General features: G+C 39.2%; 1 protein-coding gene across 1 annotated transcript; it reads right to left on the bottom strand.

Moving 5' to 3' along the window:
- Positions 1 to 43,845: 43,845 nt before the first annotated feature.
- LOC145091971 (potassium channel KAT3-like) lies at positions 43,846 to 48,568 on the bottom strand. Its single transcript, XM_079029819.1, has 12 exons — positions 48,371 to 48,568; positions 47,387 to 47,602; positions 47,121 to 47,282; positions 45,886 to 45,943; positions 45,489 to 45,806; positions 45,069 to 45,407; positions 44,928 to 44,960; positions 44,656 to 44,841; positions 44,496 to 44,573; positions 44,347 to 44,416; positions 44,117 to 44,263; positions 43,846 to 44,030 (listed from the first exon to the last, which is right to left on the bottom strand). Exons 1-12 carry the CDS (start codon positions 48,556 to 48,558, stop codon positions 43,927 to 43,929), a joined length of 1,899 nt encoding a protein of 632 aa, XP_078885945.1. The 5' UTR covers positions 48,559 to 48,568; the 3' UTR covers positions 43,846 to 43,926.
- Between the last annotated feature and the right edge of the window lie 23,521 nt (positions 48,569 to 72,089).

The following is a 72,089-nucleotide window of genomic DNA, read 5'->3' as shown; positions in this document are numbered from 1 at the left end:
CAATAACAGCCCCTCCCATCCACAAGTGTGAGATAAGTCTGACATCATTACATAAAGTTGTAGTGGTCGAAACAAGGATTCCGGGGATATAAAGAACGCCAAAATCCGAGTTATAACGAAGAAGTTATGGCCCGCTGAAGTTTTACGGCAAAACCGGCACGACACTGGGAGACGTGAATAGTGAATTTATGATGGAGGAATTTTTAGCCTTAGTGATCTAAACCAAAGTTGTAGTATATGTTAAACCGAGAACATCCATAAAAAGAACGTCCAAATCTGACTTCGTATGAGGAAGTTATGATTTTTCTAAGATTCGTCTTAGCAGTGCACGACCCGAAACTCGAATTTTAGTTCGAGCGGTTTTTGGCTTACGCGAACTAAATGAGAGTTGAAGATCTCATTAATATGAACTCAACAGTAAAAAGAAAGACGAAAACAGAGTCCGTATGTAGAAGTTATGAATTTTACGCGGATGTTTAATAGTATAATCTCCTTGTACCGTTAAATTTAAAATTGGTCGAGAATTAGCCGACGGAGTCAAAATGAAAGTTGTATATCTTATTTTTACCTACGCGTGGATATAAAGAACGTCAAAAACGGAGGTCGTATGTGAAAGTTACGGATTTTAGAAGTCGGAAGTGTGTTGTGCGAAAATGGGTGATGTGGCACAATCTTGGCCATTGCTTTCTCCCCAAGTCTTGCCACTAGATGGTGACATGTGGCACCAAGTTCAGCCAATTTTCACCCTATAAATAGAACCTCTCTCACCCTCATTTTCTTCACACCTTTCTTATTCTTTCTTCTCTTTACTCTTTGTCTCTCTCTAGAACCTCTCTCTAGCCTCGAACCCCCCCCCCCCCCCCCCCCCGAAAAGCCTAGGGAACCTCCTTAGCACAAGGCGGAAGCCCCGCAGTGCTCGACGGCTCCAAGAAGAAGAGATATTAGGCTCGGGACTGCTGCTCCAAGCAAAGCCCAGTTTTCTATAAAACCCGCTGTAAGTGAGCTACGCTTACGCTATTTTTAATATATCGTTTATTTAATTATAGTAACATTATTAGGAATTTATAATAAGTACTTGAGCTATTATTATGGGTTATATAAGTATTGTTTGACGCTTATATAGTAGTAATAATAGCTAGACTATTAATTAGTCTCGGCGAATAATAGACTAAACTCTAGTGGTAATAATACTAGGTTTCATCGAAGGAAATTATTTTTAAGAAGCGAAGCGCTGTCTGAGTTCGGATTCACCACCTTTTCAGGTGAGTGCATAGTTACTTTCAGCTTACACATACATATGAAGTATTTTATATAAATTATGTGCTGTGTGTGCATATTATCTGTATACTTGCTATCTATGTTGGATGAACGATTTTATACATTTTTAAATGATATAAATTGTATATGTATTTTATATCTACAAAATGTGTTGGGTAAAACATGGGTAGATGTAATAGTTCCTGTGTGACAAAATAAAACAATGAGAGGCCTCGTTATAGATGTTATTGATGATCCAGTCATCTAGCGGAGTATAGATGACGACCACGGACTATTCTAGACAGCCCAGTGGAACGCTAGCAGACTCGCAACCTGTAGGTGTTTATTTGAACTACGTGTTTATTTGAACTGTGTGCTCACCAGGTGTACTCCATCCCCCACATGGTTTCCTTAAGGACATTTATTGCTGAGGAATCCCCTTAGCAGTAGTGTCCATCCCGATGATAGTCCTTAGACTAGGTCCCTTGAGTTAGATGTTTTAGGGACGTAAAGTGAGGATAACGGGAACGGGTAATCGGGTTTGTTTGGTTTGATAAAGTTAATAAACTTATTTATTGTGGGTTGAAAACCCTATGTGCTCACCAGGTTCCCAAGCTTGACCCACTCAGTTTCTTGTATTACAGGTAGTGGCGCATGAGCATTGATGTGATGTCTTGGGATGAGAGATTAAGGAATTTTAGGCTTGTAAATACGGAATAATGTAGTAAGGTGTATGTTGTATTGTTTATGCTTATTATCTGTATCGAACATGACATCCCAAGTCTTTTTAATGAAATACATTTATATGGAAATGCTTTTGATAAATCTTTATCATATTTTGTTTTGGGACAAATTCCGCAACACTTTTATTTAAAAATGTTACTCTGATTTTCAAACAAAGCATAAACAAAATCGGTCTTTTCTGGCCATGAAAATGGGGATGTCACAAGTGCACTCACGGAAAGTTACAGCCCTTGTAGGCCCCAATGTGGAAGTGGGGATAGATTACCTAGATTTCATTACGAGGTTATCGATAACTGCGAAGGTTTTTTTGCTATCTGTATGATAGTTGATCGTATGACAAAGAGTGCTTACTTTCTAGCTATTTGTGAGATCTTTTCAACCGAGAAATTGGCCGAGATTTATGTCCGTGAAGTAGCGGATTGTCATGGGGTACCGACTTCTATTGTGTCAGACCGGGATGTTTGTTTTACTTCCAGATTTTTGAAGAGGTTTCACGAGGAGCTGGGCACCTGATTGCATTTCAGTACCACCTATCATTCATAGACAGAAGAAAAGAGGATATGTTGAGAGCATGCATCATTGATTTTGGTGGGAGTTGGGACTCCTATCTTCCTTTGGATGTGTTTTCTTACAACAACAGCCATCATTCCAACATTGGCATGCTTCTTTTGAGTTCCTATATGGGAGGAAGTGTCAGACTCCTATATGCTGGGGAGAGGTCGGATAGAGGTTCATGAGGAGCATTGAGATAGTGCTCAAGAAGACAAAGATTATCCAGGTGGTCAGACAGAGGTTGCAAGTTTATTACCTTGGAAAGGTGTTATCCAATTCAAGAAGCAAGGCAAGCTAGGCTCCAAGTTTATTAGCCCTTTCATAGTGATAGCCCGAGTTCGCAAGGCGACATATCGGTTAGAGCTACATGCAGATTTGAGTCAAATTCACGGAACCTTCTATGCGTCCTAGTTGAGGAAATGTATAGCCGATGAGTCAGTTGTGGTTCCTTTGGAGGAAATTCATGTCGATTGTCGCTTGAATTACATCGAGAGGCCAGTGGAAATTCTGGATAGGAAGGTGAAGACCTTGAGGAACAAGGTAGTGAACTTGGTCAAAGTTCAGTGACAACATCAGAAAGGCTCTGAGTGGGCTTTGGAACCCGAGGATGAGACGTGTGAGCATTACCTTGATCTGTTCGCAGAGGATGACTTTGAGGACTAAGTCTGATTCTAATACGGGAGAATTGTAACACCCGATGTTAGATATTTTTCATTCCAGTCCTTTTTTGTTTTAAATTTTTTTCAAATGAGGTCCTTACGTTAGGCGTACAAGGTTGTACGTCGGGCGTAAGTCAGCTGGCTTGCGGCGTGTCAATAGTAGAGTATGTTGGGCGTACGTGTGAGTAGGTCGGGCATCCTCGTGCATTCCCTAAACCCTAATATTTTGGGTTGTGACCCCTATTTAAGCATCATAATCCTTCTTTTACCTTCTCATGACCAACCTCCGTCCCTCTAAACCCTAAATTCGAAACCCTAACCCTTGTGAGTGAGATTTGAAGCTTGAGAGTGGTCCTTGAGTGTTCTTGATAGTGAAGGAAGGTCATTCAAGAAGTGGTGGTGCATTCAAGCCTTTAGATCCAGAATCTACATCTCTTTGTTCACCTTTTGAAGGTGTAAAGCTCAAACCTTGGAGCTTGTTTTGATAGATCTTGTTTAGATTTGGATTAAAGTTCATTTTGTCCCAAAACGTTTATCATTTTGAGTATGGAATATGAGTTGTCCTTTCAGACTTTTTGGGGTGCTTAGAGTCATAAAAATGTTAGTTGGTCCTTTCCTTTCTTCCATGCATGAGTTATGGGGATTTCGGTGAGGTGGGGTGTTAGGGTTTTGGGATGAAGCTCTCTTTAGCCATGAAAAGGCATAAAATTAGAGACTTTATGGATTAGGACGTCTTTTTAGGTTCAGATCTGAAGTTGGAGTAAGTATCTTAATGATTAAGATGTAACATCTCGACGTTAAGGTACTTCTAATTTCAACTCTATAATTTTATTATATTTCATTTTGGTCCCTAAGTCTAAGAAAATGTACATTGGAGCCCTAGTGGCATTTTCGTAATTTTGGCAGTGAGGAGTACACCTTGCGTACTAGTGTGTATGTTGAGCGTACTAGGGCGTGCCCTAGTACGCTGGGTGTAAATCTATGTATGCAGGGCGTACTTGCTAAATGAGGAAACCCTAATTTTTCGGGTTTGGTAGGTATTTAAGCATCCTTATGGCCTAAATTCCCTTCACATTAATATCCTCCACTCTCTCCTTCGTGATTGTAACCCTAGAGCCACCTTATGAAGCCATTTCAAGCATTAAAGTGTGTGTTTGTGTGCTTAGAAGAAGAAGGAATGAGCCAAAATCATCTTGAGGGAAGAAGCACTTTGGATCTGGGATTTATTCTTCATTTGCAAGTCTCATATGGTATAAAGCATGCACTTTTGTCTTCCAATCTTGTAGATCTAAAAATGGGGATTTTATGTTACTTTTTGGTCCCAAATGTCTAATCTTGTGGATGGTTTGTTCTTGTCGAGTTTAGCTGTCCTTTCAGACCCTAGGAGGGGTCCTAAGCCATAAAAATGAAGTCCATATGGTTAGTTTTGCTCCATGCATCTTGTGGAAGGTCCTAATGGATTAAGACCTTCAGTTAAGCTCTTAATAGGTGTGTAAAGTCATAAAGTTGGAAACTTTATGACTCTAGAGTGTATTTGAGCCTTGGATCTGAAATATTGACTTAAGTGCTTAAGCCATTAAGCTCTTATTGGATTTTGAAGGATACGAGGGTACACCCAACATATTCTGAGTACGCCCCATGTACTCGGTCAACCACCCCATTAGTGGTCAAATGCGAGGGTTTAGAGTATGCTTAGCGTACCTCCGGAGTACCCCTCGCATACTCGCATTGGTTCAGCTCGTTTGGGTTGACTCAGTTGAATTAGTGGGTTTGACTAGTTGACTTTGACCAAGTTTGACCATTGAGGGTATTTTGGGATTTTGATGGAATTGGTCTTTGGTAGCATTAGGTGTCGATTAAAGAGCTAAGTTTTGGAGTCAGGGACCTTATCAACTTCTATTCAGTTGCGAGGTGAGTTGTCCTCACTATACTTTCGGGTCGAAGGCACCAAGGCCAGCCCGTTGGGTTTTTATCTTGGTTATTGTATGTTGGTATGTTGTAGAGATCTGTTAGATCAGTATCTTGGTATATAGGATGTATCATACGCTTAGTGATGTGTGAGATCTGTTTGATTGTTTGTTGGCTAGTTATGTATATATTTATTTGTTATGTGTATGTCGACATGTTATGTGTGGTCGGGTTGAGGCCGACTAGTGGAAACTGAAGGACGAGAGACCTAGGGCGGTCCGGATAGAATGAAGGCCCGAGAGGCGGACCAGTTAGGCTAAAGGCCCGAAGAACAGTCTAGATAGGCTGAAGGCCCAGTGAGCCAGTCCAGTCTAACTGAAGGTTCTATGAGTGATCTAGATAGGCTGAAGGCCCGGTGAGGTGGTCCAGTCATGCTGAAGGCTTTGTATGAATGTTGTTTGGTGTTTTTATGTATATTTGTGTGTTGGTATTTGTTGGATTAGGTGTCTAAGTTCATAACTATTCCTGGAATGTACTTGACCCGATTAGCATGGTCCATTTGGGTTGCATGGCATTGCAACATTTGGATAGACTAAATGAGAGAAAAGACACTTAAGGATTATTAATATATTATAAGTTCTAATATATTAATAATATTATTTAATTAATATTGATCAAAGAATTAATTTGGAATTAATTAAGTGATCAAAAAGAGACTAATTAAATATATGGGGTTGATTGTGTAAATCATCTATTCTTTTATAATGGGCTAATGATCCATGGTTTGTATGGATTGGGTTAAAACCCATAAGGTGCTCCATGGATAGTCCATGGAGGATACAAACACATGGATCATGGAATATGTAAATCCATGGCAATTAGGGTTTACATGGTGTAACCCTACTTGTGCCACAACTATATAAAGACCCCTAGTCTAGGAAAAAATTGGCACTTATACAAGCAAGAAAGAGGGCTAGCCGAATTTGAGGTGTTAGTGAACTTCTCTCAAGGTTATTCCAAGTGTTGTGGTGTTGTGTAAGACATTTGAGGCATCACACTTGAGGTGTTAGGCTCACAAGGTTCTCAAGGAATCCAAACAACAAAAAGGTATGTTCTTCTTCTAGCATTTATGTTTAAAAGTTCCCCATGCTATGCTAGATAGGATAAGAACCTTGGAAAACAGTTTTGCATGTATCTTAGTAAAACATAGATCCAAGTTTTGTAGGGTTGCATGTACACCTTAGAAGTGTTAGAATACTCAAAACCCTTCAGTGGTATCAGAGCTTAGGCGTGTTTATTTGATACTTGATGCAAATTGTTGAAAAAAGTCAAAAATTATGCAATCTGTTGAGTGAACTTGTCAAGTCCATGGGGGGACTCGACGAGTCCATGCCTAAAATCATCCTACTCGTCGAGTAGGTTCTTGCACTCGATGAGTAGAATGCCCAGAGTGCAGATTTTCGAGTTTTGTTGCTGGAAATGGACTAGAAACATTACCCTAAATTGTTTTGGTCCTATAAAACTTGTTTTAGATGGTGTAATGGTTATGCTAATCCATTTTCCAATAGCTATTATCAAAATTTCAAGTTTTATATGGTTTATTTATGATTCTTGAAATTGTTGATATGCATGTTCATGAACTTATGAGTTTAGAAGATCATAGGAATTATTTGTAACTTGCTTGTTGGTTTAATTCGTGATCATTATGTGTTTTAATGGAATCCATAATTTGTCCTCAAATTATGGATTATCAAAAGTCACTCTTTTAAAGTCCATTACGAAACACATAGGTTACATAAACTGAAAAGTCTCTCATTTTAATAAACCATTTAACTCATAAGTTATGAAAGATGAAAAGTTTTGAAAGTTACAAAACTTGCACTCACATTTTGGAACTTGTAAAGTCACCTTAAAAACTTTAGTTCCAACTCCTAGTATTTTAAAAGTTAAAATTCAACCCTTGTACTTTATAATATTATAAGTTTAATAATAATAATTCTATATGTATAAGAACAAGTCGTTTTACTGTTAGTAGGCCTCATTCACGAAGCCGGTCTATAAGGGGGGTATAAGGTTGCCGCCTATAAAATGGCATCTTAATGGGTGTCCACTCTCACCCACCACTTCCTTGACCGGTGGAGGGTCGTTAGCCGAACAGGTAGGACAAGGACTTTAAATCTTCATTAAAAGTATGATGAATGTACACTAACTAAATGTTTTTATAAATTCCCAATCTTAGTTACATTAGGAAAATGTGAATAAGGTGCTAACCCATGAAATTACACTTTGCACTTTGATTAAGTCGTTAGTGGAACTTGTGTGGTTAACCGGCACACTAACCTAGACTTAACAAGGTAGGCAAAGGGTGGCTTAAGGTTTATCATAGGTCGGTGGATTGCGTGTGGTTAACCGGCACATCGATTGAGTGATAAACATTAAGGTACCAAGTAATTTTCACACCCTGTTTTGTGATCCTCGACATCCCAGTCACAAAACGTGAAGGGCACACTCGAGATTGAAACATGCCATTGGAAAGTTCAATGATTCTCAAAGAATCTAGGAGTTTCAAAACCAATTAAAAACCTAATAATTTATTTCGTTTTTCATGGTGGGAATTGGTGAATCGTCATTCACCTACCATCAAATATTTTATAACTTGGATTACGACATCCCTCTTCTAATTTATAAAATATTGTGTTGGGTCCTAGCCTTTATATTACATTTGGGTGTTTTATTAAGGACTATCTTTAAATCTAATATAAACTTGTCTTTCTTCCTTTTCAGATGTCTTCAAGCAATGCTGCTTCTGGCTCGAACCTTACCGTCACATTCTCTCTCATGAACCTTTGTGGGAGAGTCATCTTTGATTCATCCAACTTTATGGACTGGATCAGAAACATCAGGATGGTTACTCGGTATGAGGACAAGGAATATGTCCTCGACAAGGAGCTTAAGGAGCTTGATTCGTCTGCTACTCCTGAGGAGATCGTTGAATATCAGGCACATGAGAGAGATGCTACCAAAGTGGCATGTATCATGTTGGTCACCATGAAAGCAGAGCTTCAAAAGTCATATGAGGACTACTACCCTATTGAGATGCACCAGGACTTGATGGACCGCTACCATCAGAGTGCTCGTCAAGAGCGGTATGATATCATCTCCTCCATCATAACAACCCAAATGAAGGATGGTGAACCCATCACGGGCCACATGCAGAAAATGCAAAGGTATGTGGACTGTTTGCTGAAGCTAAATATGAACTTCCCTGAGGAGTTGGCAATTGACATCATTTTGCACACCTTACCTTCATGTTATGATCAATTCCGTATGACATACCACATGATAATGAGGAAGTTACACTCAGCAAACTTCAAGGACTTTTGAAGACCACAGAAAGTGGTCTTAAAGGTAAGTCGGCTGTTACTACTCCTACTCCTATCGTGGCTGCTGTCTTGGCAATCGGGTAAGGAAAAGGAAGGAAGAGGAAAAGCCCTTTTAAGGGTACCAAGGGAAAGTCCCTTGATGGCTCCCCTTCAAGTGGAACCAAGGAAGGTTTCGTCACTCCTTCTGCCAACCGTAAAGAGGCTGAATGCTTCTATTGACATGAAAAGTCGCACTGGAAGCGAAATTGCCCAAAGTAGCAGCAAGATGTGAAGGATGGGAAAGTGAAACCCAACCATTCAGGTATATACATTACATTGTCTAATAATTCACCCCATTCTAATTAATGGGTCCTTGATAAAGGTTGTGGTATTCACATATGTACTGATTTGTAGGGACAAAGAAGAAATGAGAATGCGGAGCATGGGAAGATAAAGTTGATCATGGGGAATAGGAAAGCTTCACCTATCACCAAGATTGGAGTTTATTCTTTCTTGATAAGTAGTGGATTAGTGTTAGAGTTGAATAAGTGTTGTTACTCGTCTGAAATGGCGAGAAATATTATTTCCTTTCATGTTTTGTACAAACAAGGTTTTACCTTTTCGTTTGATAATGATAGTGGTGGTATTAATGCTTTCTTTAATAATGTTCTTTATTTTACAGCATTACATTGTGATGGTGTGCATGAAACTATGTCGGTTGTAGATAACCTAGGAAATAATATGTTGTGTAAGGATTCTACCACTAGTTTGGATAAAGCATCACTAGGGCATTGTCGTCTTGGACATATAAGCAAGAAACACATAGGCCAACTCCAAAAATATGGAGTCTTGGAGTCATTTGACCTAAAATCACATGATAGTTGTGAATCTTGTTTTCTTGGGAAAATGACAAAGTCACCCTTCACTGGTTCTTGTGCTAGGGGCGAGGGTTTGTTGGATCTTATACATACGGATGCGTGTGGACCCTTCAGAACTGCCACAAGGGATGCTAACCGCTTCTATGTGACTTTTACTGATGATTTTAGTACATATGGATATGTCTATTTAATCAAGCATAAGTCAGAGACATTTGAAAGATTCAAAGAGTTTAAACAAGAATTAGAGAATCAGTTGGGCAGGAACATTAAGATACTTCAATCCGATCGAGGTGGAGAGTATCTTAGTAAAGAGTTACTTGACTATCTTAAGGAGTGTGGGATTATCTCACAATTGACACCTCCCAGGACACAGCAGCTTAATGGTGTTGCTGAGAGGCACAATCAAACCTTGTTGGATTTGGTTCATTCCATGATGATTCGAGCTTCGCTACCAATCTCTTTTTGGGGGTATGTCTTAGAGACTGTCGCCCATATCCTTAATCTAGTCCCTACAAAGAAGGTTGCCAAAACACCTCATGAGATGTGGACCGGAAAAGTTCCCAATCTGGACCACATCAAGATTTGGGGTTGTGAGGCTTTTGTGAGGTGCGAGTCTCACGATAAGCTCGAACCTTGAAGTGAGAGGTGTATTTTCATCGGCTACCCACATCGATCCTTTGGTTCCCTCTTCTACAGACCTAGTGATAATGTGGTCTTTGTAGCAAGGATAGGAGTCTTTCGTGAGAGAGAATTCATAAGCCAAGGAAACAATGGGAAGCAAATTGACGTTGAATAAATTTAAGAGTCAAGTGGTGAAGGAACCTCAAACCCTAGCAATCAACCCGAGGAGGAAACTCCTGTTGATCTGAAAGAAGAGTCTGTACCTCTGAGGCGTTCCGTGAGAGTTAGGAATGCACCTCAGCATTACTACGGTTTCCATATTACTGTGGAAGGTGATACACTTCTCAGTGATAGTACACTACCTAACAGCTACACAGAAGCCATGGCAGGTCTTGAGGCTGCTAAATGGAAAGAGGCTATGGACAACAAGATACAATCCGTGTATGACAATCAAGTTTGGAACTTGGTTGAGAATGTACCAGGTCGTAAGACAGTCAGGTGCAAATGGATCTTCAAGAAGAAGACCGACATGGATGGTAATGTACACACTTATAAGGCGCGACTGGTTGCAAAGGGCTTTTCTCAAACTCCGGGAGTTGATTATGATGAGACATTTTCACCAGTAGCGAAGATTAAGTCTATTAGGGTTATGTTAGCCATTGCTGCATTTCATGATTATGAAATATGGCAAATGGATGTCAAAACCGCTTTCCTTAATGGAAATTTGGCTGAGGATGTTTACATGAGTCAGCTAGAGGGTTTTGTCAGTACAGAGTACCCCAATAGAGATGAGTTGAGTAACGTATGCTTTCGCTATAGGCTCGATCATGTATGTTATGTCTTGTACTCATCCTGATGTGGCTTTTGCATTGAGCATGGTCAACAGATATCAGGGGAACCCGGCAAGGCTCACTGGACTGCGGTCAAGAACATTCTCAAGTACCTGTGGAGGACTAAGGATTGGGTCCTTACCCTCAGTGGGAGTGATGACTTGAGAGTATTAGGGTATAGTGATGCTAGTTTCCAGACTGATAGGGATTATTTCCGCTCTCAGTCAGGCTGGGTCTTTACCATAAACGGAGGAGCAATTTCTTGGAAAAGTTCCAAGCAGGAGACAGTAGCTGATTCAACTTGCGAATCAGAGTATATAGCGGCAAGCAAGGCAGCAAAGGAGACTATATGGCTAAAGAACTTCGTTGGAGACCTTGGAGTTGTACCAGCTATAAAGGAGCCTATAGAGATTTTCTGTGATAGTGAAAGTGCAGTTGCCTTAGCCAAGGAACCAAGGGATCACGGGAGATCCAGACACATCGACAGAAAAAACCATTTCATCAGACATTGAATAGAAGAAGGACTCCTCATGGAAAAGATGGTATCATCGGATGAGAACCCGACATATCCCCTCACGAAGGGACTAGGTAGGGTTAAGCATCTCCAACATGCAAGGCGCATAGGGCTGAAGGATGATATCAGTTTTAGTAGTTAGATAGAGTTGAAATGTGTAAAGTGTAATTGACATTTGATGATGAATAAAAGTTGTGTTTATTTATGAGTAAAGTGTTGCTATCTTTTTTCAATCGTTTACTATCGTTTCATTTTGCATGTTTTGACTTACAGAATAATTATGTTGTGGTATTTCATATTATTCAAACTCTCCACAGTCGGCCATATGTTGGAAGTAGATATGAATGAAGACTGTCATGAGTTGCCTTGTAGATGTATAAGATGTTGGACATAGCAAAGTGTTGCTACAAGACTCATGAGTGCTCATAAGTTCTGAGTATTGGATTCAACCCACGCTCACTTGTATCACTTCATGGAATATATCTCGAGTGATCGTGATACACTAATATCATATAAGTCTTCAAACCTAGAGATATGATTTGTTGCCTATGAGTTAGTTATACATTGATTGTATGAAAACGCATTGGTAACTCGATGTTATAAAACGTGCCTTTGTGTATGATTCAACAAGTAGTAAAACAAGCATATGAGTCGAATTTTATATGTTCCTTCTTGGATTAGAAGCGATATCTGGGCCCCTCGATTGATTTTGTGTTGACCCATGTATTGGGCACGGTCATAACTAAGTTAATGTGTTCAATTAAGTTCTATGTCAAACAAATTGGAAATCAGGAAACAAACCGTTGGACAATAAGCAAGACATTGTTCCATGTATTTGTCCGGTTGATATCTTAAATGGTGTATCATCATCATCTCAGTTCCACGATACCTTGTAAGAGCTACGATTGCTGATCGGTTCCTAAAGTCATTCTTGCAGTTATAGTTATTAGACTTATCCAAGTAGGAGACTGTTGGATTAGGTGTCAAAGTTCATAACTATTCTTGGAATGTACTTGACCCGATTATCATGGTCTATTTGGGTTACATGACATTGCAACATTTGGATAGACTAAATGAGAGAAAAGACACTTAAGGATTATTAATATATTATAAGTTCTAATATATTAATAATATTATTTAATTATAATTGATCAAAGAATTAATTTAGAATTAATTAAGTGATCAAAAATAGACTAATTAAATATATGGGGTTGATTGTGTAAATCATCTATTCTTTTATAGTGGGCTAATGATCCATGGTTTGTATGGATTGGGTTAAAACCCATAAGGTGCTCCATGGATAGTCCATGGAGGATACAAACCCATGGATCATGGAATATGGAAATCCATGGAAATTAGGGTTTACATGGTGTAACCCTACTTGTGCCATAACTATATAAAGACCCCTAGTCTAGGAAAAAATTGGCACTTATACAAGCAAGAAAGAGGGCTAGCCGAATTTGAGGTGTCAGTGAACTTCTCTCAAGGTTATTCCAAGTGTTGTGTGAGACATTTGAGGCATCACACTTGAGGTGTTAGGCTCACAAGGTTCTCAAGGAATCCAAACAACAAAAAGGTGTGTTCTTCTTCTAGCATTTATGTTTAAAAGTTCCCCATGCTATGCTAGATAGGTTAAGAACCTTGGAAAACAATTTTGCATGTATCTTACTAAAACATAGATCCAAGGTTTCTAGGGTTACATGTACACCTTAGGAGTGTTAGAATGCTCAAAACCGTTCAGTATTTTGGTGGAAACTCACTAAGTGTTGGCTTACAGTTTTAGGTTATGTTTCAGGTAGTTCAAAGGACTGTAGGAAGGAGAAGACGTCACCGTACACATCCTCATGTTTTGGACTTATGATTTTGGGACCTCTGATGTTGGAATACTTTTGAAATCTATGTTTGTAAATAATTTTTTTGTGAAAGTGGTTGGTTTTAAAAGTTTAAATTTACCATGATTTATACGAGTGTTACATAAGACCATAAAAATGAAGTTTTGGGATCAGTCGTGTCCACCGAGCATACTCCTGGCTACGCCCAGTGTAGCCAGTTGCGAGCCTGATCCTTCTTTCCTTGCACTCTATACCCAACGTACAACTAGTTACGCTCCGCATACGGCCGTACTATGACTTTCGTTGACTTTGTGACCATTTGTTCCTAGGAGGAATTATGAGAGATTTGAAGGGGAAATAGGGTCTTTTGCCCTAAATGTGGATTAGACTTGGCTTGGGACTAGTGGAATAGGGAAAATTACCTAAATTATTAATTAGGGTTAAATGGTGTAATTACTAAGCGGAGTCTAGTTTCAGCAGTTCGGGTTGCGATGTGAGTCTCCTCGCTATTCTTACATGTATGGTAGAATATGTGTGTTGACCAGTTGTGTCTATGTGCTATTATTGAGATATGTGTTTGCTACGTGTACCGAGACTTCGAGTAGTTTAACGTCCCAAAAATCATGACCAAAAATTTTGTTTTTAATAAAGTAACTTATAAAATTATTTATTGAAAAACATCATCGAATCATATCATTTCATAAAACCATAGTCATGTGTCTCAAAACCATATCATAAAATAGTAACAATGTCAAAGTACAATCCCATGAATCTCATCATGTGGAATCTTGTGTGTGTGTGGTGCGCTGCTACCGAGTCGGCTCCTTCCCCTTCGAAGAAGAGGTACCATAAAACAAAACTAAAATTGTAAGCATAAATCTTAGTGAGTTCCCCCATCATACCACATACCATACAATAACATATCTAGGTGTCGGCCTCCCCTTCGGTCTATTTCAATCGGATAGTTGCGTAGCATATCTGGGTGATAGCCTCCCCTTTGGTCTATTTCAACCGGATAGTTTCCTAGCATATCTGGGTGCTGGCCTCCTTCAGTCTATTTCAATGGGATACCAAGGACTATTTCACCCCTACCACTACCACATAAAATCATAACATAATGGCACAAATAACATAACAGATAGCAGCATACCAAATAATTATCACACAGACAATTATTTATTACGAACTCCTACTAGTAGGCCGACATTGTAGCCTTAGACCCACTTCTAATGGAAGGTAACTCACCTCGTCAAGCTGAGTGTCGAATCCCATGGGAAGTAACCTCTAACAGTTGCTCTGATAACTCCCGGCTATCATAATCATAATAATGCTTAGTCAGCATCTATAACATCCCTTAGGGTAAAATGACCCTTTTACCCCTTGGTCCGAGTGGAACATTCATAAGTCCCAATTCTGTCTTATTAAGTCTAGCCCTCCAATGGCCCATCAAGGACTCCCTAAGGGCCCACTAATTGCCCAATAACTGAATTGAGCCTTAAACCCCAAATGGCCCAAAAAGTTCCGAGTCCTAATATATAATAATTCCAAAGGGTCCAATCATGGCCCAATAGGCCCGATGCTCAAGTTTCAGATTCCCAAGTCTAGAAATATACTTCACAGTGGGCCACGGGGCCCAAAAGCTCAAGGCCATTTTCGTAAGGCCCAAAAGCCCAAAATATTCATTTTGCATGCGTACGCACGGCGTACTTGGCATGTACGCCCAGCATGCGCTAGTCTTGACCAAGATGGGGAGTTGACCCTGTACGCGCGACGTACTAGGGAGTACGCGCGACGCACTAGAGAGTACGCCCAGCGTGCTGGCCAACTTCTTTGGGACTTCATTCATGACTTAATCCGTTAAGTCTTTACGTCCAAAATGCAGATCCAGGTCCTTTAAGACCTCCTAAACCATAAATTCATGAACTTTATGTGCTTGCATGCAAGGTTGGGGTCAAAACATGATTTTGGTCCTTTTATCAAACATTAAGACCCACAAACACTTGCATGTTTGTGGCTTAACCGTCAAGGTCCGACTTTTATGACTCTTAGTGCCTCTAAGAGCCCAAAAGGACAACTATTATGGTCTGAAATCATTAAGATGCAAGAAGCCTCAACAATGGAGTCCAAAAGTAACTTTAAACACCCCCATAAACAAATCTAAGAATATGATGGCCAAGGTTGGAACTTGATATCTCAAATAAGTCAGAAATGGTGCTAATCTTCTGGATCTACAAGTTCTTGGTGGATCCTTGCTCCTTCTTCAAGTTCCTTTCTCTTCCAAAGCACCAAAACTACACCAAATACTATCAAATAGCTCCCAAATAACAAGAGCACACAAAAGTAGGGTAGGGTGTTCGTGGAGGCTGTATGTGGGTGAAGGGAGGCTGAACAAATAGGGGTAATGTTTTTATATAGGGAGTAAACCGTAAATTTTAGGGTTTAAAGAGCTGCACACGTACGCTAAGCATACTCATGGTATGTTGGGCGTACGTGCTTGGCCTCCGCGCTTCCTTTCCATGAGTACGATGGGCATACATGGCAATGTGTGACATCCCCTAATTTCTCGGCCAGAAAAGACCGATTTAATTTATGCATTTTAAAATAAAATCAGAGAAATCTTTTCAAAAGATATTGCGGAATTGGTCCCCAAACAACATATGATAAAAGTTTATTAAAACCCTTCATTAAGAAGGTATATGTTTTCCATATATATATATATATATATATATATATATATATATATATATATATATATATATATATATATATATATATATATATATATATATATATATATATATCAAAACCTCGGGATGTCATGTTCCGATACAGATCAAAAGCATAAACAAGACATTATAAGCCTTTCAACAGTTATTTACAACTCTGGCCTATAATCCAAAAATCTCTCGTCGTCCTCCGACTATGCTCGGGGTCCACCACCTGTAACATAAAAAGCTGAGTGGGTCAGGCTTGGGAGCCTGGTGAGCATATAGGGTTTTCAACCCACAATAATAATAAACTTATTAAGTTCACCTATCAACAATAACCTTGATTACCCGTTCCCGTTATCCTTACTTTACGTCCCTAAACACTTTTCACAAGGGACCTAGCCTAAAGAATATCATCGGGATGGACACTACTGCTAAGGGGTTTCCTCAGCCATACATGTCCTAAAGGCAACCATGAGGGGGATGGAGTACAGCGAATGAACACTCTTAGTTCATTAACACCTACAGGTTGCGGACCTGCTAATGTTTCCCACTGGACTGTCTAGAAAGTCCGTGGTCGTCATCCAAACTCCGCTAGATGACTGGATCTCAAAACACATCGAGACCTTTCATTAATTTTATTTTATAACACATCACTATCTACCCATGTTCTACCCAACATATTTGTAGATAAAAATATTTATACAGTTTAAAACTTGTATAAAACATCAACACAACAATCACCTCGAATAAACAATTAATATATTTACACATAGCACATATTATAAGGTAAATACTTCATATCTACTATACACTTACACGATTTGGTGATAATCGGGCAACAATTCGTTTCCTAAAATAAATCGTTTCTAATAAAACCGAGAGTTTTATTGAGAAACCGGGCTTTGCAAAAGTCTGGCTTCAAAACCGAAAAGATAAATTTTCCGGGCTTCTCGGGCACTTCGTGGAGTATTCCAGGCTTTACAATCGATACCGGGGATTTGCGGGATATTAGATGAAGAAAATATGGGTTTAGGGGTTAAAATTGACAAATTTTCAAAGTTACCCGGGAGGTCTCGCACCCTTCTCTTTATAGGGGCGAGGCTTCTAATCCAAGGGCTGATAAGAGGCCATGCGTTGCAGATCCGAAGCTCGCAGGGGAGGGCTCGCACGTGGGTTGCGCATGGCTTGCACCTGCGAGGGCTCCCTGGCAGCTTCTACGTGGACCGGAGTCTAGGTCCGAGGTTCGGACCCGAAGCAGGAGGGAAGGGAGACAGCTGGTGCGAAGGTCAGACACGCGGCAGGCATTGCGAGGCTCGGACTAGGCTGTACACGTGTCGCTCCTCGGATGTGCCACGGCTTTGGATGACTTAGCAGCTCGGTGACTCAGCAGGACACGTGGCACTATTTCAGCGAGGGTGACGTGGCAACTCGTGACTATGCGAATTTTCTCGATTTTCGCGCCAAAACTTCTAAAATCCATAACTTTAGCATACGAGCTCCGTTTTTGACGTTCTTTATATGCACGCGTAGCTAAAATTACGCTCTACAAATTCCTTTTATACTTTGTCGGCTAATTTTGACTTTAAATTTTATATTATTATTTTTAACAGACCGGGATAGGAAATCCGTTAAAAATTCATAACTTCTTCATCCGACGTCCGTTTTCGACAGACTTTTTACCGTTGTGCTCCTAATGACGAGACCTTCAATTCTCGTTTAGGATGTGTCGGCTAAAAATCGCTCGATCTAAAATTCGAGTTTTTAGCTGTCTACTGCTAAGTTGAAACTTCGAAAAATGATAACTTCCTCATACGAAGTCAGATTTGGGCGTTCTTTTTATCGAACTTCTCGGTTTAACGAATACTACGAATTTCGTTTAGATTAATAAGGCTAAAAAGTAGTTTATCGAAAACTCACTTTTTACGACATTCAACACCGTGCCGGTTTTGTCGCGAAACTTCAACAGGTCATAACTTCTTCGTTATAACTCGGATTTTGGTATTCTTTATATCCCCGAAACCCTTGTTTCGACCACTACAACTTTATGTAAATATATCGGGCTTATCTTACACTTTAATTTTGACGCTTATTTTTATTCTTAATTAATTAAGCCCTAATAATTAAGCATAAAACACATAATATTCACATAATTTCTTTTCATTTCTTCAAAATGAGTTACAAAGGTTAACCTAGACTATCAACTCAATATAAATGCCTAGGCTAGAAACACGAGTGTTACAATTCTCTCCCCCTTAGGATGATTCCGTCCCCGGAATCACATATCACCAAACAACTGTGGGTAGCGACTCATCATGTCACTCTCCGTTTCCCAAGTGAGATTTGGTCCATTCGTATGTTTCCAGCGCACAAGCACTAAATCGACCATCTGGCGTCGTAACTTCATAGTCTTACGGTCAACGATTGCCTCAGGTTCTTCGATCAACCTCTTGTTTTCATCCAACCTTAACTCAGAAATCAGAATTATGTCGGGCACATCTCCCGTGAACTTTCTCAAGTAACACACATGAAAGGTGTTATGAATACCCTCCAGTTCTTCCGGTAACTCTAGCTTGTAAGCTTGATTCCCGATCCTCTGAAAAACTTTAAATGGTCCAATAAACCTTGGACTCAACTTCCCTCTTTTACCAAATCTTATAAGTCCCTTCCACGGTGAGACTTTAAGTAAAACCGAATCTCCAACATCGAAGGATATCGGTTGTCTTTTCTTGTCAGCATAACTCTTTTGTCGATCTTGAGTAGCTAACATCCTTTCCCTTATCACTTTCAACTTTTCAGCAGTCTCATGGACTATTTCAGGTCCCATAAACTGCTTTTCTCCAGCTTCCAGACAACATGATGGCGTTCGACATTTTTCCCCATACAAGGCGTGATAAGGTGCCATCTTAATGCTTGAGTGGAAACTATTATTATAGGAAAATTCTACTAGAGGTAAGTGTTCATCCCAGTTACCTTGGAATTCTAGGGAACATGCTCTCCGCATATCCTCCAATGTTTGAATCGTTCGTTCGCTCTAACCATCGGTTTGCGGATGGTAAGCTGTACTCAAACACAACTTGGTACCCAATTCCTCTTGTAGACTCCTCCAAAACCTTGAGGTAAAACGGCTGTCACAATCGGACACAATCGTTAACAGAACACCGTGAAGCCTCACAATTTCCTTCACATAAGAATTCTCAAGTTTATCCATAGACCATTTCTCTTTGGCTGCTATGAAATGCGCACTCTTAGTGAAGCGATCAACGACCACCCAAATCATGTCGTGACTGTTCCCTGTTCTGGGCAGTTTAGTCACAAAATCCATGGTGATGTCTTCCCATTTACCCATGGATACGGGTAAAGGTTCTAAACTCCCATACAGTTTCTGATGTTGTGCCTTAACCCTAGCACAAGTTACACACTCGGCCACATACTTAGCCACATCGAGCTTCATCGTCGGCCACCAACAATAGGGCTTTAAATCCCTATACATTTTTGTACTGCCGGGATGAATCGAGTACATAGTCTTGTGAGCTTCTTCCATCAGAAGATCTCTTACTCCGCCTGTCTTGGGTACCCAAATCCTATCTTGGAATACCTTCAACCCTTGGTTGTTTGTACCGAACACTAACGTTTTGCCCAAACATTCTTCCTTTCAGTCATTTTTCTCCAAAGCTTCCTCTTGAGCTTTCTTTATACTTTCCACAATTGTCGAGACAACTTCAATTCTCAACGCTCTTGGCCTTTTCTTTTCAAGGTTTACCTTCCGACTGAGAGCGTCAGCAACAACATTTGCTTTACCAGGGTGGTAAAGTATCTCACAGTTGTAGTCCTTGAGTAACTCTAGCCAACGTCGTTGCCTCATGTTCAATTCCTTCTAATTAAAGAGATATTGGAGACTCTTATGATCAGTGAAAAGTTTGCATTTAGTACCATAAAGATAATGCCTCCATATCTTTAGGGCAAATACTACCGCTGCCAACTCCAAATCGTGAGTGGGGTAGTTCTTTTCATGTTCCTTCAGTTTCCTTGATGCATACGCTATCACTTTATCCCTTTGGGTCAGAACAGAACCTAACCCAACTCCAGACGCATCGCTATAAACTGCGAAGTCATCAACTCCTTCATGCAACGAGAGAATCGGTGCTTCGCACAATCTCTTCTTCAACTTCTCAAAGGCTTCCTTATGCTTCTCATTCCAAGCATAAGTAGCTCATTTGTGGGTCAAAGCTGTTAATGGAGTAGCAATCGAAGAAAAGCCCTGGATAAACCTTCGGTAATATCCACCTAATCCTAAAAAGCTTCGAATCTCCGTAGGAATTTTTGGTTGTTCCCACTTCATCACAGCTTCAATCTTTGCTGGGTCCACCATTATTCCTTCTTGGTTAACCACATGACCTAAAAATTGGACTTCTTGAATCCAAAATTCACATTTGGAGAACTTTGCATACATCTTCTCCTTTTTTAGGACTTCTAGCACTTCACGCAGATGCTTTTCATGCTCCTGCTTGCTTTTCGAATAAATCAAGATTTCGTCTATGAATACTATCACGGATTTATCTAAGAACGGTTTACAAACCCTATTCATCAAATCCATGAAAGCTGTTGGGGCATTGGTTAGTTTGAATGACATAACCAAAAATTCATAGTGTCCATATCTTGTTCTAAACACAGTCTTTTCGATATCCTGCCCTCTCACCTTTAGTTGATGGTATCCCTACCTAAGATCGATCTTCGAGAAATAGCTCGAACCCTGTAACTGGTCGAACATGTCATCGATCCTTGGCAACGGGTACTTGTTCTTTATGGTCACTTTGTTCAGCTCTCTATAATCAATGCACATTCTCATGCTCCCATCTTTCTTCTTTACGAACAACACAGGGGCTATCCAGGGCGATGAACTAGGTCGAATGAAACCTTTGTCCAATAACTCCTGAAGTTGTGTCATAAGTTCTTTCATCTCTGTTGGTTCTAATCGATATGGTGCTTTTGCTATCGGTGTCGTTCCTGGTAACAAGTCGATATGAAATTCTACTTGTCGATCAGGGGGCAATCCGGGAAGATCTTCGGGAAAGACTTCCGAATAATCACACACCACCGGAATATTCTGCACCTCCTTCTTTTCCATCTTAGCATCGATCACGAACGCTAGATATGATGTACATCCCTTGGCCAAACACTTTCTGGCTTTCATTAGGGAAATGATTCCAGAATTTACTCTGCGTTTGTCTCCATACACCATAAACGACTCTTTCCCTGGCGGGTTTACTTTTACAATCTTCTTTCTACATAATATTTCTGCATCGTTGGCGCTAAGCCAATCCATTCCTAAAACTATATCGATTCCATTTAACTCGAGAGGCAATAATTCCTCGTGGAACTTATTCCCATCCAAGTCAATGAGGATGTTTTTCATACGATGGCTAACAGGTACAAACTTGCCACTAGCAATCTCGACTAATAAGGCATTAACTAGCCTATCTACAGGCAAAGCTAGCTTTCTACCAAATTCATGCGATATAAAGTAGTAATTGGCTCCAGAATCAAACAAAATTAGGGCAGACAATTCGTTTACGAGAAAGGTACCTGAAGCGACATTAACTTCTTCTTTTGCAGCCTCAAGTGTCACCTGAAAGGCTCTCGCCTTCGGCTTTGGAGGTAGATTGGGCTTTGCAGCATCCTTCCTCTTCGGGCAGTCTTTAAAAACATGCCCTTCTTCATGGCACTCAAAACATACCCTCTTGTCGGACGGACACACGTTGGCATAATGCCCAGTCTTTCCACATTTGAAGCAAGTCACCTCCTCACTACATTTCCCTGAGTGCTTTTTCTTGCACTTCTAACACCACTTCACTTCACCTCCTCCTCCTCTAAACTTCTTAAACTTAGAAAATTTGCTTTTCTTGTTGGAACCTGAAGTTCCTTCAAATTTTCTCTTTTCACCAACTTCTGCCCTCTCCAGACCCTTCTCTTTGATCTAAACCTCAACATTCTTAGCAGCCCAGATGGCGGCTTTCAAAGTGGTTGCCTGCTTAACCATCGGACCAAAGTCCGCTGGTAATCCGAGGGCGAACTTGTTGATCTTAGAGAGTTCATTTGGAACTAGGTAAGGAACAAGCTTCATCTTTTCAGTAAAACTAGCAGCGTATTCAGTAACGCTCATCTTTCCTTTCTTTAAATTTTGGAACTCATTATTGATTTCCAGAAGATCCTGCTCAGAGCAGTACTGCAATTTCAGTTGTACCACAAAATCTTCCCAAGACATCTTACTAGCTTCACCCTTGGGCATCGAGTCAGCTAGTAACTTCCACCAGCTCAACACACCAGACTTTAATAGAGGAATTGCTAGTGCGGTCTTTTGTTTGTTGTTGCACTCGCAACTTTCAAACATCGTCTCCATTTCGAAGATCCAATTCATGACTTCCACCGGTGTCGGACTCCAAGATAGACACGACGGCTTAGATGCCATCAAATCTTTGTATTTGCACCCACGTCCATCAGTTCCTCCATCCTGGTTGTCTTGTCTAACTATCGGTGGGTTGGCTTGACAAAAAGTCCCACTATAGTTCCCTCCTACTGATTGCCCTTCATTTAATACGGGTTGTTCAACAGGCATCGTAGTCTCTTCCCTATGTTGTTGTAGTAATCGCCTTGACTCCTCCATCTGGCGATCTAACATCATTTGGATCATTGCTTGTACTCCAGCCATCGTCATTGGCTCAGGTGCAGCTCCTACAACAGGTACTTGCTCAACTACTTGAGGTTGAGGCTGTTGATCCCTGTTTCCGTTTGCATTTGCAGCTCCACTACGAGTTCTTTCCATTACAATCTACATAACGAATAAGGCGAATTTAGGTCTTTATCCTTGTTAGACAAGTCAATTCCCTTATCACTCCGAAACGTTTACATGTTAGTTCTAATCTCGTAATCATATGCTTAGAATCCTACACACATAAGGTTTCCAAATCCGGTCGGCAACATACCATAAATCCGAACAATTAATGGCACACATGGAAAAGACATAGCATTTAGCACATAAGGGCATTTTAGGCATCTTCCCTAAAATAAACTAGTGCTCGTGACTAAAATATGGTAGCCACTCATCTCACAATCATCACTTAGCATTCTAAGTTCAAGTCTGGAAATTCTACAAATTCTTAGTTCGCTTAAACTAATGCTCTAATACTAACTGTGACATCCCCTAATTTCTCGGCCAGAAAAGACCGATTTAATTTATGCTTTTTAAAATAAAATCAGAGAAATCTTTTCAAAAGATGTTGCGGAATTGGTCCCCAAACAACATATGATAAAAGTTTATCAAAACCCTTCATTAAGAAGGTATATGTTTTCCATATATATATATATATATATATATATATATATATATATATATATATATATATATATATATATATATATATATAGGGAGAGGATCAAATGAGAACACCTAAAAGGTTGAGAACGCGAGAACAGTTCTGGACCAATAATTTTATAAGGGTATATTAGTAACTTTATATAAATATTAATTAATGATTTCCTAAAATCTAGGGATAATGATTTTAGTTACATAACAAAATTAATATTTCCTTTTTGTTAATGAAATATACATAAATATTTTTTTTTATGATTTTTCCCAAAAATTATTTATGACAGTTTCAAAAAAATTACCTAAAAAAATTAATATTTCCTTTTATATTAAATCTGAAAGAAAATCTTAAAATAATATTATTTTCTACTATTTCACCTTTTTGTTTTTCAAAAAAAAAAATGAATAGAAGTCCAATCCCAACTCAGTACACTTCCAATCATAAATGAAAACATATCAAATTACAAATAATTCAATGCATTTTTCATAAATTGAAAAATAAAAAATAGTGTAATAATTATCATTTTTTCCTAAAATGAATACCTCTAATCATAAATAAATACACCCATTCACATGAATACACTACTATTCATAAATAAATACAATCATTCACATACGAATACATTGCAATTCACAAATGAATACACTGTTATTTATAAATTAATACACATTCTATCATAAATGAATACACGTGTTATTCATAAATGAATACAACCATTCACACATAACTACAATGTTATTCATAAATGAATACACATGAATAAATTCATAGTAGAATGACCACAAAGCCCCTGCTTCCAAGAATTGACAAAATAATAAAAAAGAACTTCATTTAAGGCCAGCCACATAAGAAAATCTTCAATCCTATCACCTCGCATATAAAAGCAAGCGCAAAATTCTTCAAAAAAAACTTATATATTCCAAAAATGCCCTCGCTCTTTATCCTCCCTGTACAGTTAAAAAAATCTTTAATCATTGTGAACCCACCCATCTTCTTGAATCTATGTCGGCTAATCGGAGTCAACAAGAACCAACCCACAACCACCGCCATAGAATTCTTAACCTTATTCCCAAAATACCCTTCAGTCAAAAAATCCCCATATCGATCTCGCCTTGAACAATTAATTCTTCCCTCTTTCGCCATATAATTTTGATCCAACCAATCAATAAAGCCATCAGAAAGATCAAACCAGGACCAGACATGTTTAGAAAAAGAAAAGTACCAAAAATGCCCCTGGTTAATACCACTCCCAACCGAACGCACATAATCATCTACTTTTATTTTTCTTCCCACCCCCAGGCACCTGCGACAACAAGAAAGCATCGACATCACCCATCTAAACCTAATACAACATAAAATCCAATAATTAGCTAGTCACTTTGCTGGTTTCCCAACCCCAAAAGAAAAATAAAAACCTTCTTCTAACACATGAGATTTAATGCTGTTCTGAGGTTCAAAAAATTGAACAAAGAAATAACTAGTAAACCTGTAGGTTGATAGTGGCTTCGATAACGATTGAAGATCAGAAGGCGGAAATTAGCGGTGGTGACAGAAGATCGAGTGGCGGCGTTCCAGTATCGGTTGAAGATTAAGAGGCGGCGATTGGCGGTGACGATTGAAGACAGGGTAGCAGCGATTGAAGATGTCGATTGAAGTGGATGTTGACTGAAATCAATGAGAAGAAGGGCTAAGAAACAAACGAGGATTGAAGATAGTGATGGTGACTGCAACGTGAGATGCAATGGTGAACAGATTTGAGGGGCGTATGGACGATGGAGGCGGAACTATTGATGAAGCCCTAGATATCTAAGGCAGAAATAAAGATACGAGAATAGAAAAAGGAAATAGACGAGACTTGAGAAACTTTAGGAGTTAGATAAAGATTTAATTACTATTATACCCTTATGACAATTTTAATGTTACACTTTAATTCCTGTAATTTTAAGAGTTTACATAAATAGCCCATTGGATAATAACCTTAGATTTAGTTTTTTAAATGGTTCAGATTTGTTCTCGTGTTCTCAACCTTTTAGGTGTTCTCATTTGATCCTACTCCTATATATATATATATATATATATATATATATATATATATATATATATATATATCAAAATCTCTGGATGTCATGTTCCGATACAGATCAAAAGCATAAACAAGACATTATAAGCCTTTCAACCGTTATTTACAACTACTGGCCTATAATCCAAAAATCTCTCGTCGTCCTCCGACTATGCTTGGGGTCCACTACCTGTAACATAAAAAGCTGAGTGGGTCAGGCTTGGGAGCCTGGTGAGCATATAGGGTTTTCAACCCACAATAATAATAAACTTATTAAGTTCACCAATCAACAATAACCCTGATTACCCGTTCCTGTTATCCTCACTTTACGTCCCTAAACACTTTTCAAAAGGGACCTAACCTAAAGAATATCATCGGGATGGACACTACTGCTAAAGGGTTTCCTCAGCCACACATGTCCTAAAGGCAACCATGAGGGGGATGGAGTACAGCGAATGAACACTCTTAGTTCATTAACACCTACAGGTTGCGGACCTGCTAATGTTTCCCACTGGACTGTCTAGAAAGTCCGTGGTCGTCATCCAAACTCCGTTAGATGACTGGATCTCAAAACACATCGAGGCCTCTCATCAATTTTATTTTATAACACATCACTATCTACCCATGTTCTACCCAACATATTTGTAGATAAAAATATTTATACAGTTTAAAACTTGTATAAAACATCAACACAACAATCACCTCGAATAAACAATTAATATATTTACACATAGCACGTATTATAAGGTAAATACTTCATATCTATGTGTAAAATGAAAGTGACTATACACTCACATGATTTGGTGATAATCGGGCAGTAATTTGTTTCCTAAAACGATCGTTTCTAATAAAACCAAGAGTTTTATTGAGAAACCGGGCTTTGCAAAAGTCGGGCTTCGAAACCGAAAAGATAAATTTTACGGGCTTCTCGGGCACTTCGTGGAGTATTCCGGGCTTTACAATCGATACCGGGGCTTTGAGGGATGTTAAGATGAAGAAAATATGGGTTTAGGGGTTAAAATTGACAAATTTTCAAAGTTACCCGGGAGGTCTCGCACCCTTCTATTTATAGGGGCGAGGCTTCTGATCCAAGGGCTGATAAGAGGCCACGCGTCGCAGATCCGAAGCTCACAGGGGTGGGCTCGCACGTGGGCTGCGCATGGCTCGCACATGGCTCGCACCTGTGAGGGCTCGCTGGCAGCTTCTAAGTGGACCGGAGTCTAGGTCCGACGTTCGGACCCGAAGCAGGAGGGAAGGGAGACAGCTGGTGCGAAGGTCGGACACACGACATGCATTGCGAGGCTCGGACTAGGCTGCACACGCGTCGCTCCTCGGATGTGCCACGACTTCGGATGACTCAGCAGCTCGGTGACTCAGCAGCTTGGTGACTCAGCAGGACACGTGGCACTTTTTCAGTGAGGGTGACGTGGCAACTCGTGACTATGCGAATTTTCTCGATTTTCGCGCCAAAACTTCTAAAATCCATAACTTTCGCATATGAGCTCCGTTTTTTACGTTCTTTATATGCACGCGTAGCTAAAATTACACTCTACAACTTCCGTTTAGACTTTGTCGGCTAATTTTGAATTTAAATTTTATATTATTATTTTTAAAAGACCGGGATAGGAAATCCGTTAAAAATTCATAACTTCTTCATCCGACGTCCGTTTTCGACAGACTTTTTACCGTTGTGCTCCTAATGACGAGACCTTCAATTCTCGTTTAGGATGTGTCGGCTAAAAATCGCTCGATCTAAAATTCGAGTTTTTAGCTGTCAACTGCTAAGTTGAAACTTCGAAAAATGATAACTTCCTCATACGAAGTCAGATTTGGGCGTTCTTTTTATCGAACTTCTCGGTTTAACGAATACTACGACTTTCGTTTAGATTAATAAGGCTAAAAAGTAGTTTATCGAAAACTCACTTTTTACGACATTCAACACCGTGCCGGTTTTGTCGCGAAACTTCAACAGGTCATAACTTCTTCGTTATAACTCGGATTTTGGTATTCTTTATATCCCCGAAACCCTTGTTTCGACCACTACAACTTTATGTAAATATATCGGGCTTATCTTACACTTTAATTTTGACGCTTATTTTTATTCTTAATTAATTAAGCCCTAATAATTAAGCATAAAACACATAATATTCACATAATTTCTTTTCATTTCTTCAAAATGAGTTACAAAGGTTAACCTAGACTATCAACTCAATATAAATGCCTAGGCTAGAAACACGAGTGTTACAGAATGTACGCCCCGCGTACGCAGCTTCCTCAGCCCACTAGCAAGGCCCAAAGGTCAATGCCCAAACCAAACTAGTCCACACTTCAATTAGGATGAATAATAATAATACCTGGAAAATCCCGGATGCTACAAATCTTCCCCACTTGAATTAGACTTCGTCCTTGAAGTCCGTTGCCGTTGCAGAAAATAACTCGGGGTAGTGCTCTCTCATCTCATCCTTATTCCTCAGCGCCTTTGTCTTCTTATCTAAAATGGATATCAGTCGCTCGATGTAGTTCATGTAATCATCCACCGGAATATCCTCGAGAGGTACAACTACAGAGTCGTCTACCAAGCATTTCCGCAGCTAGGAGACGTGAAAGGTGCTATGAATCTGACTAAGCTCGGCTGGGAGATCCAACCTATATGCAACCTTGCTCACTCAGGCTGCAACCCTGAAAGAAGCGATGTACCTTGGGCCCAACTTTCCCCGTTTCTTGAATCGGATGACACCTTTCCAAGGTGACACCTTCAGGAGGACCATATCCCCGACCTAGAATTCCAGGTCCGAACGACACTTGTCGACATAACTTTTCTGCTGACTCTGAGTAGTCTGAAGCCTGCTCTAGACCTGTTGGATCCTCTCCGTCATCTTGAGTACCACTTCGAAGGGAGAACGATCGATACTTGCATGATTGCTATTGTTGTAGGAGAACTCAGATAATGGAAAGTAGGTATCCCAGCTACCATCGAAGTCTAGAACGCATGCCTGCAGCATATCCTCTAGAGTCTAGATGGTTCGCTCACTCTGACCATCCGTATGTGGGTGAAAAGCGGTGCTAAAGTGTAGACGAGAATCTAACTCGTCGTAGAATTTCTTCCAGATGCTGGAAGTAAACTACACATCTCTGTTAGAAATCACAGAGACTGGCACTCCATGTCGGGCCACAACCTCCCGAATGTAGATGTCGGCTAGCTTCTCGACCAATATGCGCTCCTGGATTGGTATGAAATGGGCACTATTGTTCAATCGATCCACGATGACCCATATGGAATCCATTCCCCGCGCGGTCCTGGGATGTTTGGTGATGAAATCCATGGTAATATCTTCCCATTTCCACATGAGAATATCTAGCGGCTGCATCTTGTCGTGTGGCCTCTGGTGCACGACCTTGACCTTCCTGCAGGTCAAGCACCACTCTACATACCATGCTACATCCCGCTTCATGCAGGGCCACCAGTAATCAGGGAGAAGATCCCTATACATCTTCGTCGCCTCGGGATGAATAGAAAACCTGGATTTGTGCGCCTCATCTCAAAACATGACGCACACCCCCATGATAGGGAACCCACACCCTACAATTTAGCGTCAACAACCCACGGCTATTGTAGTCGAACGAGGAAATCTGTCCTATAATACGCTTACTCTTCTGATGTTCCTCCTTCATGGCCTCCTATTGGGCCTCTCGGATCTGCTCCAGAAGCGGGGTCACCACTGTCATCCGTAAGCAAATGTCTCTGATCGGGGCAGCCTTGCGGCTAAGAGCATTAGCCACCACATTGGCCTTCCCCGGGTGGTAGAGGATCTCAAAATTGTAATCCTTCACCACATCTAGCCACCGAAGCTACCTCATGTTCAGATTCGGCTGGTCCATGAGGTACCTCAGACTCTTGTGATCCGTGTAAATGGTACCACGGACCCCATAGAGGTAGTGTCGCCAAATCTTGAGGGTGAAGACAACCGCCCCCAACTCCAAATCGTATGTCGGGTAGTTCGCCTGATGAGGCTTCAGCTGCCTCGAACCGTACGCGATAACATGCCCTCTCTGCATCAATACCACACCCAATCTTGCGATAGACGCATCGCAATATACCACAAAATCCTCCACGCCCTCTGGCAAGGCGAGCATCGGCGCCTCGCATAGTCTCTGTCTTAATGCCTCAAACGTTGCCTGCTATTCAGGCCCCAACGAAAAACAACAGCTTTCTTCGTCTGTCGGGTCAGGGGTACGACTATCTTGGAGAAATACTGAATGAATCTCCGGTAATAGCCCGCCAATCCCAGGAAACTCCGAATCTCAGATGGAGACTTCGGAACCTCTCATCTCATCACGACCTCTACTTTGGCCGGGTCAACCAAAATACTGTTCTGGTTGACAAGGTTCCCGAGAAACTGCACCCATAACTCACACTTGGAGAACTTGGGGTACAAGCTCTCCCTCCTCAAGGTATCCAACACCTCTCGTAAGTTCTCCTAGTGTTGCTCCTGCGTCTTGGAGTAAACCAAGATGTCATCGATGAAAACTATCACGGACCAATCCAGCATCGGTTTGCATACACGGTTCATGAGGTCCATGAACGTGGCAGGAGCATTCATGAGCCCGAAGGGCATCACCACGAACTCATAGTGGCCATATCGAGTTCGGAACACAGTCTTCTATACATCCTCTTCTCTGACCCTCATCTGATGGTAGCCTGAACGTAAATCTATCTTGGAAAACCAAGATGCCCCCCGTAGCTGGTCAAAAAGATCATCAATCCTCGGGAGTGGATAACGGTTCTTCACCGTTACCTTGTTCAGCTCCCGGTAATTAGTACACATCCGATGCGACCCGTCCTTCTTCTTCACGAACAAAACCGGGGCTCCCCTGGGTGAACTGCTTAGTCTAATAAATCCTTTATCTAACAGCTCCTGTAGTTATGTAGACAACTCCTGCATCTCGGGAAAGGCCAACCGATACGTTGCCTTGGCTATCGGGGCCGTACCAGGGACCAGGTCGATCCTTAACTCCACCTGTCTCTCCGGAGGTATCCCAGGCAGCTCCTCTGGGAATACATCCGTGTACTCTCTCACCACCGGTACATCGCTCACCGTCACCTTACCTGCCTCCCGGGTATCCATGACATAGGCGACATATTCGACGCAACCCTGCTGAAGGTAGCGCCTAGCCCTCGCTGTTGAGCATAGGGTTGGTCCATGTTGTGGTCTCTCGCCCTGAATCACCAGCTCTCCCCCACTTGGGGTCCTGAGATTTACCAACGGTTGCACACATTCGATCACAACCCCATTAGAGCTCAACCAATCCAAAACGATGATGACCTTGTTCCCACCCAATGGTATGGGAACCAAATCTACCAGATAACGCTCCTCGAACAACCTCAAATCACAATCTCTGAAAACCTCCGATGCTCGAACTGATCGGTCGTAAGCAATCTCGACCTCTAGAGGGCAATCCAACATGCCCGAAGGCTTAGGGAACCTCTTACTAAGTGCAAGAGAAACAAATGATCAGGTAGCACCCGAAACAAACACTTGAACTGGAATACCGTTCCATTTGAATGATCCTAAACAAGACACATAACATAGCACATAAGTATCGTAAACAACATATAATAAAAGCTAGGGAGAAGAAATCATACCCGTCACCACATCAGGTGCGGCGCGTGCCTCCTCGGTAGTCAACTGAAAGGCTCGGCTCCTCACCACTAGAGCCTCCGACTTGCCCTGCTGGCCATCAGTGATCTGCAGGGTCACTAGAGTTGGCGCCGCTACTAGCGCTGCTGTTGTCAATCTCGTGCAGTTAGCCCTTTTATGGCCTCGCTGGTTGAAGTGAAAACACAGCAACTCTAATGTCAGAATGGTGGGGGGTAGGGGTTGTACAATCCTTGCTGAAGTGCCCAGTCTTACCGCACTTGAAGCATCCCGATCCCCAAGTCCTGCATAATCCCTCATGCGATTTGCCGCATTTCCCACAGCGGCCCCAACCCTGCTTGCCCTTCGACCTAGCGTCGAATCCCTTGCGTTTCTTCCCCGAAACCCCAGTCACCCGCTCAGTCTCCACCTTCCTCTTCCGGAGGTGCTCTATATGAATCTCCCTCTTCCTCGCCCTCATAGTCATGGAATCTAGGGTTGGGCACGCTAAGTAGCTGACATGCTCCCGGATATCAGCCCTCAACATATCATGGTAACGGGTCTTCCGCGTCTCCTTGTCTCCTGTATACTGGGGTACCAGTAAAGCCCTCTCTCTGAATTTAGCGGTAATCTCCGCCACCGTCTCAATTGTCTGTCTCATATCAAGAAACTCCCTAGACAACTGCTGAAGCTCCACAACCGACACAAACTCAGCCCTAAACCTGGTCACAAAGTCCGACCAGGTCATCGCCTCAACAGCTGAGGCTCCCAAGGAATCCCCAACTGACTCCCACCAATCTCTAGCCCTGTCCCTCAAGCATCTTGAAGCATACCGTACCTTCGACCCCTCAGGGCAGGAGCTATTCAACTAAGCAGACTCCATGTCTGCAATCCATCTCCTGGCGATAATGGGGTCCTTCACCCCATGAAAGTCTGGCGCACCGCATCCCCTAAAGTCCTTAAAGGACAGTGTGCACGCCCCTGACTGGTTAGCCGCCCAGTCACTCCTAAACGCCCTGAGGCGATCCTCCATCAACTCAATAATCCCCTCCTTGATCGACCCAAAAATCACCGAGGTCGACTCAATGATGCCTCTAGTGATCTCAGAAGCAATGAACTCATGTAGTCCCTCATTTACTGGCTTAGCACCTGATCCTGAGCCTGATCCTAAACCTGATCCTCCTCCGTGACGTGTAATCATCACCATTCTGAAACAAAACAAATAATTGTCAGGGTCATACACAACCTCAAGAGGTCTCACATACTACAAGTTTCTTGGTTCTATCTTGGCCCTCCTTGACTCGAGTATGGATCATCTGCTTTCAGTAGTACCGGCCCATACTACCTTCCACATCTAACCGTACTTTCTTCAAAGATTGCCTTGACTTCACCAAGTCCCTTTCCCGACTTTTGCTTACTGCTCTAATCTCATCTTAGGCTTACCCTAGGGTAACTCTCCGACCTACTCTCCGCCATCAGCTGCATAAGGAATCCCTGTGACCTTTAGCTAACTAGCTTGAGAATACCATTACATATCACTAAGACTAGATAATCTTCGAATGACAGGCCCTACCCTACAACGGTTGTACTCAAACAAGAGCTATGAAATAAGGCAAGACCTAACCTTCTGAAATTATTAACCCTTGAAATATGTAAATTAACGTATTCATTTACCAGTTAGTTAATGATAACTAGAACTCCTAAAAGCATAAAGCAAGCAGCATTCGAGCATGGAGTAACCATACCAAGCATGTCCTATTCAGCAATCATTTTATTGACTAATTAGTTCTAGCATATAATTCAATAAGCACATATAACAGGCACATAAGTGATGTGTTTGAGCCATAAGAACTTTCCTATGTGCACATGCAAACACTAATGCTTGGATATAGGTTTCTCTAATTGAACATGCAATGTATACAAGGCTTACAATTCTAGATCTAGTGTAAACAATTGAATCATATCATATGAAATCAGATCTAGAAGAATACCTTAAGTTGCTTGCTTGAAACTTCTTGTTCTTGGAGCTTAGAGTCACAATTGTCACTCCTCTAATGGCTTACAAACACCAACTAGCAAGAGGATGATATTGAGAGAGAGAGAGAGGAGGTGAGGAAATCGGCTCTAGGGTTTCTTCCTTGCAAGTATGGCCGATTTCCCTCACCCAAGGGGTCTATTTATACTATGAGCTACTAAGGTTACACCCTTAACCCTAATTGAATAACTTAGGCCCTAAGCAATCCAAAGATCCTCCTAGATATGAGGCTTGGACGATTTTAATGTATCCAAACCCTAAAATCCATCCACCCTAATATCCAGAAGGATACATAGCTCAAAACACAACTATCATACATTTGACAGTTTATGCCCCTTTATTCAATTAACCTCTTTAAGTCACCAAATTAATTCTCAATTAATTTATGACTTATATCAATCAAATAATATTATTATTCCTTTAACATATTACTCTCATAATATATTAATAATAATATCTCTTCTCTCCTTACAAATCACCCTGTCAAGTTGCTATGGTGAAGGCAACCCAAAAGGACCATGCACAACCGGGTCAAGTACTTACCAAATATAGTTACAACCTTAGACGCTAATCCAACAGTCTCCCATTTGGATAAGTCTAGTAACTATATATGCAAACACAATTCGATTAGCATTCATAGCTCTCAAAGACGCTGTCAAACTCTGATCTTATCAGTATCATGTCCTTTAGATAAGGGATCGTACAGTCCTTTGTTGGGATATTGTGCGGACAATCTCATAGTTATACTTATTGTCCAGCAGTTGGTTTCTCGATCTCAGATTCATTTGACATAGAACTTAATATAATACATCAATTCAGTCATGACCGGGCCCGACACATAAGTCAAATCAAATCATCGAGGGGCCCTGATATCGCTTTAACCCTCTTAGGATAAAATTAACAAATAAACTTCGACTTATATGCATTTACTATTTACTAATCAACTATACACAACAATGCCTTTTATGACATCAATTTACTGATGCAGTTTCGCATTGTCAATGCACAACCAATTAATAAACAATAAACCATATATCTTGGTTTTAAGACCATATGATATTATCGTCTTGCGATCACTTACGTTATATTCCATAGGATGATTCCAGCAAGCGCGGGTTTATTCCAATGCTCAAAACTTGTTCATAAGCATTCACGAATGTTGCAGCAAACCTTTGCTATTTCTAATACCTTTTAGACAATCTACACACCAATTCATGACAATCTTCATTCATAACTACTTCCAACATATGGACGATTGTGGACCATTCGAATAATTCGATTATTCTTAATAACTCAATTATTCAGGAAATCAAAACATGCAAAGTGAAACAATAGTCAAACAATTAACATAAGACAGTAGCTTTACTTATAAATAATACTCCTTTATCTAATCATTAAATGTCAATTACATTTATCTATTAGATGTTTCTAAAACTATCTAATCTAAACTAATATCGTCTTTCAGCCCAATGCTCCTAGCGTGCAGCAAATGCTTAACCCTACTCAGTCCCTTCGTAAGCAGATCTGTTGGGTTATCCTCTGAGGATACCCTCTTTACTACGAGGTGTCCTTCTTCTACTCGATGTCTAATAAAGTGATATTTTCTGTCAATATGTCGAGATCTACCATGATCCCTCGGTTCCTTGGTCAAGGCAACCGCTCCTTCATTATCATAGAAAATTTCCATAGAGTCCTTTATGGCAGGCACAACTCAAAGTTCACCAATGAAGTTCTTCAACCACATCGCCTCCTTTGACGCTTCGCTCGCTGCAATGTACTCTGATTCGCACGTTGAATCAGCTACGGTCTATTTCTTGGAACTTTTCCAAGTCACTGCTCCTCCATTAAGGGTAAAGAACCAGCCCGACTGCGAACGGTAGTTGTCTTTGTCGGTATGGAAGATGGCGTCACTATACCCTCGCATCTTTAAGTCATCACTCCCTTCAAGGACTAAAAACCATTCCTTGGTTCTCCGAAGGTACTTACGGATATTCTTGACCGCAATCCAATGAGCTCTTCCAGGGTTCCCTTGATATCTACTGACCATGCTTAAAGCAAAGGCCACATCAGGGCGAGTACAAGTCATAGCTTACATGATTGAGCCAACTGCGGAAGCGTAAGGTACTCGACTCATCTCAGCTATCTCGGATTTTATACTCGGACTTTGAGTCTTACTCAATTTGGCAATACTCTGTATCGGTAGTTCTCCCTTCTTCGAGTTTTCCATACTAAAATGTTTTAGTACCTTATCCAAGTAAGTATTTTGACTAAGTCCTATTAGTCTCTTACTTCGTTCTCTCACTATCCTTATTCCCAAAATATAGGAAGCCTCTCCGAGGTCCTTCATAGGGAAGCACTTCCCAAGCCAGGACTTAACCTCCTGTAGAGTCGGGATGTCGTTTCCTATGAGCAATATGGCATCGACATACAAAACGAGCAAGCTAACTATACTCCCACTGGCCTTGACATATACACATGATTCATCTTCACTTCGTACAAAACCAAACTCTTTGACTTTCTCATCGAAGCAAAGATTCCATCTACGAGATGCTTGCTTAAGTCCATAAATGGACTTCTCAAGCTTGCACACTCTATTGGTATGCTTTGGATTGACAAAACCCTCTGGCTGAGCCATGTAAACATCCTCAGCCAACTTCCCATTAAGGAAAGCGGTCTTGACATCCATCTGTCATATCTCATAATCATGCAATGCAACAATGGCTAGCATCACCCTAATAGACTTTATCTTAGCAACTGGCGAGGAGGTCTCATCATAGTCAACTCCGGGAGTTTGAGTAAAGCCCTTCGCAACTAATCGTGCCTTATACGTGTGCACATTCCCATCCACGTCGGTCTTCTTCTTGAAGATCCATTTGCACCCAACTGTCTTACATCCAGGCACATTGTCAACCAAATTCCAAACTTGGTTGTCATACATGGACTTAATCTTGCTGTCCATTTCCTCTTTCCATTTTGCAGACTTTGGGCCTGCCATTGCTTCCTTATAGCTATTAGGTTCATCTAGATTTATTAGTGTACCATCACTAATATACGTGTCCCATTCGGTAGTATTATGAAAGCCATAAAACTGGGGTTGAACTCTAACTCTTTCGGAACGTCTAAGAGGTAAGGACTCGTCAATTGGTTCAACTGGAGTTTCCTCCTCGGGTTGAGCGCCAGCGTTAAAGGTTCCTTCATCGCTTGACTCTTGAATCTCTTCAAGATCGATTTGCCTCCCACTGTCTCCTTGGCTTATGAGTTCTCGCTTTAGGAAAACCCCTCTCCTCGAAACGAAGACAACATTGTCACTCGGTCTATAGAAGAGATATCTAAACGATTTCTGTGGGTAGCCGATGAAAATACACCGCTCACTACGAGGTTCGAGCTTGTCGTGAGTTTCTCGTCATACGAAAACTTCACAGCCCCAAACCTTGATATGTGCCAACGAGGGAGCTTTCCCTGTCCACATCTCGTGAGGTGTTTTGGCAACCTTCTTTGTAGGGACTCGGTTAAGGATATGGGCGGTAGTCTCTAAGGCATACCTCCAGAATGAGATAGGTAGTGAAGCACGACTCATCATAGAAGGAACCATGTCTAACAGAGTTTGATTATACCTTTCTGCCACACCATTCAGCTGCGGTGTCCTAGGTGGCGTCAATTCCGAAACTATTCCGCATTCCTTGAGATAGTCGTGGAATTCAAGACTTAGGTACTCTCCTCCTCGATCGGATCGAAGCATCTTGATTTTCCTACCAAATTGATTCTCCACTTCATGTTTGAACTCTTTGAACTTTTCAAATGTTTCTGACTTATGCTTGATTAAGTAAATATACCCATATCTACTATAATCATCGGTGAAAGTCACATAGAAGTCATTCCCATCCTTTGTGGTGGATCTAAAGGGCCCACATACATCGGTGTGTATGAGATCCAATAAACCCTCACCCCTCTCACAAGTGCCAGTGAAGGGTGACTTGGTCATCTTTCCAAGTAAACAAGATTCACACGTATCATCTTCCCTAAGGTCGAATGACTCCAACACTCCATCCTTTTGGAGTTAGGCTATGCGCTTCTTGTTGACATGTCCAAGACGACAATGCCACAAGCATGCTTTATCCATACTATTGGAAGAATCCATACATAACACATCATTTCCTAGGTTATCTACAACCATAATAGTTTTATAAATTTCATTACAAGGCATTGCTTCAAAATATAAAACACCATTTAGATAAGCATAAATCGAACCATTCTCATTATTAAACAAATATCTAAATCCTTGTCTAAATAAACCATGAAAAGAAATGATGTTTCTTTCCATTTCTGGCGAGTACCAACAATTATTTAAATCTAAATTCAATCCATTACTAAGCACTAGAGAATACACTCCAATCTTGGTCACAGGCGACGATCTTCTGTTCCCCATGATTAGATTTATTCTTCCACGCTCCACATCCCTATTTCTTCCTAGTCCCTGCAAATCAGAACAAATGTGATAACCACATCTTGTATCAAGAACCCTAGAAATAGCATAGGATGAATCATTAGATTTAATTGTGTAAATACCTGCGAAAGATGGCTTGATCTTCCCATCCTTGATGGCTTGCAGATATTCCGGACAACTTCTCTTCCAATGCCTTATTTTGTGACAATGGTGGCACTCTGCCTCCTTTGGGTTTGGGTTGGGCTTAGCAGGGTCAACATTGGTCCCACTAGAAGAGGAACCATCTTGGGACTTTCCCTTGCGGTGGTTCTTTGAAGAATCCTTCCTCTTCTTCCTCCTTCCCTGCCCAATAGCCAAAATAGGAGCAGCAGGTGGATTGGGAGTTAGTGCAACAGACTTGTCCTTGAGGTTGCTCTCAGCAGTCCTTAGGAGTCCTTGGAGTTTGCTTAGGGTGACCTCTTCCTTGTTCATGTGGTAGGTCATCCTAAATTAGTTGTAGCACGAGGGCAAGGAGTGAAGAACAACTTCGATAGCTAAATCTTCCCCAAAGTTTACATTTAACTTGCGAAGACGATCAACATATCTTTGCATCTTTTGCAAGTGCACGGTTAGAGAATCTCCACTTCCCATCTTAGCAGTGATCATATTCATTATGATCTCATAGCGCTCTTGCCTCGCGCTTTGGTGGTATCTCTCCATAAAGTATTGATGCATCTCATAAGGATACATGTCCTCATAGGACTTTTGGAATTCGGGGTTCATTATGGCTAGCATGATGCAGTGGACTTTTGTTGCATCACGCTCATGGGTCTCAAAGACAACCATTTCTTCGGGAGTAGCAATTTCTGGATTGATCTTTTCGAGCTTCTCATCGAGGACATACTCTTTGTCCTCGTAACGCGTAATCGTGAGAATGTATCTTATCCATTCGCTAAAGTTCGATCCGTCAAAAGCAACTTTTTGACAAAGGCTCATTAGCATGAATGAGCTAGCAGCAACGTTGTTCGCGTTAGACATCTACAAATAGAAAGGAACAAAGTTTGATTAGAGTTAAGTCCCTAATTAACACCCAAAATAAAAAATTAGGGATAGGACCCAACAACATTATTTACACATTAGAAAAAGGATGTCGTAATCCAACATGCAAATAATTTGGAGGTAAGTGAATGACGATTCACTAATTCTTCACCATGAAAAACATAAGCTTAAGTTTTAAATGTATTGAGAATTCCTAGATTTCTTTGAGATTCATTGAATTTTTCAACAACATGTTTAAATCTTGATATGCCGCTCTAGTTTGTGACTGAGATGCCGAGTATCACAAAGCGGGTGTGAATAACCATGCAAATCTACATGGTGCCTTCATTGTTACAGTCATCTATTCGATGTGCTGGTAAACCACACACGCTCCATTGAACTATGACAAACAATGAATCACCCTTTGCCACCTTTTCTTAGAACCAATTAGTGTGCCGGTTAACCACACACGCTCCACTAATATCTTAACAAGGGTGCAAAGTGTAATTTCATGGGATTGCATCAATTCAATTTTCCTAAAGTAACTAAGATTGAGATTTTATGAAACACGTTTAGTTACTTTATATAGATTCATTATACTTATTAATAAGGAGATGATTGCCCTATCCTACCCGTTCGGCTAACGACCCTCCACCAGTCAAGCAAGCGGTGGGTGTGAGTGTACACCCATTAAGCGTCATTTTATAGGCAGCAACCTTATACCCACCTTATAGACTGGCTTCGTGAATGAGGCCTACTAACGGTAAGACTAGCACTTTAAATCGTGTGTATATATATATATATATATATATATATATATATATATATATATATATTAAGCTTGTAATAATATATTAGTATAGTGTTGAATTTTAAACTTGTAAAATTCTAGGGTTTGAAATTTAAATTATTCAAATTTAACTTTTAATCACAAAACTAAAATTTCAAAACTTGAGGACAAGTTTTAAACTTTTTTAAAACATAAGGATCAAATATAAAATAATATAAATCAACAAATTAGATTATTTAAATTTGATCTAATCAATATTACTTGCAAGACAATTCACCAATTTAATTCAAATAATCAATTATTATCATATAGGGAAATTATTATTCAATTAAATGGTAATTATCTTTTGTTTGGTCAAGACTATACTCCAATATATCATAAAATTAGGATTTTAATGACCCAAAACAATTAAGGCAAGTATCATCAAGCAAAACAACAAGAAATCCCGAAATTGACTCTTTCTGGCGCTAGAACTCGCCGAGTTCCACTATGGACTCGCCGAGTTGGAGCTACTTGCCGAGTTCACCAGTCAGAATCACAAAAATCAAATTTTTCAAGCAAAAAGCAATTAACCAAAGCATCAATTCAATAGAAATCAATCAAAGCTTTGATACCACTGATGGGTTTGAGCCATAAGAACTTTCCTATGTATACATGCAAACCCTAATGCTTGGATCTAGGTTTCTCTAATTGAACATGCAATGTATCCAAGGCTTACAATTCTAGATCTAGTGTAGACAATTGAATCATATCATATGAAATCAGATCTAGAAGAATACCTTAAGTTGCTTGCTTGAAACTTCTTGTTCTTGGAGCTTAGAGTCAAAATTGTCACTCCTCTAATGGCTTACAAACACCAACTAGCAAGAGGATGATATTGAGAGAGAGAGAGAGAGGAGGTGAGGAAATCGGCTCTAGGGTTTCTTCCTTGCAAGTATGGCCGATTTCCCTCACCCAAGGGGTCTATTTATACTATGAGCTACTAAGGTTACACCCTTAACCCTAATTGAATAACTTAGGCCCTAAGCAATCCAAAGATCCTCCTAGATATGAGGCTTGGACGATTTTAATGTATCCAAACCCTAAAATCCATCCACCCTAATATCCAGAAGGATACATAGCTCAAAACACAACTATCATACATTTGACAGTTTATGCCCCTTTATTCAATTAACCTCTTTAAGTCACCAAATTAATTCTCAATTAATTTATGACTTATATCAATCAAATAATATTATTATTCCTTTAATATATTACTCTCATAATATATTAATAATAATATCTCTTCTCTCCTTACAAATCACCCTGTCAAGTTGCTATGGTGAAGGCAACCCAAAAGGACCATGCACAACCGGGTCAAGAACTTACCAAATATAGTTACAACCTTAGACACTAATCCAACAATAAGGCATCTTCCTAGATCCTTAGCCCTAATCTAGCATACAATCCTCATAAGCATATCATATCGTCACATAACATGTATGGGTGTATTGGGGAAAACTTACTAGAGCTCAGTCGGTTGCACGCATCACACACCTTGTTCTTTCTCAAATCTTTTTTATTTTAATTTTAGAAAATGATTTCCTTGTAAAAACCTTTCAAACCCTCGATTTGATTCCAGACACCCCCCGAAGGTGTGTCAGAATCCCTCAAACCAAGGCTCTAATACCAATTTGTAACGTCCCAAAAATCATGACCAAAAATTTCTTTTTAATTAAGTAACTTATAAAATTGTTTATTGAAAAACATCATCGAATCATATCATTTCATAAAACCATAGTCACATGTCTCAAAACCATATCATAAAATAGTAACAATGTCAGAGTACAATCCCGTGAATCTCAAAATGTAGAATCCTGTGTGTGTGTGTGTGGTGCGCTGCTACGCGGCCGGCTCCTTCCTCTTTGAAGAAGAGGTACCTGAAAACAAAACTGAAACTATAAGCACAAAGCTTAGTCAGTTCCCCCATCATACCACATACCATACAATAACATATCTAGCCAATCATATCTTGGTGCTGACCCCCCCTTCGGTCTATTTCAACCGGATAGTTGCCTAGCATATCTGGGTGTTGGCCTCCCCTTCGATCTATTTCAACCAGATATCGGAGACTATTTCACCCCTACCACTACCACATAAAATCATAACATACTGGCACATATAACATATCAGAGAGTGGCATACCAAATAATTATCACACAAACAATTATCTATTACGAACTCCTACTAGTGGGCCAGCATTGTGGCCTTAGACCCACTTCTAATGGAAGGCAACTCACCTCGTCAAGGTGAGTGTCGAATCCCACGGGAAGTAACCTCTAACAGCTGCTCCAATAACTCCCGGCTATCATAATCATAATAATACTTAGTCAACATCTATAACGCCCCTTAGGGTAAAATGACCATTTTACCCCTTATTTCGAGTGGAACGTTCATAAGTCCCAATTCTAGCTTATAAAGTCCAACCCTCCAATGGCGCGTCAAGGACTCCCTGAGGACCCACTAATTTCCTAATAACTGAATTGGGCCTTAACCCCCAAATGGCCCGAAAAGTTCTGAGTCCTAACATATAATAATTCCAAAGGGTCCAATCATGGCCCGATAGGCCCAATACTCAAGTTCCAGATTCCCAAGTCTAGAATTATACTTCACAGTGGGCCACTGGGCCCAAATGTCCTGACATGTTTTCTTAAGGCCCAAAACATTCATTTTGCATGCGTACGCGCGGCGTACTTGGCATGTACGCCCAACGTACGCTGGCCTTGACCAAGACGGGGAGTTGACCCAGTACACACAACGTACCAAGGAGTATGCCCAACGTACTTGCCAACTTCTTTGGGACTTCATTCATGACTTAATCCGTTAAGTCTTTACGTCCAAAATGCATATCTAGGTCCTTTAAGACCTCCTAAACCATAAAGTCACGAACTTTATGTGCTTGCATGCAAGGTTGGGGTCAAAACATGATTTTAGTCCTTTTAACAAACTTTAAGACCCACAAACACTTGCATGGTTGTGGCTTAACCATCAAGGTCCTTTTTTAATAACTCTTAGTGCCTCTAAGAGCCCAAAAGGACAACTATTATGGTCTGAAGTCATTAAGATGCAAGAAGCCTCAACAATGGAGTCCAAAAGTAACTTTAAACACCCCCATAAACAAATCTAAGAATATAATGGCCAAGGTTAGAACTTGATACCTCAAATAAGTCAGAAATGGTGCTAATCTTCTAGATCTACAAGCTCTTGGTGGATCCTTGCTCCTTCTTCAAGTTCCTTTCTCTTCCAAAACACCAAAACTACACCAAATACTCTCAAATAGCTCCCAAATCACAAGAACGCACAAAATTAGGCTAGGGTTTTCGTGGAGGCTGTATGAGGGTGAAGGGAGGCTAAATAAACAAGGGTAATGTTCTTTATATAGGGACTAAACCCTAAATATTAGGGTTTAAAGAGTTGCACACGTATGTTGGGCGTACATGCTTGGCCTCCACGAGTACGTTGGGCATACATGGTAATGTACGCCCCACGTACGCAGCTTCCTCAGCCCACTAGCAAGGCCCAAAGGTCAAATCCCAAACCAAACCACTCCACACTTCAATTAGGATGAATAATAATAATACCTGGAAAATCCCGGATGCTACAGGTAGTCTCCAAGGTTGCTGATAACCTACAGGGCGTGATGTTTGCCCACCGAGACTTTGAGTGGTCTCTAAGGTTGCTGATAACCCATATATGTTTGCTTTGTGTTGTTTGATAGCTTAGGGAACTCAGTAAGCTTCTTGCTTACAGTTGTTGATTAAATGTGTTTCAGGTACTTCTGATGATCGCGGGAAGGCGAAGACTTGATTGTACACATTCGCTTGCAGATTATGATTCTAGATATTTTGGAATACTCTGATATTTTGATGATGATATGTATTAACATTTGTGATTTTCTTCAAATGGTTTTTATGAACAATGTTTTTATATGAATTTAAAATGAAAAATATTGTTTGGAAATTTGGATGTTACAGTGTGTGTGTGTGTGTGAAGAGGAATGCGATGCATGAGATAGCATGTTGCCATACTTAAAGTAGCGACGAGGGACGCGACACGTCCAAGGGCTAAACGCGACACGTCAACGTCGACATCTGAAACAAATTTAACGTGGGAAAGTTGGCCTTTTATCCCATTTCTTAGTTTTAAACTTTCTGAAACCCTTCTAGAGTAGGGAGATCGAGTTTTGATGAAAGGATTTGAACTATCAACAATTTATCCACCCATGTGTCATACCTCATCATCACCAAAACGAGCTAGGCCATCAAAATGATGACAAGCACGGTTGATATCATGTATAGACATACACTTTCCATACAACCATTGATCAAACACCTTCAAAGTGTCCTCCACCGCTATAACCAATCCCTAATGATGACAAGCACGATTGATTACATGTATAGACATACACTTTCCATACAACCATTGATCAAACACCTTCAAAGTGTCCTCCACCGCTATAACCAATCCCTGGTCACAAGTGATAGTCTCCCTCTAACATATATTTTCGTTCAACTACTTATTTGATTATTTAAAAAAAGTTATAAATAGATAGCATTAACAATTGAAAAGATAAAAAGAGCTTTTGAGATATGGTTTTGGATAAGTGTGACATCGCCAATGATTTCATTTCAAAATGTAGTATATATGTTTTCATTACAATCGCATATTGGAGTGCTAGAGTATAAATATGTGATCATTATCTCTTAAAACATCAAGATCTTCCACTTGCGATCCATCCTCCATGACGATTACAGTCCCTCTTTTCCCCACCATCTCTTCTGCATGACACCATGATATTATAATTTCAGGTGAAAATTAGGCTTCACAATTATAATCCATGGAGTTCCTCCCTATGACTAATTACCTGCTAACTTCAAAATCTCCTCCACTGTTTCTGGCAGACGAACTAATTTTCCTGTCTTTCCCCTGTCTGTTGTTTGGTCATCTGGATGATGTCCATGGATTATCACCCTGGATGGAAATGATCTCGAAGGTGCATCAATGGGTGTTCCTGCAAATCATGACATTATTCATTTACTTATTTTTACCATTGTTTCTTGTGAGATGTAATGGACCAAATTGAAGATCACCAACCTTGGATACCTTCTTGATCATAATTTGACATTTCATCATGATTTCTTGACTCGTTAAGCGATGTCATTTGCTTCAAATTAGTTTTATCATTAATTTAGAACATTAATTACAGAAGAGGTATAGTGATGTTTTAAAGATGAATGACTAACCTCGATGTTCAAGTCACGTAGAAGGTCTGTTAAGAATGGTATCTCTTCTTGTACCTCCTTCTTTAAGTCCTTCAAGTACTGTAAACCAACATATATATATGAGCTCGGATATGTAAATGCATGAACTTTAGAAACCAGACAATTAATTAAGAACCTGAACCTGAATGAAATTGGCCATTATCGTCTTCCCATCTTTGCTAAGTGGCTGGATCAGTTCCTTGAAGTGATGATGACTGATTCGAACTACCTGAGAAAGTTTCTTGCTTCTCACCGTGAAAGGTTGGGGAATGTTAAAGAACACACCGATTTCCCCGATCATGTCCATCGGGCCTAGCTTTGTCAAGAACTATATGTTCACGATAGAATTGAAACTAAGATTCATAGTTAACAAAACAAAATTATATTGTTAATGAAGGGAAAAATTAAATGTACATGCTCCATTCCATTTTGATGAGTTAGCACCTCCTGCATTCGCACATGCATGATTAAAACAGTCATTCAGGTTCACATAATAAGAATTGGAGAAGGAAAATTAAGTCCATACTGTTGATGAAAGATAGGTAATGTACGTACCATGGTTCCAGACACTATGATATAGAAGTCTGTTGGTATCTCATTTTGTAGAATAACTTCAACTTTTGGAGGAAAGTATTCTGCTTTCAAATCTGTAACCAGTTGGCTGCTAAGATCTTCTGAAATCCCTTTGAACAAATATGTTTTCTCCACTGTTTTTCGAAAAAGATGTTGAGCGATGCTAGACCGAATGGCTTTCGGTAGATCCTCAAGAACTTCTTCTTGTTGTAGCTCAGCTGTCTTGAACTTGAGTTGCATATGTGCCAGCATTTGCTCTTTCAACCCTTCTGGTAATCTGTTCTTGCTTGCATATCTTAAGATCTCATTGATCGAATCCCTCTTTAGTACATCAAAGCGTACATTAGTTAGATCACAATTAGAACGATTCTACAAAGATTAACAGAAGTGAAAGAGAATTACCATCATAAAGGTTTTAACAGCACTATGAACAATCAAATTGGTCATGTTTCCGATCAAATACGATGTGAGCCCAATGTTGAACAACATGTAGAAGATATTGAACACTTTCTCTCCGGGGTTCACCGCATGTAAGTCGCCATAGCCGACCGTTGTAAGGGTAACGATAGACCAGTATAAGGAGTACGTGTATCCTAGCCATATGCTTTTATCTTCGAAATCTTGGATGATAGACCCGATCCATGTTTCCTCCGAGGGGCTATGGTGTGTGGCTATCCAGTAGTAGAAGCATCCAGCTGAATGCACGGCAAAAAGTGTAACCTGTAGAGCTTCCTAACACTCGTAAATCTTCGTTTTCTTGAAAAAAAATGATCGATAGATGGTTGTAATCAGAACTTACGCATATGAGTTTGGTGCATCGTGTCAAAAAGTAGCTGAACCTCGTATCCTTCTCTAACCTGTTGAGAAGACACGTGCCCGTGAAGATCGGTACAAAATTTGGTGTTAGGGCAAAAAACAAATAAATGTCCCCGGAATTACTTAAAATTTGTCGGCTATACTAAAATAAACAAAGGAAATACGTAAGTATATACAAATAACCAAAATCATATTCCAAAACATTAAGTTATTTACAATACAAAGTACAATAATTTATGAAAATAGTACTTCTTTGTTCTTTTCGTAATGCAAAATTAATAATAATGATCTCAATATTATTTAATACGGTGCTACAAACAATCCCATTTTCAATAAAAGTGTGCATTTCCCAACTAAAGTGGCATTAAAGTAATTTCTCTATTTTTTTTAGGTGAAAACATAAGGTAGGGTTAAATGGGCTGATTGGAGCACTTGTGTTTCATGTAAACTTGTAATTTCTCTATTTTCTTGTTGCGCTCGCGGCCAGCTAGTTGTGTTGTCGCTTTTTATTTATATATTTATTTGCAGTTTAAAAAAAATCATAACTATATATTTAGGAACTTTAATCTTAGAAAACCTTCTCTCTACAAATTAAATGTCTTAGTGAAAGGAATGGTCAAATAATAGAGTTTATACAATAAAAACATTAAGATAATGATCATAAATATTAAAAACTTCATAATTTCAATTATAGACCTCTATTTTATTAGATAAAATTACAACTATTAACTTCGATTTAGAAAGCATAAATCATGTGAATCTACATTAGATAGAAGTTGAAGTTTTACAACGGTATATACTATTTTAAAAGTTGCATCATAAGTGATAAATTATAAGAACTTGTACATGGAAAATCAAACACATATTTATATCATTTGTTTTTTTATATATGCTTTTGGTTTACTTGCTTCAAATGTTGTGAAGCTCCTTAAATAGAATTCAATATATTTAAAAAAAAAAATAATAGTTTTGTCATTCCGAAGATAATTAACGGTGCAATTTTTTGCCTTTGTCTTCATGTTAACCAAGAAATATTTATATATTGTGTTTATTTTATATGAGTTTTGTTTTTCAAATTTTTTTTTATGAGTTTTGTTTTTAACTTAAATCCAAACGAGACAACTTTATAGCCATAAACTCATGTATATGTATATACCAGGTATTTTTACGTCTTGAGTAGTCAACTTTGGTGGCAATTAGCCAACTGGATGTTCATACCTCGAGAAGAGCTCACTAACACGCCTTAACCGCCACAGCCTGAGTAGATTGAGGAATCCGAATGCCTGCCCATGGTGGAGCTTTCCCGTGAAGAGTCGGTAGAGGGACTGAAACGGCAACGTCGATGCCACATCCATCGGAAACATCATGTGTGTGACATACCTTTTTATATACATAAAAGAGGGGGGGGGGGGGGGGGGGGGGGGGGGGTGGTGAGATGGATAATGGTTCGTATAGAGTAGAATTATTTGTCCGATGTGATTTACCTTATAGCTATCTTCTTGTGATCATCGACTAACAAATATGTAGTTTTATCCAAGTAAGCCACGAAGAACGTTAGGATGATATCAATGGTGAAGAATAAGTCGACTACCAAATCGATGTACATGAGAGAGCCTGTAGCGACATCCTTGAAAGCTAGCTCGAAAGGTGATGACCATGCCGAGTATATGACCAATACAACTAGAAATGCTTGCCACCACCTGCAACAAAATTAAAAGTTTGCAAAAAACAGAAAATGGTTAATGAAAGTATATATTATATTTTTTTTATGATTAATCATGTATATTATGGATGATGAGTTAGATATTAGCTTAACTAAACATGTCGACGTCCAAAATCTAGTTAAGTATTTACTATCCATAAATATTGTATAAGACCATGTGTAATTCTAAGTATATTAAATTATATATTTAATTAAAAAATGGACCTTAATTAAATTTTTTTAGTTCAACTTCCCATAACCCAATCTAAAATTTTACTTGTTTAATCAGTTAATAAGCGGTTGTAGACTAAGAGATTCAGATGTTGATGAAAACATATCCCTTATGTCTTGCTTGGATAAAAAACAGGTAGTTCAGATCTTTAGTTAGGAGTAAAATATGAGTGAGTCTTATCCGTTCTCAAAAACTTTTATCAAATTTTACAGTCTCAGATTTTCACGATCTTATTAACCATTCAATCATCCATTCATGTTACAAGACAATACGAAAGTTCAAATTGTGAACAAGGATCTTGTCAAGTAGATCTGTCAAGGAGAGCGAAATGTCAAATCCAATTTTAGATTCAGACTCTAAATACATATTAAGTCTGATCCAGATTAATTATGATCATTCTTGGATAGAGAAAGGACCTAAGCATATTGGTGTTGCTTTAGGTGGTGACATGTAGCATGTACATATAACGCATCTTGTAGGATGTACGTCATTTCATTATATGACATATATAAACACAATTAATTAAGAACTTACCGATACCTACGATCATATGGTGCAATGACATATTTCTTAAGAAGTGGAGAATCATCACCAACAATAGTTCCAAAAGCAGGCAAGAGGCTACTCGACACAGAAGCTAAGTTTTTCATAACCTCTCCGCTTGAATGCCGTCTATACAACAATGGCATCGGTGATCGTGTCTCCGACATAGTCTCTCCCATCTCTAGCCACTTTAGTTGGGGGTTTTAGTCTTGTTCATATTTTGTCTTGGTATATATAGTGGTTTAATTATTCTAATATTAAGATCTAAAATTTAAAACTATAAAACAAATAACATATTTGTAGGGAAGATAATATAGTTAATTAACAAGTAGAGATTTGACTTTTCCGTTTTTGGAAATACAAGCACTGAACTTTTGCTTACTTCATGGCTATAATTAAATGATTTTGCTAACTTTCGAATTATATATATATATATATATATATATATATATATATATATATATATATATATATATATATATATATATATATATATATATATATATATATATATATATATATAGATAGATAGGGTAAAGTGAATATACCTAACAACCTTATATAAGCTTAGATACCTAACCTCATCAAACTACGTCATTTTGCATTAAATTTTCATTGCAATCATCCAAGGTTTTTAAACTTCATCCCTAGACTTGATTTACTTCAAAAAAATTTGGAAATTCATCATTATATTTCTCCTACATCCTTTCATTTGTAGCGGTAGAATATGAAACCCATCAGGTTGTATTCGATAAAAAGACGTGATGTAAAAGAAAGATATTGGTGAAAGTCCAAAGATTTTGAAAATAATCAAGTTATGGGGTTGAAGTTTAAGAACCTTAGACGATTACAATATAAATATGATACAAACCGATGTAGTATTATGGAGTTAGGTACCTAAGCTTATATAAGGTTGTTAGGTATATTCACTTTACCCATATATATATATATATATATATATATATATATATATATATATATATATATATATATATATATATATATATATATATATATAGGTTCAAATGTCTCTCACATCTATTGTGTGCTAGAATGCACCAATAAGAATTGAGTAAACATTAAATGTATATTAAATGATATCCATATTTATAATTCCTTTTTATGGATACTAATTTAATTTGTCATTAATGTCAATAATAATATTCTTTCAGAATGAATTCATATATAAAATAATAAGAGTGTATTCTAGAAGATTGAGAGTATATTCTACTAGAAACACTCTCATTCTTCATATTCCATACAACTTTATTATATTTTAAGTAAGTGAGTTTTGACATAATGTTATTGCTGACATAAAAACCTAGATACGAATTCATTCTGAAAGAATGTTATTGCTGACATTAATGACGAATTCAATTAATTTCTATAAAGAAAAAAAATTATAATTATAGATATCATTTAATATACATACAATTATGGAAACCATTTAATATCTATCATTATTTAATTAAATAATAATATAATTTTACTAAATTCCTATTGGTGCATTCTATCACACAATAAATGTAAAAAACACTTTAACCTAGCCATATATATATATATATATATATATATATATATATATATATATATATATATATATATATATATATATATATATATATATATATATATAGAGAGAGAGAGAGAGAGAGAGAGAGAGAGTCAGGTTCTTTTAAGAACTAAAAGATTTGTGAGAACTTACGAACTCATAATCAACTCATCATTTTTCAACATCAAAAACATCAATCTTCTCCAAATGGTGCGTCTAAGTCATATCAAGGCTCAAAAAATATTTGACGGTTTTTTTTTTGGTTTTCTGTATGACTGCTGATAAGCATAATCAGCAGTTGTACGGACTGCTGATGAGCACAATCAATAGTCATATGGACTACTGATGAGCACAATCAACAGTCATATGGACTACTAATTGCTCATCAACAGTCCATATAGTTGTTGATTGTGTATATCCACAGTCCATATGACTGTTGATTGTGCTCATCAACAGTCCGTACAACTGTTGATTGTGCATACATGTAAATTTCAAAAAATAAATAAAATAAATTGTCAAGTCTTTTTTTTAGTGTAGATATGGTTTAAACGTACCATTTTGAGAAGATTTGTGTTTTTGGTGTTGAAAAATGACGAGTTGATTATGAGTTCGCAAGTTCACATGTTTTTTTTAGTTCTTACAATAACTCAGCCATATATATATATATATATATATATATATATATATATATATATATATATATATATATATATATATATATATATATACACACACACACATACAGAGAGAAAGAGAAAGAGAGAGAGAGAGAGAGAGAGAGAGAGAGAGAGAGAGAAACGTTCAAATAAGAAAAAAATAAGATTGAGAACACGTGAAACGTCCCAAAATTTTCATTATTAATTTAAAAGAAATCATTCAAAATTCATTCTCAATGTAGATAAATAACCATTTGTTTAAGATTGAAAAATCATAATAAAATCAGAGTCATAAAGATAACGAAATAAAATGTGCGGAAGTTTGTAGAATATATTAGCAGTTGTAATGCAATCAAGTTGTGTCATTCCCTTTGCCGCCAAAACAACCTGAAACATTTAAACTTAAATCAATAAGCGCAAAGCTTAATGAGTTCTCCAAAATATCACATACCCACATCAATAATTGTACATACTAAATATTGGCCTATAGGTATCCGTCGTCATGCCTCGAGCTTGTTTAGCTCATGGCTATGTGCCGTTCTTGGTGTAGCATCCCAAACACCAAGGTAACATTTTAACCTTTTTATTAACTTAAGTTAAGCATCTCTAGACTTACTTTGGGCGTATTGGCCTTGCACGACGGGCGTAAGCCTTTAAGTGAGTCGGGACGGAGGCAGCGTACGTTGGGCGTACGCGAGCAGATGTCAAACCCTAATTTTTAGGGTTTCACCCTTATTTAAACACATTATCTCACCCTTTGACCTCCCATAATCATCATCCACTCCCTTTAAGCCCTAATATCAAACCCTAGCCTTGAGAGTGAAGATCTTGGAGCCTTTTTGGTAATTTTGTGAGGAAGAAGGTCATTGAAGAAGGTGGTGTTGCATGTAAGCTTGTGGATCCAAAAACTCCTTCACTTTGTTCATCTTTTGAAGGTATAAAGTCCATGCCTTGTTGATATTCTTTCTAGATCTTATTTGATGGTCATTTATCAATTCTTTGTCCTAAAGTATGGATCTTTGTTAGTTGGAGCACTCCAGAGTTTATTATTTGTCATTTTAGGTGTTTTAGGATGCTTTGGTTCATAAAAATGGTTGCTTGATCGTATCCTTTGGCCCATGCATGAGTTAAGTCACCTTGAGTGCTGTGAAAGTTAGGGTTTTGATGACTGAGCCCTCTTTAGCCATGCAATGGATTAAAGTCAAAGACTTTATGGATTAAGGCATTCTTTAGAGGTCAGATTTGGGGTTGGAATAAGTGTCTTAAAGGAATAAGATGTTTTATTTAAGAGTTTAGGGTCAGGCCGTATACAATGGGTGTACTCCTGGCTACGCCCCGTATAGCTAGGAATGACCCCGATCACGCTGGTTCGAGTAGTACGCCTTGCGTACGGATCAAGGCTGTTGACTTTTGCTGACTTCTGACTTTTGGTTAAACTTTATGAGTTTTGGGCCATGGAGGGGAGAAATGGTCTTATCGCCTCTTAGGGACTTATTTGATGATTTTGGACTTATGAGTTGGGTTAATGACCCTAATTATTAATCAGGGTTAATTGTTGTAATTAATAGGCAGAGTCTAGTTCTGACAGTTTGGTTGTGAGGTTTATCAGTCATCTGTGCAAGGTGAGTCTCCTTACTTATTCTTACCTGTGTGGTAGAATAGCTATTATATATACATTCATGTGATAACCAGCTGGGTCTAAGTATTATTACTATGTATGTATTGTTTATATGTGTTGAGAGTTCGAGTAGTCTCCAAGGTTGTTGATAACCCACGGGAAATGTTGTTTTCCCATTGAGACTTCAAATAGTCTCAAGGGTTATTGATAACCTATAGTTGTTTTAGGTGTTGTGTTGTATGTGATATCTTGGGGAACTCATTAAGCTTTGTGCTTACAGTTATTGATTATATGTGTTTCAGGTACTTCTAAGGATCGCGGGAAAGCAAAGATCTTATTGTACACATATGTTGGGAGATTTTGTTACTAGATATTTTAGGGCACTCTGATATTTGATGTGGAACTGTATTTGATATTATGATTTTTCTGAGATAGTTATCATGAAAACTATTTTTCTATGGGTTTAAGTTGGGTTGAAAATGTGGATGTTACAAGTTGGTATCAGAGCCCTAGTTTGAGGGATTTTGATGAACTCTAGGGGAATTCTAAACTCAAACTAAGGATCTGAAAATTTTCATAAAAACGTTTTGAAGAAACAAAAATTTTTACAGGAGAAAAGCCCAGTGAAGCAGTGTGTACACTCAGCCAAAGCTCGAGCAGTGGTATCCCAAAATATCTCAAAATATTTTATGAGTATAGTAGAGCTGATACCTTATGAACTGATAGAACTACATGCTAGTGATATGCTAAGGATCCTAAAGGAAATGTGTGATAAGGTTGCCTGATTTGTGATGCCTTTAGCCTAGAAGTTTTCTCTTATAAGATTGAATTTGTCATTGTTATTTGCTTGGTGTATGTTGCATAATTGTACATAGTTAGGATTTTATAACCTTAGAATGCATGATTTAGCGTTTCTTCTTGTTCCTTGTTTGGTTGTGGATTTGAAGTAGAATCATTTATTTGAATGTCTATCGAGTCTTGTATTGTGTACGATTGGCATGCACAAGGAAAATGACGATGATAGCGGAGATCTTGTGAGGCGGAGCAGTGCTGGGGAGTAGTCTAGAATGAGTACCTAGATGCTTAGTAGTGGTTCTAAAGAACCAGCAGGGCGAGTGTATATCGGATCATGAGAAATAGAGTCCTTGTGACTTAGTGTCTTGAGAGAGTGACTTGATACAAATACAGGTTGGTGTGGAAGGTAGTATTGGGCCCGTGCTACAGAAAGCATCGGATCCGTAAACGGATCAAGAAGGAATCTTAAGGAACTAAGGAGCTTGCAGGAGTGTGTAGATGTTTGTGTATGTGCTTTATCCTGATTCTAATGGTTTTCTTGTGTGTTTCAGTATGGTGGTTACCCAAGGTTCAGGCTCCAGCGACCCCGAGAGGCCGAGTGCTAGCGATGATGAGATATGTAGGATTGTTGCTGGCAAGGTGGCCGAACGATCAAAGGAGCTATACTAGAGATGTTTGGGTATATTAAGACCACACTGATTGAGACCTTCGACGAGCGATACGACTCCGTTACTGAGGCAGTTGCTGCCACAACCACCACAGTCGTTGTTGTTGCAAGACCGCAAAGGGGTGATCTGTTGTGGTACTAGGAGTTCAAGAACACGAAGCCACCCGAGTTTGATGGGACCCAGGACCCTATTGTTGCGATGAGATGGATTTTTTATGTTGAGGGTTTTTTTACACTTGCTCTTGTCCGAAGAATCTGAGGGTTCGTTTCACATTGAGTCTGCTTCGCCTGGTACCGAAGGATTGGTGGAAATTTTTGACAGCTGACTACTCTCTTGCAAAGCATATAGAATTCACATGGGAGAGATTAAATGAGATGTTCAGAGATGAGTTCGTACCAGTGGTTGAGAGAGAGAGAGGGGGGTTGGCCTAGGAGTTCCTGTCTCTCTGTAACCCCTCAAAAATCACAACCAATTTAAACCTTTCAAAACAACTCATTTACTAATAAAAGTTTTTACAAAATCATTGTTTCCAAAACATTATTTAAAATCGGAGTCTCCCAAGATCCAAATAGTAGTAAAACCAAGGATTTGTACGGCCATGCCTTCGCCTCTCCACGTTCCTCTAAAGAACCTGAAACCATAAACTAAACCTGTAAGCATGAAGCTTAGTGAGTTCTCCCAAAGTACCACCACATAAACAAAATACCAAAAAAATAGCACACATACAGAGCCTTCAGCCTGACTAGAATTTCGCACCGACCTACAAACTATATGGAACGCTTACAGAGCATTCAAAATGACTAGAATGCCTCATCGGGCCTACAAACTATCTGGAACGCTCATAGAACCTTTAGCATGACTGGAATGCTTCATCGGGCCTACATACTACGTGGAACATTCTCTGAGCCTTCGGCCTGATTGGTACGCCTCTCGGGCCTAGAGTCTATCCGGGACGCCCTAGGTCTCTTAGCCTTCGATCCCGGCAGGTCCGCCTCAACCCGATAACCAACACATATCCATACATACCATAACATAACAACATATCGATATAAACCTTATCAGGTTTTTTGAATGGCAACACAAAGCAGTACAGTCTCAACCCAACTACACTACGTCGACTAGGGGTGTTCATTTGGATGGATCGGTTTGATCCGATCCAATCAAGTGAATCCAAATTGATTTCGGTTTTTAAAACATGGATCCGAATAGTCCAAACTAAATTCAAATCCGATCCAATCCAATTACAATTCGGTTGGATCGGTTTTTATAATTCGGTTTTCAAAAACCAAAACATTTTAAAACGACATATAATTATAATATTACCCAACTTTACACAAGAAGCGAAAACAAATTATTTAGTTGTGATTAGAAATTTATAAAAAAATTACTAAGAATATATATATATATTATAGTTAAATATTTTATAGATAGAAAACTTTTGAGAGAAAATACATATTAATTTTTTTTTATTGGGTGAAACGTTTTGAACCTATTTGAAAAAATAAATTACAAAATTAATAAATAACTATAGATACATATTATAAATAATTAAATAATAAATGTTTATTCGGCTTTTTTGGACTATTTGGTTCTTATTTTATAAACCAAAACCAATCCAAAATAATAATTCGGTTTTGTTGAAAACCAATCCAAAAATCTAAATATCCGAACCAAATAATCCAATCCAAATTGTCCAATTGGACAATTCGGTTTTATCCAAATAGTGAACAACTCAAATGTCGACATATGCCACAGGTAAACATATAACAAGTCAATAGACAATCAGACAGACCTATCGATCACTAATAATGACAACATCCTATATACCACGAAAATAGACTTTGGGAACTGATCGTGTATGCCCAGCGTACTGAGGGTGCCTCAGTACGCCCAGCGTACTCCCTTATGTACGCCCAACATACTTAGCATAACCCAAAACCGACCAAACTTCAAACGGGCATAACTTCTTTGTTTTAACTCCGATTTTGACGTTTTTTATATCCACGGAAAGGTAACGAGAAGCTATAAACTTCTATAAACTCATAATTACCTTAAAAATTTTCGAACAAAAATCCAAAATTCATAAAAGGCTCGACAGCCACTTTACGGATATACCATTGGGCTCCAAATCACAAACAAAATTTCCATATCATCTATCCTACCATATCCACACCCAAATGGGTCTAAATCTCCCTTTATATATGTAACGCCTGTGTTTCTGGGCTTGTCATTAATATTGATGTAATAGTGTAGGTTAACCTTTGTAACCCGTTTCGAAATAATAGAAGTGTATTATTTGAGTATTATGTGTTTTCTGCTTAATTATGTGTCTTAATTGAATTAAGTATGAAAATAAGAGTCAAAATGAAATTTTAGATAAAGTCGATATCTATGGATAATGTTGTAGTAGTTGAAACGAGGTTTCCAAATATATAAAGAATGCTGAAATCCGAGTTATAACGAAGAAGTTATGACATGTCTAAGTTTCACGACAGAACCGGCACGACATTGAATGACATAAAATACGAATTTAAGATAGAGCGATATTTAGCCCTAGTAATCTAAACGAATGTTGTAGAGTTCGTTAAACCGAGAGCGTACATAAAAAGAACGCCTTAATCAGACTTCGTATGAGAAAATTATAATTTTTCGAAGTTTCAGCTTAGCAGTAGACAACCCAAAAGTTTGAATTGAGATCGAGCGAGTTTTAGCCGAAACTTTATAAACGAGAATCGAATATCTCGTCGATGGTAGTGCAACGATAGAAATAGGGACAAAAACGGACGTCAGACGAAGAAGTTATGAATTTCTAACGAAGTTTTTCTGTCCCAGCCTACTAAAAATAAAGTTAAAATTAGCCGACGGATTCTAAATGAAAGTTTTAGTGTATGGTCTGATCTACGCGTGGATATAAAGAACGTCGAAAACGGAGCTCGTATGCGAAAGCTACGCAATTTAGAAGTTTGACGAGTCAAATTACGCCGAGCGTAATTTGAGTACGCCCAGCATACTCGGATGAGTGCAAGTTGCCTGACCAATACTTGAGTGCCACTAAGTGACGCATCCGGTGACGTCAAAGTACGCCGAACGTAACCAAGATTACGCCCAACGTACTTGGAGTTACGCCCATCGTAATCCCAGACCCAGCAGCCTATAAATAGAAACCGAGATCTGCCATTTTTCTTTCTTTCTCTCTAGTTTTTGCCTTGGTTTGCATGCCATTTATATCCCGAAGCCCCGGTATCATTCCCGAGTCCCGAACCAAGTTCCGAGGTCCCAAAGATCCCGAGAAGCGTTATTTCCGAGCCGAAGCTCTGCCCGCAAGGAGCCCGGTTTTTGTAAAGATATTCCAGATCTACCGAAGAATATTACTTCTACAAGTCGTAGTGTTGTCCCATCATCTTCTGATCAAGTGACTGTGTAGTCACTTTCTTCTAACGCATAATCATGAAGTATTTTATACGAAATACGTATTGTGTGTATGTTTTGTTGTTATATGTGTGAATGTATATGCACTTTCTTCTATCTCATAGATATGATTTATTCTCTATGAAATACGTGTTATGTGTATGTGTCTCATCTGTTGTTTGGAATATGTATTAAATGAGAATGTTATACAGGTTTTAAACTATGTATAAAAATATATATTTTTATCTACTAATATGTTGGGTAGAACATGGGTAGATAGTTGATGTGTGATAAACAAATGAGAGGCCTCGATGTTGTTGTTGTTGATCTAATTATTCAACAGAGTATGGATAACGACCACAGACTCTTTCTAGACAGTCCTGTGGAACGCTAACTGGCTCATAACATATTAACATGTAGGTGTTGTGAACGATGTGTTCACCGGTGTACTCTATCCCCCACATGGTTTCCTTTAGGACACTTATTGTTGAGGAAGCCCCTCTGCAGTAATGTCTGTCCCGATGAAAATTCTAGATTAGGTCCGTTGAGATAGATGTTGTTTTAGGACGTAAAGTGAGGATAACGGGAATGAGTAATCGTGTTATTGTTGGTTGGTAAAAGTGAATATAATTATTTATTGCGGGTTGAAAACCCTATATGCTCACCAGGCTACCAAGCCTGGCCCACTCAGTTTATTTGTATTACAGGAAGTTGCGCAAGGGCATAAGATGGATGGATCATCAAGTTGTTTTGTTTACAAGTCTGTATATGTATATATTTGTTGAATGACTTTTAATGTTATCGTTTATGCTTTATGGTCTGTATCGGAACATGACATCCTGATTTTTTTGATTATGAAATGAAATTATATTTCTTTATGAAATGTTTTGATAAAAATCTATTTTATCATGTTTTGTTTTGGGGAACAAATTCCACAACTCTTTTAAATCAAAAGAGTATACTCTGAAAATGTTTAAAAAGCATAAATGAAACCGGTTTTTTCTAGCCGAGATTTTGGGGATGTCACAGTTGGTATCAGAGCATTAGTTTAAGCGAACTAGGAATTTGCAGGATTTCTAGACTTAAACTTAGAATGCTAAGTGGAAATTGTGAGATGTGTGTTTGTGGTATTTTAGACACGAGCACTAGTTTATTTTAGGAAGTTGCCTAAAATGTTTTTATGTGCTAAATGTTATATGTTGCCATATATGATATTATTTGTTCGGATCTATGATCTGTTGCCGACCGGATCTGGAAACCTTATGTGTGTAGGATTCTAAGCGTATGGTTACGATATTAGAACTAACATGTAAACATTTCGAAGTGATAAGGATTATTTGAATATCTATCGTGAATGAGGATCTAACTTCACCTTATTTGGTGTATAGATCAAAAATGGTGAGAACGAGGAGTGGAGTGGGGAATGCTGATGAAAATAGAAATCAACCCCCAGTGATTGAGCAAATACCTGTTGTAGCTGCTGCACCTGAGCCGATAACAATGGCTGGTGTACAAATGATGATTCAAACGATGTTGGATCGTCAGATGGAAGAAACAAGACGTCTGCTTAGGCAGAATCGTGAAGAACCGTCAATTCAAGTGGAAGAGCTCAAGGAGAATGGAGGGCAGTCTGAAAGAGGAAACTTTAGAGGGATCGTTGGTCAAGATGACCCACCGATTGTTAGGCAGAACAAAAAGGATAGAGGAAATGATGGGCGTGGGTGCAAGTATAAGGATTTCATAGCATCCAAACCACCATGTCTATCCGGAAGTCCGACACCGGTGCAAGTTATGGACTGGATCTCCGAAATGGAGACAATGTTTGAAAGCTGCGAATGCAGCAACAGGCAGAAGACTACTCTTGCGATCCCTCTGCTAAAATTTGGCGTGTTGAGTTGGTGGAAGTTGTTAGCTAACTCTATGCCCAAGGGAGAAGCGAGCAAAATGTCTTGGGAAGACTTTGTGGAACAACTGAAACTACAATACTGCTCCAAGCAGGACCTTCTGGAAATCAATAATGAGTTTCAAAATTTGAAGAAGGGGAAGTTGAGCGTTACTGAATACGCTGCTAGTTTCACAGAAAAGATGAAGCTTATCCCATATTTCGTAACAACATAACTCTCTAAGGTCAACAAGTTTGCCCTCGGACTACCAGCGGACTATGGTCCAATGGTTAAGCAAGAAACCACATTGAAAGCCACCATCTGGGTTGCTAGAAATGTTCAGACCCAGATCAGGGAGAAAGGTCTGGAAAGGTCATAGGTTGGTGAAAAGAGGAAAAATGATGGACCCTCGCGGTCCAGCAAAAAGGGTAAATTCTCGAAGTCTAGTTCAAGAGGAGGTGGAGGAGGCGAAGCGAAATGGTGCCACCAATGCAAAAAGAAGCATCATGGGAAATGTGGCGGGGAAGCCACATGCTTCAAATGTGGAAAGTCAGGGCATTATGCCAACGAATGCACCTTCACCAAGAAAGTTTGTTATGGTTGCGGTGAGGAAGGGCACATCTTAAGAGATTGTCCGAAAAAGAAGGAGGCAGCAAAACCCAACATTCCGCCAAAGCCGAAGGCGAGAGCATTCTAGATGACACTGGAAGCTGCTAAAGATGAAGCTGATGTCGCTTCAGGTACCTTTCTCATAAACAAATTGCCTGCCCAAAATTTATTTGATTCTGGAGCCAACTACTCCTTTATATGGCATGAATTTGGTAGAAAACTAGCTTTGCCTGTCGATAGACTAGATAATGCTTTATTAGTTAAAGTTGCTAGTGGCAAGTTTGTACCTGTTAGCCATCGTATGAAAAACATCTTAATCGACTTGAATGGGAATAAGTTTCACGAGGAACTATTGCCTATCGAGCTGAATGGTTTCGACATCGTTTTGGGAATGGATTGGCTTAGCGCCAATGACGCTGAGATATTATGCAGGAAGAAGATAGTCATGGCAAACCCGCCAGGGAAAGAGTCATTCATGGTGTATGGGGACAAACGCAGTGTAAGTTCTGGGATCATTTCTCTAATGAAAGCCAGAAATTGTTTGGCTAAAGGATGTACATCATATTTGGCATTTGTGATCGATGCTAAGAAGGAGAAAAAGGAGATGAGGAGCATTCCTGTCGTGTGTGATTATCCGGAAGTATTTTCCAAAGATCTTCCCGGATTACCACCTGATAGACAAGTGGAGTTTAGAATAGACTTGTTACCAGGGACGACGCCAATAGCAAAAGCACCTTATCGATTAGCACCGACGGAGATGAAGGAGCTGATGATGCAACTTCAGGAATTATTGGACAAAGGTTTCATAAGACCTAGTTCATCACCCTGGGGAGCTCCGGTGTTATTCGTAAAGAAGAAAGATGGAAGTATGAGAATGTGCATCGATTACAGAGTGTTGAACAAGGCAACAATAAAGAATAGATATCCGTTGCTGAGGATTGATGACTTGTTCGATCAACTACAAGGTTCAAGTTATTTTTCAAAGATCGACCTGAGGTCAGTATATCATCAGCTAAAAGTAAGAGAGCATGATATAGAGAAGACTGCATTCAGAACACGATATGGACACTATGAGTTTTTGGTTATGTCGTTTGGACTAACCAATGCTCCAGCAACATTCATGGATTTAATGAACAGGGTTTGTAATTCGTTCCTAGATAAATCTGTGATAGTGTTCATAGATGACATTTTGATTTATTCGAAAAGCCAAGAGGAGCATGGCAGACACTTGCGAGAAGTGTTAGAAGTCTTGAAGAAGGAGAAGCTGTATGATAAGTTCTCCAAATGTGATTTTTGGATTCGAGAAGTCCAATTCTTGGGTCACATGGTCAACCAAGAAGGGATAATGGTTGATCCAGCAAAGATTGAAGCTGTAATGAAGTGGGAACAACCGAAAAGTCTCATGGAGATCCGAAGCTTTTTGGGATTAGCCGGATATTACCGAAGGTTTATCCAAGGCTTTTCTTCGATCGCTAGTCCATTAACAACTTTGACCCACAAAGGATCAATTTATGCTTGGAATGATAAGCATAAAGAAGCATTCGAGAAGCTAAAGAAGAAGCTATGCGAGGCACCGATTCTTTCTCTACCCGATGGAGTTGAAGACTTCGCTGTTTATAGCGATGCGTCTGGGGTTGGATTGGGTTGTGTTTTGACCCAAAGAGATAAGGTGATCGCATATGCATCTCGACAGCTGAAAGAGCATGAAAAGAACTACCCAACTCATGACTTGGAGTTGGCAGTAGTAGTTTTCGCTCTGAAAATATGGAGGCATTACCTCTATGGCACAAAGTGCAAACTTTTCACTGATCATAAGAGTCTCCAATATCTCTTTTGTCAGAAAGAGTTGAATATGAGGCAACGACGTTGGCTGGAATTACTTAAAGACTACGACTGTGAGATACTTTTCCACCCCGGTAAAGCTAATGTTGTTATTGATGCTCTCAGTCGGAAAGTCAATCTTGAAAGAAAAAGGCCAAGAGCGTTGAGAATAGAAGTTGTCTCGACCATTGTGGAAATTATTAGGAAAGCTCAAGAGGAAGCTTCTAAGAAGAATGGCCGAAAGGAGGAACGTTTGGGCAAGACGTTCGCGTTCGGTATAAACAGTCATGGACTGAAGGTGTTCCAAGATCGGATTTGGATACCTAAGACAGGAGGAGTCAGAGATCTTCTGATGGAAGAAGCTCACAAAACCATGTACTCCATTCATCTCGGTAGCACAAAGATGTATAGGGACCTGAAACCCTATTACTGATGGCCGACGATAAAGCTCGACAATGCAAAGTATGTGGCCGAGTGTGTGACTTGTGCTAGAGTCAAGACACAACATCAGAAACCATATGGGAGTTTTAAATCGTTACCTATACCTATGGGTAAATGGGAAGATATTGCTATGGATTTTGTCACTAAACTGCCCAGAACGAAAAGTGGTCACGACATGATTTGGGTGGTCGTTGATCAATTCACTAAGAGTGCGCATTTCATAGCATCCAATGAGAAATGTTCTATGTAAAAGCTTGCGAATTCTTACGTGAAGGAAATAGTGAGGCTTCACGGTGTTCCATTAACGACTGTGTCAGATCGTGACAGCCGTTTCACCTCGCGATTTTGGAAAAGTCTACAAGAGGAATTGGGTACCAAGTTGTGTTTAAGTACAACTTACCATCCACAGACTGATGGTCAGAGCGAAAGAACAATACAAACACTTGAAGATATGCTGAGAGCAAGTACCCTAGAATTCCAAGGTAATTGGGATGAACATTTACCTTTGGTATAATTTTCCTATAATAATAGTTTCCACTCGAGCATTAAGATGGCACCTTATCAAGTTTTGTATGGACAGAAGTTTCATACGCCGTCTTGTTGGCTTGAGGCTGGGGAAAAGCAGTTTATGGGACTAGAGATAGTCCATCAAAATGCTGAAAATTTGAACATAATTAGGGGGAGAATGTTAGCAGCTCAGGATCGTCAAAAGAGCTATGCTGACAACAAGCGAAGACCGATGACTTTTGAAGTTAGAGATTCGGTTTTGCTTAAAGTCTCACCGTGGAAGGGACTTATAAGATTTGGTCAAAGGGGAAAGTTAAGTCCAAGGTTTATTGGACCGTTTAAAGTTCTTCAAAGGATTGGGAACCAAGCTTAAAAGCTCGAACTACCAGAAGAACTGAATGGAATTCATAACACTTTGTATGTGTGTTATTTGAGGAAGTTCACGGGAGAAGTTCCCGACATGATTCCACTTTCGGAGGTTAGAATCGATGAGAACAAAAGGTTGATTGAAGAACCAAAGGCAATCGTTGACCGAAAGACTAAGAAGTTGCGACGCAAGATGGACGAGTTAGTGCTTGTCCGATGGAAACACACGAATGGGCCGAATCTCACCTGGGAGACGGAGAGTGACATGATGAGTCACTACCCACATTTATTTGTTGATGTGTGATTCCGGGGATGGAATCATTCTAAGGTGGAGAGAATTGTAATGCCTGTGTTTCTGGGATTGTCATTAATATTGATGTAATAGTCTAGGTTAACCTTTGTAACCCGTTTCGAAATAATAGAAGTGTATTATTTCACTATTATGTGTTTTGTACTTAATTGTGTGTCTTAATTGAATTAAGTATGAAAATAAGAGTCAAAATGAAATGTTAGATAAAGCCGATATCTATGGATAATGTTGTAGTAGTTGAAACGAGGTTTCTGAATATATAAAGAATGCCGAAATCCGAGTTATAACGAAGAAGTTATGACCTGTCGAAGTTTCACGACAGAACCGGCACGACATTGAATGACATAAAATACGAATTTAAGATAGATCGATATTTTGACCTAGTAATCTAAACAAATGTTGTAGAGTTCGTTAAACCGAGAGCGTACATAAAAAGAACGTTTTAATCTGACTTCGTATGAGGAAGTTATGATTTTTCGAAGTTTCAGCTTAACAGTAGACAACCCAAAATTTCGAATTGAGATCGAGCGAGTTTTAGCCAAAACTTTCTAAACGAGAATCGAAGATCTTGTCGATGGTAGTGCAACGACAGAAAGAGGGACAAAATCGGACGTCAGACGAAGAAGTTATGAATTTCTAACAAAGTTTTTTTGTCCCGGCCTACTAAAAATAAATAATAAAAATAAAGTTAAAATTAGCCGACGGATTCTAAATGAAAGTTGTAGAGTATGGTCTGATCTACGCATGGATGTAAAGAACGTCTAAAATGGAGCTCGTCTGCAAAAGTTACACAATTTAGAAGTTTGACTAGTCAAATTATGCCGAGCGTAATTTGAGTATGCCCAGCTTACTCGGACGAGTGCAAGTTGCCTGAACATTACTCGAGTGCCACTAAGTGACGCATGTAGTGACGTCAAAGTATGCCAAGCATAACCAAGATTACGCCCAGCATACTTGGAGTTACGCCCATCATAATCTCAAACCCAGCAGCCTATAAATAGAAACCAAGATTAGCCATTTTCTTGCCATTTTTCTTTCTATCTCTCTAGTTTTTGCCTTGGTTTGCATGCCATTTATATCCCGAAGCCCTGGTATCATTCCCGAGTCCCGAACCAAGTTCCGAAGTCCCGGATCTCGAGAAGCATTATTTCCGAGCCGAAGCTCTGTCCGCGAGGAGCCCGATTTTTCTAAGGATCTTCCGGATCTACCGAAGAATACTACTTCTACAAGTCGTAGTGTTGTCTGATCATCTTCTGATCAAGTGACTGTGTAGTCACTTTCTTCTAACGCATAATTATGAAGTATTTTATACGAAATACGTATTGTGTGTATGTTTTGTTGTTATATGTGTGAATGTATATGCACTTTCTTCTATCTCATAAATATGATTTATTCTCTATGAAATACTTGTTATGTGTATGTGTCTCATCTGTTGTTTGGAATATGTATTGAATGAGAATGTTATACAGGTTTTAAACTATGTATAAAAATATATATTTTTATCTACTAATATGTTGGGTAGAACATGGGTAGATAGTTGATGTGTGATAAACAGATGAGAGACCTCGATGTTGTTGTTGTTGATCTAGTTATTCAGCAGAGTATGGATAACGACCACAGACTCTTTCTAGACAGTCATATGGAACACTAACATGCTCATAACCTATAGGTGTTGTGAACGATGTGTTCACCGGTGTACTCTATCCCCCACATGGTTGCCTTTAGGACACTTATTGTTGAGGAAGCCCCTCTGCAGTAATGTCCGTCCCGATGAAAATTCTAGATTAGGTCCCTTGAGATAGATGTTGTTTTAGGGACGTAAAGTGAGGATAACGGGAATGGGTAATCGGGTTATTGTTGGTTGGTAAAAGTAAATATAATTATTTATTGTGGGTTGAAAACTCTATATGCTCACCAGGCTCCCAAGCCTGACCCACTCAGTTTATTTGTATTACAGGAAGTAGCGCAAGGGCATAAGATGGATGAATCATCAAGTTGTTTTGTTTACAAGTCTGTATATGTATATATGTGTTGAATGACTTGTAATGTTATTGTTTATGCTTTATGGTCTGTATCGGAACATTATATCCCGATTTTTTTGATTATGAAATGAAATTATATTTATTTATGAAATGTTTTGATAAAAATCTATTTTATCATGTTTTGTTTTTGGGAACAAATTCCGCAACTCTTTTAAATCAAAAGAATCTACTTTGAAAATGTTTAAAAAGCATAAATGAAACCAGTCTTTTCTGGGTGAGATTTTGGGGATGTCACAATATAAGGCCCTAAGACTTATGATAACCAGTATTCGGGTCACGACCTTGTATTAGGAAATGATTTGGAACAGGGTGTTACAAATCTCACCCACTTAAATTGGATTTTGTCCTCAGAATCACTCCTTACCACCCACCTAGAAACCAAACACTCCGCCCCAATCCTTCTAACTAGGAACAAAACACCGGTCCTTTAACTGACAAACCAGAACGTTACTGATATTAATCTGAAGCCTATAACTTGCATGGTCTCCATGCAGGTTGTCCCAAATATCGAGCCTTCCACATGACTGGACCGCCTTATTGGCCTTTATTCGATCTGGACCGCTCTCTGGGCCTTTGGCCTGACTGGTCCTTTGCCCAGGCCTTCAGTCTATCCGGACCCCCTGGGTATCTTGTCCTTCAGCACAAAGCAGGACCACCTCAACCCAATATTCCGTCACATAACATATACCATCACTTGCTGATGAAAACATCTTATACATCGATATCATGATGACTCCCAATGCAAGTCTCATCTATTAAACAACTGCAAAGAAGCACATACAATGCTCGCGTATTCTACAACTTCCTAACTATAAGGTCAAAACAACTCAATCAATATGCTTTCTTAAACCAGGAACCCGTCAGATCTAAATTTCAGACCCCGTAATCTACGACTAACATTCATCCATTCATTGAATCCACCCCTTACCTTTGAGTATGATCACTACCAAACACACGGAAAAAGAAGTCAAACACACCAATCGCGAATTTTCCACCAATTCCAAATCCATAATATGTACCAAAGGCCTTTAATAAACCCTTGACTCCCTGACATGTTATTTCCAACCACTACTCCTACGAGTATAAATGATAAATCCAATAATTATCACATTTGCCTCTAATCCTTATCAACTCAGGTGTACCCCAATGCCATAATCTTACCACGCATAATTCTTTTCACAGAACAAGTTGTTACCAATCCAAACCTTATGAAATCATGGTCACACACGTCCCGCAAATAGAATAAACGGCCGTACTCTTGATCCAAGTCAAAGTCTATAATCCAAAAAAAACCATGCATATAATTCGAACCAAACACTCCATTGATATCTTGACCAGCCTATACACATCCCTCTCGGCAATATATAATGAATTTACCCCAAAGCACACCCTTAGGGAACCCATAACCTCATCCAAAATGGGGAGAAATACTAGAGTTCTATTGAACGACAAACCTCAATCATTAACAAAAGATATCCTCATGGTTGGTCAAAACAAGATCCCATACTTGATTGGAACTGAACAGATTCCACCAATATGAAACTAGCTCAAGAAGACTTCCAAGGTGATCCTGAATGTTACCAAAAACTGATCCTGCTATGAACCAAAATTCCACCCCACCATTGAGGGTAAACATACCTAGATACCAAAGGAACATAGAACATATTGAACTTGATGATAGGTTCACACATCCATTGAACTTCAACTATCACCACTTGAAACTTTCATAGAATCTCCGTTGAATGACGAACGAAACGATCAATGATCGAGAACGCGTTGACATTAGTTCTAATGAACCAAAACCCGCGTGGAGCTGAACATAAACAACTTGGAAACTGATTTCCTGATCGACCTCTGCCCAAGCTAGACTATAATTAGAAATCCATACAATGAGCTGCCAATTTCCTCAACTACCGATACTCAACATGAGTTATCCCATCGGCTCCTCATCTATTCTTTGGCACCCCCACAAGAAACCAATAGTTGTAACGAGCTCCTTAACCAACCACTTCCTACTGAGGGACAACTCATGTGTCTCCTGAACAAATACTTCCGATCACCACCTACTATATACCATTGCCTTCACCAAATCCTAAATCGAGATCCCACATACTCGCACCGCAAATCCCTAGGAACCATAATCTCAATACTAAAAACCTGAACAGATCGATGATCATCTAAGCATAATACACAACTCTCCCCCACTTAGGGCTCGAACTACCACCTACTGGTGTTGAAACCAAACCATAACTTAAATCGGCTTAACAAGGTACAACCATCCATGACCTTGGAATGAATAACACATGTAGGATGATCTTCCAAATAAAGATCAAACAAATCCTAAGAGAATTTTGGATTTTAGCTGAAGAGCTCTAAAATTCCCAATTATAACCACTTAACATTAAGGATTTCTAGCAAGAGCTTAAGCCAATACCGACTTACGATCCAAACGTACCCTCCTTGTCTGCAATCTCACCCGTCAATCCGATAGCTGACATGCCTAAATCCCAAGGACACGGACCCTTGATCACATCACAAAACATCCATACCACATCAACCCACCTACACACTCCCGCGCTGAAATCTTGTCTCCAAACAACGCGACCAACAGTTCTCATGTTGGGTTTACATCCCAACATTGAAAGTCACAATCCTGCTCATTCCTCCTTTGAACTTGGAAGAATGAAAGGGAAAAATCCCCACTAAAGATAGCGACATCCCAATCCATAGATAAACCAATCGCTTCTAGCTGAAAATGCCAAGTTGATCAAAACCATCGTTCCTTCTTGAGTTCTGCGACTCAAATGCACAGTCTTGAGTAAAACCCTCGAAACCTTCAGAACCGACAAGATCATCAAGTTTTTCACCATTCAACCCAAATCGATATCGCCACTGGGGCCCAAAACAATTACCAGACACATCCTGAAGCCCAAGAAACCATAGCCAAAAGATCAACATATACGGAACCACTGCCACGAATCCCCAAAACTCTCTTCGATTCAAGTATGGATCATGTGCTTCCAGTATTACGGGCCCAATACTACCTTCCACACCTATGCATACTTTCCTCAAGAATCATCTCGGGTCCTTTAAGATCTACTCATAATAATACTCCCAAATCCTGCTTAACAACGAAACAACCACACTAAAATACTTCCTAGGCGATCCTAGGATTCCATACATCCCCTGCCATCAGCTGCTGAAGGACTCTAATCAATGTCATCCAACCAATTCATGAATACAATTACATGCAACAAAACTTAAATGATCTTTCGACTAAAAGACCCAACCCTACAATGGTTAGACTCAAACGAGAGTTGCACAATAGAGCAAAATCTTTCACCATAAGATTAATTAAACTCCATAGCATGTAAATTAATGTATTCATTTGGTAGTTAGCCTACATCAATGTGAGTCCCACAAATCACAAAGCAAGCAGCAATTGAGCAGTGAAGTCGACCGGCATTAAGACAAAATAAAATCAGACAGATCCTCATAGGAAATTCTCGATCTCTATCTCCCAACATCTTGGATGCACCTTCGTCCTGAACTCACTCTCTGAAGAGTGAATAATCATTCCTCACACTGACCCGCCATGAACTTCACCTACTCATGAAACTTCCACCAACCCTACAACACTCGTACATGCTAATCATACATAACATTGGTTCATATAGACAGTCAAATACTTGATTCTAACCTAAGCCCTTCATCAGATAAGAACAAGAAATAAGGCTAAACCAAACATTCTCAGGCTATAGAATCTTAGTTATGTACAACTATGATGCATACACTAAGCAACTATACTAATGATGCCAATTTCATATAAGGAAGACCCTATGCTATCAGGCATCATATAATCAGGAAATTCTATCATGTAATTCCTGAAGATCCATATCCTATCATTAGCATGTTGTTCTAACATATCACAATATCAAGTAACAGTATGGTAATTTGGGGTCTACCTACTGTTTCCAGTTGACCGTACACATCGTATCCTCTTTTTGGTTATTTTGAAGCCCTTTTCGTTAATTTGAGACTGGATTCACATGAGTGTTCCTCCAATTCACTCAAACCAAGGCTCTGATACTAACTTGTAACGCCTCGAAAATCACAACCAATTTAAACCTTTCAAAACAACCCATTTGCTAATAAAAGTGTTTCCAAAACATTATTTAAAATCAGAGTCTCCCAAGATCCAATCAGTTGTAAAACCAAGGATGTGTACAGTCATGCCTTCGCCTCACCATGGTCCTCTGAAGAACCTGAAATCATAAACTAAAACTGTAAGCACGAAGCTTAGTGAGTTCCCCCAAAGTACCACCACATAAACATAATAATAAACAAACAGCACACATACAGAGCCTTCATCCTGACTGGGATGCCGCACCAGCCTACAGACTATCTGGAATGCTCACCGAGCCTTCAGCATGACTGGAACGCCTCATCGGGCCTACATATATCTGGAACGTTCACAGAACCTTCAGCATGACTAGAATGCCTCACCAATTCTACAGATTATGTGGAACGTTCTCTACGCCTTCGGCGTGACTGGTCGGGCCTACAGTCTATCCGCGACGCCCTGGGTCTCTTAGCCATCAGTCCCGGTTGGTCCGCCTCAACCTAATAACCAACACATATCCATACATATCATAACATAACAACATATCGATATAAACCTTATCGGGTTTGTTGACTGGCACTACAAAGCAGTACAGTCTCAACCCAGCTACTGAAGTGAATTGTTATAGAGATTTAGAAAGCAATCATGATTGTTTGAAAGAAAAGTATGAACACAAGAAGTAAATATTAATCAGATCTTATATTGATAAAGAACTGATTACAGAACTAAGCAGAGAAAACTTGCGAATGAATGAATCACTCGTTCATCTGATCTCTACTTCTAACATTAGTCCCTATTTATAGTAAACCTGAGTGTACAAAAATATACTAAGTCCTGAACTATATGCTTTGCACAAAAGAAGACTTAGTAAAATAACTAAAATGCGAAACTAAAGAAACAAACTCTTCGACTTTTACAACATTTAGTCTCTACATTCTCCCCCTTTGTAAATAGTCGAAACTATTCAGTTTGTAAGATGCTGAATAGCTGAGTGCATTGTTCTTCGGATTTCAGAATACCAATTGATTATCTTCGTAAGCTCCTTCTTGTCTCCTTCATTGTTCTTCGCACAGTTATTCATACGAACAATACAGTTCGTATATTGCGAAGTGGTGTATCTTTCTATCTTTGAGACTTTGAACAAAAACTTCTTGGGCTTCCCCTTTGTATATTTTCCAGCGAAAACCATTCCAAAAGGTTTCAGGAAAATTTCTCCATCTGTATACTTCCTTAACTTTGTTTGAGTCAAGGTTGATTCCCAAGCGACTGTAACTTTTCTTCCAAGACCCAATGCAAGTTCTTCATCAGTCAACGCCAAGCAATCATATTAGTTATCTATGAATATCTTGATATGTGCAAAACCAAATCTGAACACATCAGTATCATGTCCTTTTAGCTTGTTTTCTTTCATGTCTTTGAGACTAGATGCCACTTGAATGAGATCATTTAGATTCATCAAGGGAAAATCAGCAATGGTGAAATCAAAAGCCTTGTTGTCAGCACGAACCACAAAATACCGAAAGTTTTGAAGCATGTTCTCGAACATAACATCCTTCTTAATTGTTAAAACTTTCTTGATTTTCATTAAGTACCAAACTTCCTCTTGATCCTTCGCAAGTACAGCATGAAATTTGATCTTCAAGTAAGTGTATTCATCAGCATTATCAAAATTTTCACTTATCTTGTACTGCGCCGTAATAAACATCATGTCGTTTATTGGAAAATCAAGTTGGCTTCTGTCTGAGTTCGCAACATCATAACTCTTTCTAGGCTTCTTTTCAAATTCATACAAATGATTCCCCAACACTTTGGACACAATGGTTTCGTAAGAATATAACTTCACAGGATCAACCTTGTTCATTGTTGGTGGGTCACTTGCTCTTTGTCTCATGATACTTTACACTTGTCTTAATCTTTCCATTTCAGCTTTTGCCTCTGCTTTCTTTTCTTCTTTTGATTTTTCATATACAATCCCTTTTCCTTTTCCAATATTCTCAGTTGAAGGTTTCGCACTTGAACTGCCTCCATCTTTTGTACCAATTATGATTCCTTTGGTAATTGGTTTTGTTGTTGTTACTGTTGAAGAAATTGACTTTATGAGCACTGGCAAAGATATTTTGATTTGAGTTGAATGAATCTTCCCAACCGTTTTCGCATCCTCTCCTTTACTTCCTTTTATTTCTCCCCCTTGCACCCCTGTGAAAGCAGGCGGGGCATTCTTTGGCAAAAGCGAAGTAAAATTGGTAATCGGGGCCAACGCCTTCTGGATAGCTTGCTCTAAAGTGTTGACTTTGAGAGTTAAGAATTCAGGTGTAAGAATTGATTGTTGAGAAGGTTGTGAAACACAACTTTTTAATTCAGTAGCCAACTGAATCAATTTTGAAAACTGCTCCTTATTCTCTTGATGCGTGGCTTCAATAAATTAAGCAAACGGTTGATAATCAGTAGCAAGCTTGGTCAATGCTTCAGCAATAATATCAACACATTTTTGTACTTCAAAACTTTGCGAATGAATGTCTTGAAGCTCCTTTGTAATTTCATTTTTCAACTCCTCAATTTTAAAGTTTACATCTTCTCTGACCTTCTTGACATCCTGTACAAAAAGAACATGACGTTCTTTTGTAACATTCTTCAATTCCTTAACAACATCATCAAAGGATTTTCCTTGAGCTTGAATGCAAAGCTCATTGTTCTTTTCAGAATGATCCATTTTCTCAGTTATTCTTTTCTCCGCAGCTTTAATCATCGACTCAACCTCTAAGCCCGAAATTGAAGATTTAGTACCCGAATCAACTTGTGATTGAATTATAGCATTTAACTTTCGATTCAGGATTTTGAATTTCTTTCCTGACATAAGCATATAGTCAGGTATTTCCTCCTCCTCTGAATCAAAGTGTATGGCTTCAAACAT

Source organism: Lactuca serriola, chromosome 3, assembly GCF_051521515.1.
Source record: "Lactuca serriola cultivar US96UC23 chromosome 3, Lser_US96UC23_V15, whole genome shotgun sequence".
NCBI lineage: Eukaryota > Viridiplantae > Streptophyta > Magnoliopsida > Asterales > Asteraceae > Lactuca > Lactuca serriola.
The sequence above is the reverse complement of the archived record's forward strand: the minus strand, read 5'-3'. Positions and strand labels throughout refer to the sequence as shown.

Excerpts from the sequence above, each read along its gene's own strand:
- LOC145091971 (XM_079029819.1), bottom strand. The coding sequence starts at position 48,558 with ATGGGAGAGACTATGTCGGAGACACGATCACCGATGCCATTGTTGTAT. Across the intron at positions 44,842-44,927 it reads ATCAAAATGGAATGGAGCAT|TTCTTGACAAAGCTAGGCCC; the intron begins GTACATTTAATT and ends GTGAACATATAG. Across the intron at positions 44,417-44,495 it reads TACGTGACTTGAACATCGAG|CAAATGACATCGCTTAACGA; the intron begins GTTAGTCATTCA and ends ACTAATTTGAAG.